The sequence below is a fragment of the Castanea sativa genome, chromosome 1, assembly GCF_040712315.1.
Source record: "Castanea sativa cultivar Marrone di Chiusa Pesio chromosome 1, ASM4071231v1".
In the NCBI taxonomy this organism is placed as follows: domain Eukaryota; kingdom Viridiplantae; phylum Streptophyta; class Magnoliopsida; order Fagales; family Fagaceae; genus Castanea; species Castanea sativa.
Window position 1 is genome coordinate 48,569,663 of NC_134013.1, and position 72,089 is coordinate 48,641,751.

The 72,089-nt window shown below is 34.5% G+C and overlaps 1 protein-coding gene across 1 annotated transcript; it reads left to right on the top strand.

The window, feature by feature from the left end:
* Window positions 1-34,939: 34,939 nt before the first annotated feature.
* Window positions 34,940-38,880, top strand: LOC142622499 (cytokinin hydroxylase-like). The gene is made up of 5 exons (XM_075795978.1): window positions 34,940-35,339; window positions 35,673-35,899; window positions 36,059-36,300; window positions 36,706-37,084; window positions 38,266-38,880. Exons 1-5 carry the CDS (start codon window positions 35,060-35,062, stop codon window positions 38,683-38,685), a joined length of 1,548 nt encoding a protein of 515 aa, XP_075652093.1. The 5' UTR covers window positions 34,940-35,059; the 3' UTR covers window positions 38,686-38,880.
* Window positions 38,881-72,089: the final 33,209 nt, after the last annotated feature.

Genomic DNA, 72,089 nt, shown 5'->3' on the forward strand with positions numbered 1-72,089 from the left:
AAATAGCAAGAACAAATAAAGCGTGCACATATCTGAAAATGTTTCAACAAATATTTCAGAATATCTGGTGGTACCCAGTGGTTTTTGGTAGCAGATCAATGTTGCTTGATGTTTTGTTGATCAAAAACTCTACCTTCAAAATGTTCTTCTCAGATCAGATATATAAGACATAAATAAATTTTTTTTAAAAATATATAGAGAGGAGAAGAAGAAGAAGAAGAAGAGGAAGAAGACTTTTACCCATAGCAGCATGGAGAGGATAGCTGTTCTGTAGCAGAGCAGAGAGATGAGATTTCTAACGTGAGCTACAGAGATGGTGTTATCCTTTTATTTATCAAAGGGTAAAATTGGGTTTTCAATAAAATATGTGGGCAATTTGGTAATTGAACTTCAGATCCAATGGTAATATTTATTAAAAGCGCTTTGGCTTTTGCAAAAGCAGCAGAGAGTTGTTCACACATAAAGTGTTCATCCTTCACATTTCAATACGCAACTTTTTGGAGAAAGCAACTTTTAAAACCATGGTTTTGAAACCCAGACCGGACTGTACGATCCGACCGGGTTAACCAGAAACCTCTCCATAAAACGGTTCTTTAAACACAAAAAACCAGAAATTATATTTTTACTGTGAACCTCTCGAACCGCGGTCAAACCGCATAATTTTTTGAACCAGACACGGGTTTTTCGGTTTCTTCCTCAGAAAATTTCTTCGTGAAGGGCATAAAATTTCTTCTTGAAAAGCAGTTTCAAGTTGGCCGGATATGTTCTTTAGGAAGAATGAGTGAGACAGGGATAGAAAGAGGGAAAGTAAGTAAAGGATGAAGCTGTGAAAGAGAGACTTACCTTCAGATCTTTTATAATTTGCTTGAGAACTAAGGAAGACCAAAGATGAGAGACTGAGAAGTAAAGGAGAGAAAGACACAAAATTTCAAATATGAGAAGAAGGTGCTGGAAAGAAAAGGAAAAGTGTAGAAGAAGTTATTAGAATGCTTTGGAAATGTGACTGTGGGAATGAGTTGTCCTTTTATTATTATTTAAAATTATTTTTAAACTTAAAAGTTAAAATGGCAAGCCCAGACTTGGCTGGGACCACTGGGTGACGTGCCCAGTGAGATAAATCTCATGAGTTGGCAATTTTAAAAAAAAATCAAAATAGACATTTTTTTATATAATATTAATATCTTATTTAGTTCAAACTATTATATATATAATATAAAAAGTAAATAAGACATGCCTATCAAGTATTTTAATACTATTTTGTATTTTTCATTATAACTTATACTTGAATTGTTAATTATAATTGTAATGCATTGTTTTATGCTTTATCATTTATTATTTTTTCTTATTTAAAAGTTGTGATAATGTATTTGAAAATTATTTAATTTTCAAGTTTTTTAAATTAATATTGCTCATTTTTTTTTTAAAAATTTATCTATTATTTGTATTTTATATAATTATTAAATTATTTATGACGTCATCACGGTTCGACCTCGATCTGACCTTAATGCATCATCAGTTTGGCTTGTCAAAGGGTCAAACGGTCTGGATTTCAAAACCATGTTTATACCATTACCTAATACACATAAAAAAAATTTGGTCTAAAAAAGCGCATTTCAACTTCTAAAATCTTAAACAAACGCACACTTAGTCTCCATCGATAACATAAAAAGCACCCATCACAAAAACCTTCAAAATATACAAAAATAAACACATATTGCTTTTGAGATGCTTTTTACCCTCCTTCTCTTTGATTGATTACTAACTTAATTATCAACGGCTCCCCTTCCAACACTCCGACAAATAAGGAATTCATTAGCCTAGACAACCCTTTGACCAAATGCATCATCAGTTTGGCTTGTCTATGGGAAATGATTTTTCAACATTTTCTCTCAGATAAAGAAGATAAGATGCTTACAACTAGGAACAAAACTTCCAATAAGAGAAATAAAGACCATGAAGCAAGAACTCGTGATAACCATGTCACCATCTTGGAATGACAAGTCCAAGAACCCACTTAGGGAATGCAAAAGGTGTTCTAACAAAACTTGAAATTAATGCAACATAGAATCCTGAACAAGACCAATAGCCTCCCTTCATCATTTCAACCAACTAGGGCTAAGAATGAAGCCCAAAACCTGCTAAAAAAACATAAGCAGGTGTTGAGGGGAAAATTTTGATGTTCCTAAATAGAATATAGGGTAGCCAAGCCGAAACTCGACGATGGGCCCTTGAAATAGAGCCCAAAGGCTTTCGGTGTTGTGGAAGTCCGTCCAACAAGAGATAGAGGCTGCACCCTAACAAGAAGACAACAATAAAGCCCAATAAACATGTTACTATTGTTAGTTTGTTATATTATTAGTCCTTTTTATAGCGTCATAGTTCAAATCAGTCCTCCAGCGGTAAAGGTGAAATTACACTTAAAAGTCCAGAAGTTAATGATTAAATAAATTTATGAAGATATTCAGTTCTGGGGGTCCTTGTGTGTTTCGACTAGGGGAATTTATAGTACTTTTAGCATCATTACATCAATGTTAGGGAAAAATTCAGTTGTTACAAATACATTATATCCTTCATCATAATAATAATAAACAATGATTAAAGGCTCCATGGTTACAAATAAAAGAGGAAAAATAGGATGGAATGAAGGGAAAGAAAGATCCCCAGCTTAGTGCAGCAAGTATTAAACTAAGATTTTGGTGAGTGTATAATTATAAGGCATGAATGAGGTGAATGTGGGCTATTTTGAGTGAGTGAGATGGGATTAACACCAAGATCAAGGCTTTTTGTGAGTGGTCTCTTTATGACTAGTTGAGAGACATTTATGGGCTGTGTTTGTGTGAAAAAGGGAAGAGAACGTCTGAGATTAGATGAGTGTGGGCTAAGGATGATGAGTGGTAAGCTTGAGGGAGGCTAAACCATGAGCAAGATAGCAAACAAACCCAGAATTTCATAAAGGGTAGCTGTCCTCTGGTCAGTTATGGGACGTTTATGGAGTAGGAAGCTGTAAGCAAGGTGGTGAATGTTGGTGTTATGGTGACTATAGGCTGAGAAAGGTTGTGAGTGAGCTCTAGAGAGCTTGGGGAAGCTTAAAGGAAGCTTAATAAGGACTAAACTTCCGCAGAATGTAGTTAATGAAAGAAATCTTTAGAAAGGCCTCTCCTCCCCCTTGTGGGCTGAGGTGTGTATGTTTTTATAATAAAACTTTAGGGAAGCATTAATTAACAAGAGTCCAAAAAAACGTAGGGTTAATCAAAGGTGGGAAACCAAGGTTAATCTTCCTGTGATTTTTGGTCAGAAGTAGATGGTTTACTTTAGGGGCTGCCTTGCTTCTTTGGGTAATGATGGGATTTTAGAGTGCTTTGCATTTAATGCCATGATTTCTAGGGTTGAACTGAATCAATATGATTATGGCGTGTATCAAAAACGAATCCTAATGCTACAACAAAGATTTGGTCCCCAAGAAGTAAGATTCAACACCCCAAGTTAGGTGTCAAATTCTTAGTTCACTTCAGGGGGTTCCGCTGGAGATCCCTTTATGCCCTCCAAACTACATGTTCCCAATTTTTCCCCTTTAGGATTCATGGGCTTGGTACATGAATCATGTCTTGAACGTTTTTGACATTTATAGTATCAATTTGTTGAAGTTTAGATAACTTGGCTTCAGCTGCCCTTTCGCTGGAGGTACAACTTTAAGGAAGTTGATGGAGTTTGATCACCCTTTAGACTTCAGCTGATATGATAGCTCTCTGACATTGTTCACGTCAGGTAGAGGGTGGCAGAAAACTGATGGGACAGCCCATAGTTCATCCTCAAAGGTTTGGTTCTCTTGTTGGGGTCTCTAGTTGTTTATGGTTAGGGATGAACAAGGGTTGGTTGTCCTCTCTCAAGCCTCTTGATGGGAACTTTTTTAGGCTGGAACTTTGCTCCATTTCAACACTTTTACCTGGCCCTTTCTTTGCTTGGGCTTGTTCCCTACTCCATGAGATTCTTATTCCTACAAAGTGAGCATTAAAGACATGCTTTGCCATGAGTTTTTTACTCCTCATGGGTTTTAGTTGTTAGTAGAAATAAAATGAATCCATGAGCTTTAGTAAATATTTATGATAGATTTTGGGTATTAATTTCCATGGGCTTTAAATAACTTGTATAATTTCTCATAATTTTTGCTATGGATTACTTTGTAAATGATATTTTTTTTTGGGCTTTTTAAATAATGACCTCCAATATTTTTTCTTGAGAATAATATTTACCATGAGTTTTAAATAAGAATGGTAACAACCATTATAATGAAATAATGTGATGTTCTTATGAGTTTCTTTATAGATAATCATAATGGACATGTAGGATGAATAATTATCATGAATTTTGGTAATAAATATTATGAATGTTGTGATGTAAGATAGATGGTGAACATGAGTTTATAACATGAAATAAATAAATGTCATGGTTCTAATAATAACTTTCCATGGGCTTTTATAAGATGATTGCCATGAGTTTTGAGAATAGATACTTCATAAATTCCATGAGCTTGTAATATTATAGTGATAGGTTTAAGAATCTAAAGTGTTGTTCGTTATTGGACTTTTAAGTGGAATAATTATGATATAGTATTTTGCCAAGTATTAATAACTTTGGACTTTTGATAGAATAGTGCCAAGTAGTTAGCTTGGGCATTTAATAGTGCCAATGAGAATTGGGCTTTGATGTTGCCAATGAGAATTGAGCTTTGATATTGCCATGAGTTTAAATCATGAGCTTTGATCAGGGATTTGAATTCCATTGATAAAATTGTTTTGACATGGACTTGAATCATGGTTTTTTCGAATATTGTCAAGCATAAGTATTCTTGGGCTTTAAATAGAATATGGTGTGTGTATTGGGTTCATAGGGCCGGTTTTGGGCTTAGCTAAATAATGATAATAAAAGTGGATAAAATATGATTTTTTGGGCTTTTTGTGATAGTTCATATCATAACCCAATTTAGATAATGACATATGAAATATTTGTGATTAATGGAATAATAGAGCAAAAATATTTGGAAAAACCCAATAACTTGTTAGTGGTATAAATAGGTGGTACTCAAATAGAATTAGGTGTAAAAAAAAAGTACCCTAACAGCAGGGAGATTGCCAAGATATTGGCAAGTCAAAATCGACCACTAAGGTAGATGAAAGGTTGTGAGAGATGCAACAATAGTTAGACCATTTGATGAATGCTTCGAAGGACAAGATAGCTAAATGAAATACCTTTCGTGTCCAAAATCATAGACTGACTTTTCCCACCCAAGTTCAAGATGCCATAGTTGGATATTTTTTATGGTATAAAGGATCCCTTAAACCACTCGGATGCTAATAAGGCCTTAATGCACCTATTGATACTGTATTTTTTTCGCTTTGTTTTGCATGCCAAATATTGTTTTAGTAAATTTCATCATTTTGTGTTAAAATTAATATTTTTATCTGTGGTTAATCCAAGTTTGAACTTGATTTGACCAAAATTCAAACCATTCAATTAAATGAATTTTAGCCCATATTGTGAAAATTTGACTTCCCTTTAAAATGACAACTCATGGGCCCAAATTAGATTTAAGACGAGCAAGATAATGCAAAAATCAATGAAAAAGTATCCAACAATTAGTCTTTTTTAGATTAAATTGTAATAAAGCTTGATTATAATTTAATTTCAATTGAATTATAAATCAAATAACCTTGGTTTGGCTCAAATGAGGAGTTGTTGGAAAGATCTCATTTCCAATTTCAATTTGGTATGCTTGTTATCCAAAAATTCATTTAAAGCTAGCACCCTTCCCCTATGTGAAAAAAGGTTCCATTAGTTGTAAATTGTCCAGGAACATCCCAGAATAGTTCAAAGACTCATTCCCCTTAATTTTCTTCATTTAATTCAAGCATCAAATGGTATAATTCCACTAAATTATTTGATTTTCTCCAATCACATGCTTTGATTGATTGAATAATGGGTGTTAGCATGTTGAATAACACGTTTTACATGCTTTGATTGCTTTGAATTCCAATTGCCACAATTGTTTTTTAGAAGTCCAATTGCCACACTTGTTTGGGTTTCCACTTTAAATATAGCATGTTAATTTCTTTGTTTAAGTTCATGTAATCAAAATAAGCATGTTTCAACTCTAAATCTCTATGTTGCTTGCTCAATATTGTTAATGTAAAGGTAATGGGTGATCACACCATAATATGATGCACCCTCACTCATAAAATAACCCCTACTTGTTAGACGGTGTTGCGTCGGTATCCGCAATAAGGAATTGATTAAACTTTAAAGTTAGCTATTTAGTAAACAATTATGTTTTTTAGATAAGACACATCTTTTAGAGAAAAAATACATCTCTTCCCAAGATACATGAAAGAGTCTACACATCTTTTAAATCAATGTTTTACCATGTAATTTTCATTTTGGTAGAATGTAATTAAGACCAAAGCCTTGTAATTTTCTATCAATTGTAAAAGTTACTTTCAATGCAATACAGAAGTTATTTATTTGTAATTTTTTTTGTATAAATAAAAATAAGTGGCAACTTTACACAATTTTCAAAGGTTCCACGCATCTTTTTGGAGATGATAGTCTCTCTCTCACATGTAAGTATTTGTTTGAATCAATGCATTTGGTGGAATTAGCATATAGAGATTGAGAGAAGTTTGGTTGCAATCATGTAATTGATTTTTAAAAAAAATCTGTATAGAAACAAAACTTTGTTGGGAAGTATGTATACAAATTTTTGTTGGATTTATGTATTTTTTTGTTTAGTAAATGTTCTTTGCTTCTTCTCAATTTGGGAAAAATAATCATAGATTTGGGTGTTCACAGATTTGTGTCTAATTTTTTCTTTAAAATGGTTTTATTTTAATTCAATTTTTTTACTTCTTTAAAATTGATAAATTATTTTTTTATTTTATTTTGATGTGGCCATTTTTGTCAAATTTTTTTATTATTATTTTAATGACGCATTAGCGTCTAATGTGACACATGTGTACTCCGTGTACCACATATGCACTTTTCGTTAATGAGATGACAATAGGGGCTATATTGATAACAATTTGAAAATTGTTGGGATCAAAATAGAAGTTCCAAAAAAGTAGGGACTAAAATGGTATCTCGCCCAAAATGTAGGGATAAAAAATGAATTTTTGACTATATACTATTAAAATTAGATTCTTATTTCCATGACATGAGAATGAAAAATGAACGACAAATGAAACTTTCATAACTAGTATTAAAGATTCCAACATTCCACATGCGCGAAATGATATAGAACACTTTACCAAACATATGTAACTAAAAAATAAAAATTGTCATTAGTCTTAATTCACAAGAGCACAACTTTTTTGTAATGATATTTTTTTTTTCATTGAGCAGCAGCCCCTTCAATGTCTTGAAACTTTACCTTCATTGTCAAAAATCAATACAAACATAATTTGCCTCTTACCAAGGGTTTAGTCTCAAACCCTAACCAAAGCTTTGTTGTAACTGAAATAAAATGACCAAGCTCTTCTTACAACCTCAATCTGCTACCTACTCAATCTCCACTTTGAGAGTTCTTGCTTGCCAATGTGCATAAGCAACAAGAATTGGTCTCCTACAAATCTCCACATGACAAGACCCGAGGTTCTTAATGATGGAACCCAAGGTAAGGAGACTTTGAGAAAATGTGTATTTTTTTTTTCTTTTTAAATAACATTTATTTTTTGTGTTGTGTCTACTGTACCTCCAAGAAACTATACTTATATAGTGCACACCATAAAAAAATACTAGGCTTAGGTTTTCCTAATGAGCTATCCACATGGGTACATATTTAGGCTTTTCTATATGCCCAAATGCCAACATCCTCTCTCTTGCCATAGTAGATAGTCCACACATAACTAGAAGATATCTTTCATTTGCTTCCGTCCAATTGTCCTACACGTACCAGGGAAATGCCGCATGTGACTGGCAGGCCTAACATATGAGGCAGGGACACTATAGCTAAGTTCCATCAAAATTGAGATAGTGTGATCCCTAAGAAACTAGGAAAAAAAAAAAAGAACGACTTGCCTTTGCCCAGACCTATATGACTACATTAGATTAAGTTTCCTCTAATCCCTCTTAAGCCACAACCAACATAGTGTTACAGTCAACCCATCTTCGAGAAAACCACTTTGTCATGTACTCACATTCATGTCTTAGACTCCCTAAGTCAACATGAATTCTAGAGGCAAGCATGTAACTAAGATGTGTTATCAGATTGTTTTACCTTTACTCTAATGTCACCCAAATTTGGTGTGAGATTCTTCTTAGTCATGCCCTAGTTAAGTCGAATCATGCATGACTCTCTGGGTAACACACCAAAGAGATAGCAATCAAGCCTCTATCTTGTGAAATAATCAAAGATCACATAAGGTATAACATGTAAGATTGGACTCACATGGTGAGAAACCAATGATAAATGCACTCACCTTCCTATTTGGTGGTCATTACTAGCACATTTGGTATGGACGCATGCTGCAGTGGGTCTCTCCTTTATCTCTAGGAGGAATGTATGTCTTAGAGTGCATTGTTTATATTTCTACCTCACAGATCTTAGTCTAGTCGCTCCTAGCCCATGACATGTGTTCTCTTCCAACCCGTTGTCCCAAGCGTCAAAGAGATCTCACATCTGGAAATTATTGTTCTAAGGCTTATGGAATGTAATATCAATGCATATTAAAATTTTGGTCAAAGACAAGTTTTAGTGAGTCAAAATTGGATTGAAATTTTTGGGTTTTCATAAACCTTTTAAACTAGGGGGTTTTAGTTGCTCTCTGTACATGCCATAAATTTATATCATATTTTAAGAGCAAGCTAATAACATTATTAGAAACATATTTCTATAATTAACTTATTCAATTTCATGTCATAACATGCCTTTAAAAAATACAAATTCGAAAATTAACCCAAAATTTTAATTTTGTCATGTATATAAGAACTTTTCAAAGCAATAGAGATCATGAATGTAGAATATTATTATATGTGCCATATATTCGAATACCTCGCAAAATCCAATTACCCATTTCTTAAATCTTTCTTGCTTTCTTTACAACTCTTCCACAAGACCTCTACTATTCTTGAAGCATCTTCTTTGTCACTAGAGAAGCTATCAAAGTCTTTTCTAGGATATCCACGCTCCAAATTCTTGGGTGCTCTTGATGGTGTCTCTAAAAAGGTGGGTTGCTAGAAAGGTGCTTTAAGAAATTGTATGTGCATTTTATGTCTCACAATTTGTCTTAGTAGTTTTTTATTTTGTTGTTGTTGTTGTTGTTGTTTTTTGTTTTTGTTTATATAATGTTGTAGATGTATTTTAATACAGATGAGTGGTCTAACAGTTAGTCAACAACTCATCTTAAATCATTCTACCCCTTATCTTGACAACACTATCTATATCAGTTTAAGTTTGAACTCAAATTTAAATCCACTTATCAGATAACCCTGATCTATGGATCATGTGTTATAGGTTGGGTCAAATATACCTAATTACTAACATTTTAGTTTGAACTCTAACTCAAAATTGTGCCCTCTAGATGTCTCTTTATGGGTTTTTGGCACAAACTGTGGTCGTATTTGTTACACTTAAATATGTTTAGCTAAATAACAAATTGTGCACTGTTGCACTCTAACTTCACCTAAAATTCATTTCAATTTGTAACTTCATTTTTGTTCAATTCAGTCCTCTAACTTTTAACTTTATTTAGTTTAGTCTTCCTATTAGTCTCATCAAAATCGCGTCGTAAAACAATGTAGTTTTGATTTGTTAAAGTTTTTAAATAAAAAAATGAAAAATCAATACTAGTTTTTTTCTTAAAAAAAAAAAAGAACTAATTTTATTTTCAAATATTTAAAGAAAAAATATTGGGAAAATTTAACATGGGAACATATTTTTATTAGTCTTTTAAGAATAGGATAGCAAAAAAAAAAAAAAAAAAAAAAAAAAAGGTATCTGATCCAAAAAACTAATAACTAAAATTCATCAAAGCAACAAAAATTCAAGAAACTCATTCACATTTTGTTTCAATCACTACAAAACACGCGGGTCTATAGCCATATGTATATATATATATTAAAGAAGGACCTATAGACACGTTTTAAAAAACGTGGCTATAGGTCCAGCCATATATATATTTAAAGGAGGACTTATAGCCACGTTTTAAAAAATGTGGCTATAGGGTAAGTCTATAACCACGTTCATAAACGTCGCTATAGGTCTAGCCAAATATATATATATATATATATAGCCACATTTTAAAAAACGTGGCTATAGGTTAAGTCTATAGCCACGGTCATAAACATGGCTATAGGTCCAGTCAAATATATATATATTTTAAAGGAGGACATATAGCCGTGTTTTTAAATGCGGCTATAGGTTAGGTCTATAGCCACGTTTTTAAAAATGTGGCTATAGGAAAAAAGGCCCAAATGGGTTGACTTCAGCGTAAACAAAAATGGAATATGCCATAGAATATTCCTTGAATATTCTATGGCATATTCCAAAAAAAAAAATCTGAAGATTTCAAAATATGAAATCTCAGACTCTCCCTCTCATCAAAAGAAAAAATAAAAGTTGTCTCAGTCTCTTTCTCATATAAATCTTAAAACTCTCTCAATCTCTCTCTCATGCTGTCACCAATCTATGTCGCTGGAGATCCAAGAAGTGCTGACCCACGCTGTTAATCCCTCTTTCCCACTGATACTGTATGAATGGGTTTGTGAAAATATGGGGTTTTGTTCATTTTTCTTTTAGTTTTGTTCATTTTTGTTCCCTTTAACTTTGTCTGTCTTTGCAGTAGATCTGAAGGTTGAGTCTCTCTTTGCTTTAGATTTGAAGATGTTGAATCAATGAAGCTAGAGTGCCTCAAAAAATTATCTCTCTTTGCTTTATTTTTCTCTGACCCATGGCCAAAAATTATTTTCTTTTGTTTGATTGTGTTTTGATGAATTTTGGGTTTGAGCATATGGACTCTTTTTGGTTGTGTTTTTGTTATTGGGATTTTTGTATTTTTGAGCTTGTACTTTTGTTTTCCCTGAATAGATTGTATCAATTTGGGTTGATTTTGTTGAAGGAGATGTTATGTTTGTGTTCTTGTACTGTTTTCTTGTATTTTAGAGCATGTTGTGTTTGTATTGTGGGCATGTTGTGTTTGTATTGTGGGCATGTTGTATTTGATTAATTTTGAATTTTTTTTTTCTGAATTTGAATTTGCTGGGTTTGCATTATTGTTTTGAATTTCTTAATTTAATTAAAATTTAATTTTTAAAATTTGAAAGCATTAATTTTTAAAAATTAAAAAAAAAAACTTTTGATTACCGAAAATTAAGTTTTGGTAATTAAATGTTTTGTTTAAAAAAAATATAAGGGTCTATAGCCACGTTTTTTAAATGCGGCTGTAGGTTAAGGATCTATAGCCGCGTTTCAAAAATGCAGCTAGAGTATGTCCTATAGCCATGCTTATAAAAACCCGGCCAATGGTTCGGTCCTATAGCCGCATTTAAAAAAAATGTGGCCATAGACCCCTCAGGCCTATAGTTACGGATTTTAGGCCATGGTTAAAAACGCGGCTATAGGCCAAATCGGGCTATAGCCACTTTTTTTGAGCTATAGCCGCGTTTTTAAAACGCGGCTATAAAACCTTTTTTTTGTAGTGAATTTCTCTACTCTTTTTTAGTTATCAAAGCAGATAACATAGGTCTGGTTTTTCTTCTCTTTGATTTCAATCAATTAGCATTGGTGGTAGCTTTTGAAGCTACCCCTCTCTTCCTACTATCTTCGATCAGCCTAGTTCTCTCTTGATCTGACCAAAACATATAAATTAGCAAAATTCACCCCAAAATCAAATCACATTGATATCCACACAGAATTAGTGGGATATTCGGGAGTGACCAAGCAAAGCAAGATTTGTGCTTCACCTCTTTCACTCACCACAAATCAAATCTCATATTTTTAATTAAGCCCTAGGTTTTTTGGTTCAGAAGGAATTCATTTTTAGGGGTGAGATTCCTAATCTGGGGTAGCTCTAAAATAGATATTATTTCTTATTCAATGTTGCATTGAAATACAAAACTGATTTGATTCATTTAATCACTCCATTTTGCCAATTCCTAAACCAATACACTTTGTTTTGATTTGTTTGTGATAGTGATTTCAAATTTACTATTTGGTATTTAATTAAACAAAAAAAAAAAAATGTGGTGCCAAAGTTGTGTTAGGGAATGATAGTGAGAGATTTGTTTACAATTGATAGTGAAGGATGTGGGGCTAGATTTATTTATTTATCATTCTATTTCATATTAGATTTTTTGGGATTTGCTTTTGCAATTTGGGCATTTGCTCAAAGCTTCTGTACATGATTGTTGCTATTTAGATCAAGAAAAGGATTTGTCTGCATTCAATTGAGCTACTTGTATTCTACCCAAATCTTTTTTTTTCTTGATCTGTGTGTTCTTTCTTTAGTAAAAGAAAACAACGAAGTTTTTAAATTTTTTTCCAAATATGGACCTATTACTCACAATCGGCCACATCAAGGTTGTGGCAAATATTATTTTATTAAAAATTCATATTTTTTAATTAGAAAAGATAAATTGTTTTGTGGATCACTAATGGAACATTGTTAAGAGTAGGGGTATTCACCAAACAATCGCATAAACCGCACAAACTGCAAAAACCGCACCAAAACCGCCCGCAAAATGGCATAACCGCACCGCACCGCAAGTAATAGTGCACTGCACCGCACCACACGACATAGTGCAGTGCGGTTTGCGGTTTTACAATAAGAAAACCGCACAAACCGCACTGCACCGCACCATATCTATATATTAATATTTTTAATGATTTTTAATATTAAATATATTATTAATAGTTTAATAACCCTAGTTTTCAAAAAAAAAAAAAAGTTTGATAACCCTAGCAAGTGTTGATTAGGAAAGCTAGCCTAAAATAAAGAAAAACTAGCTCAATAGTTTAAAACTTGGATCAAAACAAAGGGAAAAATTAGTTTTGGGCTGGGTAAAAAAAGCCCAAAATTTGAAAAATATATCAACTTCAAATCATTCAAACCGCATCTTATACACCGCATCGTATATGTGACCGCAAAAATGAGGTGGGGTGCGGTTATGGTTTTGGTTAAACTTTAAACCGCATCGCACCGCACCGCACATGTGACCGCAAAAATAAGGTGCTGTGCAGTTATGGTTTTAGCTAAACCAAAAATCAACCTAGATAAACTACAAATCTGGTCTAAGAGATTAGCCACAAAACAATCACAAATCAAAACAAATAAAATAACTCAAACCCTAAAAATTTTACCTTTCTCTCTGCTCTTCGCCTCTCTCTGTCTCTCATTCTCTCTTATTCTCTCCACTCCACTGTTCTCATCTGCTCAACACTCAACAACTCAAGCAAGGCAGTAGCCAGTAAGCTTCCTTCGCGGCTCCGCCTGGCTTGGACCACCTCGGAATTTGATTCTTTGCTGCTCACTGCTCTTCGCCTCCCTCAAGTCCTCAACTGCTCACTAAAAATCGATATTAGCTATTCACTTCAATCTTCAGGTGTAAATATTTAGGGTTTGGGCACTTTGACTTGTTTATCAATTTTGGGCCCTGGTTTTGTTTATTAGTTTTGGGGCTTCAAGGTTTTTTTTTAAATTTTTTTTAAGCCTGGTTTTGTAATAAGATTCATTTAGCCGTTTTTGACTTTTTGTAACAAGATTCAGCCGTGGTAATAAGATAAAGCCTGGTTTTTTTTTTTTTTTGGTTATAGATAGGATTTGTTTTGTGTTTTTTTTTTGGGTGGGTCTTATTAATAAGCCTTGTGTTATAGTTATGCTTAAATTTTGTTATGCTTGTGCTTAATTTAAAAAAAAAAAATTTAATCTTGTGTTTATATATATATATATATATTTTAGTTAGTAATAATATATTAAATAAGTCTTTATTTATGCAGGTTGAGATTGCTAAAAACTTGTTATTGTTCGGTGAAATTACAATAACACTTTTTATATAAATCAGGTTCTATTTCTCATTTGCTCTACACTTGAAAGTTTTTTTTTATTTTTTTATTTTAGTCTTTATAAATATATTGTTTGATTAGAAATATATACTAGAAAATATGCATCTAGATATGAAAAACTTAAAAAAAAAAAGAAGAAAAATTAATTGAGTCTCAAAAAGGATCAATGGATAAATTTGTTATTAGTAATAAACAAAATATAACACAAAATTTAGATGAAAATATCACAAAATTTATTATTATAATATAAAAATATTAAATAAACATTAATTTAATTAATATATAGGTATAAAAAATGTCTCATTTTTAGTTCTCGCCTTATGCTCCAAAATGTCTAGGGCCGGCCTTGGGGGTGGAGGCTACTACGGTTGAGTTTTTTTTTTTTTTTTTTTTTTTGGGGTATGGGGTTTGATTTTGGGATGAGTTTTGATTGGAGCAATGGTACTGGTTAGTTTTGATTGTGGGTGGAGAGAGAGAGAGAGAGAGAGAGAGAGAGAGAGAGAGAGAGAGAGAGAGAGAGAGAGAGAGAGAGAGAGAGAGAGAGAGAGAGAGATGGTGTGGAAGACATAGAAAGAGTGAAATGAATAAAAAATTGAATAGTATTGGGTGTGATGTGAAGAATAATGAATTTATGTTAGGTAAGTTGTAAAATGGTGTTTTAAAGTGAATAAAGTAACACTTTAACAAAGACTAACGAAAGGTTTGAATTGAATAATGTTGAAATTTAGAGGACTTAATTAATTGAACAAAAATGAAGCTGTAAAATTGAAATGAACTTTAATTTAATTATTTTTTTTAAGGGAATTTTTCTAATGTAATTAATACTTTCAGCTTGAGACCCAAAGATTTTAATTGGATGATTCAAAAACTAAGAACACATTTGGTACATTGTAATGGTGATTATATAGGAATACGAATACATGTATAACAAGAAATAAAAGATGTTGTAATGGAATATAAGAAAGTAATAACCTATATTTCATAATGTCTTTAGTATAATGAGTATGTAAAAAAATTTACATTTTTTAAAAAGGCAAACTATTTCTCTTACCATTTAGAACTCTCAATCCATTCCTCCTAGTTATTGCATCTTGAGACACTCTGCCATCAAAACCAGAACCTTCCCAGCCAAGAAAAACATAAACAATTTGCATGTTTTGTGAGAAAACTCTTAGTATATTTGTGGCAATCTCCCCCTTACGAATTCGATGCCTAGGTTTGTCTTCTGGAGGCACTCTCACCCTAATCAATGTTTCATCTAATGCACCTAAACAGTTATGCAGTTATAAAAAACGCAATAAGCAAATAATTCTATATATCTACTTCATAAATTAAAAAGAAAAATCACATTGCTAGATGCCTTCAACCATTTACGTTCCTCGTAGAAAGAGTTTTCTGGAACCAACATTAGTTTCTTAAGTAGCTCTCCTTGTAATCGTATGACAACGTGTAATACTTCATCGAAATGTCTAATAATCGTCTCTCCTAAGTGCCTAAATTGGAGTTTTATAATTTGATATTTTACATGATGATGAGCTAGTATATTTAGGAACATGGCAACTTGTGCATCTACTAACATGTTCTTTATATATTTTATGTTTTCTATTGTTGCAAGCATATTACACAACTTGGTGAACGGATTTCTATTGATCCTAAGTTGGTTAACGCAAGTTATATCACTCTAAATTGATTAAACGGTGAAGTTCTTCTCTCTTTAATGAAAATCATGACCGTATATTGCTTTCAATGATCTTTATCGAACACCTATCTCTACAATAAAGTATAATGATTGGCAAAACATACTAGCAATGTGCAACATATCCAACCAAAATCAACTTCCTCCTAATTATCATGTTCCTTGTGGCCAAACTCAAACGGGTCATAACTGCAAACAATAGCATTCAATAATTTCACAAAACCATTTACAAAATTTGTACACAATGTTAATAATTGACTATAATTGAGATAATTTATTTTCACTGAAGCAAAAGTATATGCATATGTGAAATATTTAAAGGTATTTTGTTGTGTTAAAGAAAAGATACCACTTGAAGTTTACAAAGGTAATTTTCATAGAGCTTCCTTTATCAAAACTGGTAGATGTCCCGCGCAATGTGCTTATTCATTATTAGATATTTTATAATACTCATCTTTGTTATAATGTTTGGAAAATTAATTTATTAAGTATTATGTCACTCAAATAATGAAGAAAAAAATTGTAATACAATGTATCCATAAGTATCCATAATTAATTAGACCCTAAAAATGCCATTACATGCCTTTATATATATATATATTTGGTTCGTAATTCTTATATTTGACGTTTTCAATAAAAAAATTCTTATTATTTCTTTTTCCTTTTTTTGGGAGTATTTTTTTTTATAAAAAAAAAAAGAGAACTTTTAAAGGCTAAACATTTAAGATTTTTACTTTTTAATTTGCAAAACTAAATATACATATTAAGAGATTAAAAATGTAACAACAATTGAACAAAGAAATATAAAATTATACTATTTAATATCTTAAATTTAATTTTACATACATCTAAGTATCCCAATAATCACTTATATCCCAATAATCACTTATAAAGATTAAACACTTCCCAAATATATAAATAAAAACAAATAACACATATAAAAACTCTGTCTTCCTAAACATACCTTTTACTTTTAGAAACCCCAAATCTCGTTGATGCACTGTGTTAAGCTTTGATAGTGTTGTTGAGAGGTTTAAATCATATGCACTTGAAACCAAAGCCAATTTCATACTCTTCTTAACACTAATTTTCTCACTCTTCGTCTCTCTCTCTCTTGGCCCTTCAATATTTTGTGAAATTGAAATCTATAAAATAACAGGTATTATAACATGAAAAAACTAACATTGCTTGGAAAAAACCTTTTATTTTTGAGATTAATGAAATTAAAAGTGGAAGAGTTCAAGAAGTTGGAAAAATGGTGGAACGAAATCTCTTAATATTCTGTATTTATGGCTTAAATTGGTAATTGATAAGAAGATGGAGTGAGATGAAAGACTAAATGAAATACTACTCATGCAGAGGGCCACATGGCAGAACCTCATGCTCTCCTGATATATATATATATATATATATATATATATATATAGAGAGAGAGAGAGAGAGAGAGAGAGAGAGAGAGAGAGAGAGAGGTTTACACCTCATAGCATAAAGCAACAAACAAATTTATAAAACTCGATATTATAATACCAATATTAGTATAACTCCTCATTGATTCATAAGGTGTGATTCTTTACCATATGTAATGCAGCACATAAAGCAACAGACTATAGAAATCACAAATATGGCAAATCTGAAACCCTTATTTCGTGGGTAGCAGAAAGTATAATGTTAGGAAGATAATATATTGGGAAGTCTCAAATTGTGTAGTTAATATAACATATAAGGATACCATTTGACCCAAAAGGTTTCAAACTATAAGTTTAAGTCCAACTATGTTATATTAACAAATAACAAAACATTATTATCATTATTATTCAATGTAAGACTTTACTCACACGTGTATACCCAACAATCTCTCATTCATGTGTGAATATTTACCTTTTTGTGGGCCACGAACAAGTCCAACTAACTCCCTATTGCCTATAGGCTTTTTCCATCACCAACATGTCATTCATGAGGATTTCGTAGGCCATTCAAGAAAACCATGTGTGAACCCAGCACACTCATCCGTGGGAATTAGCCCGCATATCCATGTCCATGGGAACCTCACGCTACATTGTGAACTAGCACTATTAGCAACCATCCTTTGTTGGGTCTTTTTCCAAGATTGCTTGTACTGGCCTTTAGGCTTGATCTGTCCCCACTCTAACTATGAAAGGGACTCTGAACACCTCACCACCTCATCACACACCACCATAGACTTTAATACCACTTGTTGGGGGAGATAAAACCTTGGGAAGCCTCTAATAGAGTAGTTAATATAATATATAGGGACACCACTTAACTCAAAAGTGAAGCGTCAGATTAAATAAAAATGACACAAAGAGAGTGGTTAATATAACGTAATTCGGTTGAAACTCATAGGCTTAAACTTTTGGGTCAAGTTGTGTTTCTATATGTTATATTGACTACTCCATTGAAGCCTCCCCAAGGTTTTATCTCTCCAACAAGAGGTATCAAAACCCATAGTTGTGTGCAGCAAAGTTGGTGAGGAGTTTAGGGTTTCTTTCGCAATTGAAGTGGGGACACAACAAACTTAAGGAACCCACATAAAAGATCATGAAAAAAGCCTAATAAAGGCATATAGCCATTGGGTGTTAAATCACGATGTGGCATAAGGTTCCCATAGACATGGTAATGAAGGCTAGTTTCCCATGGATGATCATGTGGGATTGACATATAGTGCTTATGGATAACGTATGAGTGGACCAAGATGACATGTTGGCAATAGAAAAAGCTCATTGGCAAGGGGGGAGTGAGTAGGATTTGTTTGTGGCTCAAAAAGAAGTTCGTAAGCCACAAATAGGCAAAGACTCACATGTAATGGATATACACATTTGAGTGAAGTCCTACATTGAATAAGAATGACAAGAGGGAGTGGTTAATGTAACGTAGTTTGGCCTAAACTCATAATCTTAGGGTCCGTTTGGTTGGGAGGATGGAAAAGTGGGAGGATAGAAAATAGAGGGAGGATGGAAAAGTGGGAGGATAGAAAAGTTTTTAGTTTTCCTCAGTTGTGTTTGGTTGAGAGGGTAGAAAAGTAAAGGGATGGAAAATTTTTTAGTTTGATTGAAAATAAGATTTGTATAAATTTACCATCATGTCCCTCTTAAATAAAAGAGAAAGTAATACATTATACTTTTTAAAAAAAATTGTGCATAGATGAAAGTGGACATTTCAAAAAAATAGCATAAGAAATCATCCAAAAGTGTTTTCTTAAAAAATAATAAAAATAAAAATTAAAAGAAAAAAAAAAATAAAGAAAAGAAGAACCCACCACCTGACCAAACAAAAGAAAGAAAAAAAAAAGCAAAAAAAAAAAAAAAAACCAACGTTACGTGGAAATGTCAAAAGAGGAAAAAAAAAAAAAAAAAAAAACCCCAACACTACAGTGCAAAATTCAAAAGAAAAAAAAAGAAAAGGAGCCAGAAACGTTGACGTTTAAAAAAAAAAAAAACCAGAAAAGTGGGGCAGTTTTGTCAAAAAAATTTCTCACTTTTCACTCCAATTTTCTCTTCAATTTGGAGATATTGTATTTTAAAGGGGGAGGAAAGAAAACTTGTGGGCCCACCACTTTTCTCTCCCCCTCTGGCCTTCCCCCTCTCAACCAAATAGTGAAAAATGCCATTTTTTACCCTATTTTCCATCATCCATGTTTTCATCCCAACCAAACATACCCTTAAACTTTTGTATTAAGGGGTATCATTGTATGTTATATTAACTACTTTAATGAAGGCTCCCCAAGTTGCTATCTCCCTAACAAGTTGGGTATACAAGTGTGAGTGAAGTCTTATATTGAATAATAATGAGAAAAATGAGTGATTAATATAACATAGTTGAGCCCAAACTCAAAGGCTCAAGCCTTTTATGTCAAATGATGTCCCTATATATTATATTAACTATTCAATTAAAGGCTCCCTAATGTTTATCCCCCCAACAAATACAAACAATAACAATCTGCAGTGCATGAGAGAGAGAGAGAGAGAGAGAGAGAGGCAATACCTGTAGAAATATAGCAGTGGGAGGAGAAAATATTCGAGGAGCAGGAAATTTTTAAAAAAAATAGGGATTACAATGTTTTTTCATAAAGAATCTCTATTCCTCATTTTAAAGAAGGAAAAAGTTTGACTTCAAACTTGTTTGGAGCTATTTTGTTCCAAACCATGATGTATTTAAGAAGTGATCATTCATTTGTAATTTTAGTAATATGACATTTTTAATGAGTCACGTGACTTGTTTAAATAATACATATGAATTGTCTTATAAATTACCACGTAATGGGTTAAAAAAGATAACTATAAACAAGTTTGTAATCAAATTTTGTTTAAGAAGAGTAGTTATTCATGTGGGTTCCAGTTAGCTCAACTGGTAAAATCTCTGATGGTTGTATAAGAGATCTGGGGTTCAATTCCCGCCTACCCCAAAAACTAATTGGTGTCTTGGTCTAATGACAAAGAGCTATCATCAGGAGCGAACGCTATAGGTTGAAACTCTCTAAAAAAAAAGTAGTTATTCATGAGGAATAACTATTTCCTATAATAAAAATATAACTAAACAACAGAATAACTATATCATAGAAATATAGCTATTATATATTTACAATATAATGTCTTTTTTTTGGTATGGAAAAAAGAAGAAGCATAGGAGGGGAGGGTGGCAACCCCTTCGCACTAGGGAAATAAGGAGGAAGATGAATACCAATGCGCTCACTAGTATTAGAGGATTTAAACCCAAGACCAACGCCTAATTGACAGTGGACATTACCATCTACAAAACATGGCTTAATTTATAATGCCAAGCTCCGGTTTTTGTAAATCCCGTTGGGCTTTTGATTGTAATACTGATGGGCCAATAACCATGTTTACTATCCAACTTTATGGATGTGATGATCTTGGCCAACCAATATTTTGCATTCTTAAATTTTGTCCTCCTTTACTCATAAAATAAGAAAATTAAAAAGAAACAAAATTCAAATTTTTGTGTTACAAGATTTATTCACTATAGCAGGAAAACTTTAAATATGATAGTGTTAAATTATCGATTATCTTAAAAATATAAGCTATTAGAATATAATAAATTTAATCATTTAATCACATATACTTCTAATAGATAGATTTGTTTGTGAGAATGTATTAAACTGCTTAATTAGCTGCATTGGTTTATATAATCGAGTTAGGATCGGTAAATTTGTTCGTGCTTATAATCAACTAGCTAGCAATGAGTTATTTCATGGCATTTTGGTTTTAGTTATAAGGAATTCTTTCAAGATTTGAAGTATCCTTTTTTCCTGGCAGGATTGGTTTGGATCTGTCTTGTGTGAGTTTGTGGACTAATAAAAACTTATAAGGCCCCAATGCTCTAGCTGGGGAGCCCAACGCAATGTGATGGAGCGCCCAATGTCTTGTAGGCAGTCCACTTATCATATTGAGTTCAGATCTAGTCAGACAAAACACACAAACAATGCATTCCTGCGTTGAAGACTATTATAAGTTAACTGATTGGAACATACTTGTGTTTTTTATAGAGACATTTAATATTCAAATCATCTCTTTCTCGCTATAATTATCAAATTATCAAAAAAGAAGTGCATCCCTACATGGAGTAATACAAAATTTATTAGAAATTATTATTAGGGTTTGGCTCAAAGCATGTCTACATTGTGTCTTGTCTAGTGCATTAGAATACTGAACGGAAGTTTTTCCTAATTATTAAATAGAAGACAAGAAAAAATTTCCCTGAGCAAAACTACTAGTGAAGGTTAGATTTGCGGGCCTTATCGTGGTCCTGCCGTCTCTTAAGCCTAGAGCTCAGCTTTGTAAAAGTTTGTTCATTTGCTTATAATTAACAAAGATCAATACCAACAAATAATGCAGCAGAAGAAATTCGATATAAATAGATATGAAATATTTACCTTAGAAAAAAAAAAGATATGAAATGTTTGCTTAATCAGTTGTCTGTTTTGTTTTTGTTTTTGTTTTTTTAATTTATAATTATAGTCATTATTAATATTATTATTATTTAGAAGAAAAAGATTTGCTTTCTATATTAAGATTCCCCATATAGTGAGTTAAGCAAAGCCGGAAAGGTGCTTGGAGTGCTAATACTTAACACTTTTTTTTTTTTTTTTGAGATGAATACTTAACACTTCATGGTAATTGGTAACATTGGTTTGTAAAACATAAAAACAAAAGGATATTTTTTAGGCGAAACTACACTATTGGTCCTTGAAGTTTACCCTGTGTGCGCAATTGGTCCCTCAAATTTGAAGCGAGCACAATTAGTCCCTTAAATTTTAAAACTGAGTTGTATTGGTCCTTTAACTAACTGTTGTTAATGGTGTTACTTACCTGGCTAACAGAATAATGACTTGACATTTTTTTTAATGACGTGGCATGTTTTTAATTAAAAAATAAAAAAAATTAGTTTCCACGTGAGATGAAATTGAAAAATCATAATGAATTTTTTGGGGACCTTTGGATGCTTGATGACCTGGTTACACATCATCAACAACAACGTCAGCTTTTGTATTAGAATCTGTTCACTGATCTCCTTTGCTTTTGGCCTCACAGCCGCAACATCCAAACCCAGGGCTTTTATAGCATCAACCATTTCCAACTCTATCTCTTGCTTCCTCTGCACAATTTTCTCCTTCAGCTCAGGGTCCAAATCTTGACCGCAGTCACCCCAGAACTTTCAATTTCATCCTCCAGTGCCTTGTTTTTTTCTTTCATATAGGGCCGATTCATGATTTCGACAAACTTTTTATTGACTTGCTACTTTAATCTGGCATACTTTTTTTTATTTGCAGAATCAATCTTGATTTTTAATAATTCCATCAACATGTCGAGTCTAGACTTCAAGGTTTCATAATTAGGAGCTGCAGAGGCGCCCTGGGCAAACTCATCCTTAAGTTTTTTAATCTTGTCCTTTAGAGTTGGAGGCATGAGTTGTGCCAAATATTCAAATATGAATTTTCAATTTCATCTATCGTGCAAACTATTTTTTTGAATTTTTAATTAAAAACATGTCACATCATTAAAAAAATGTCAAGTCATTATTCCGTTAGCTACGTAAGTAACACCATTAACAACAGTTAGTAAAAGGACCAATACAACTCAGTTTTAAAACTTAAGGGACTAATTGTACTCGCTTCAAACTTAAGGGACCAATTGCACACACAAGGTAAACTTCAGGGACCGATAGTATAGTTTCGCCTATTTTTTACGTATATAATTGTGTATCAGACAGTTTTCCCATTAGACTGGTTTCAAAGCCCATGGACTGTTGGGCTTGAGCTGAAAATTAATGGATCTAAACTGAAAACATTATTTATATAGCAGTAAAAATAGTGGCAAATATGGAATTCTACTGCCTTCCACAAAACTTATTTCCAATTCCCTCTTCCAATGAATTATTTCAAAATTTATCTTCTCACTAATATATATATATATATATATATATATATATATATATATATATATATATATATATATTTTAAAAGCCCAAAAGAAGACCAATCAAGTGCAGGACTAGTTATTTTGGGTGGTGTAATGTAAGATAGGACATAATCAAACCAGCCCACAGTTTATTAACTTATATGTACAAATACAAGAAACACAACCAACATATGACTGAATGCCTAAATTCCAAAGTTAATATTACCATAAAAGAAAGAAAGTGCTAAAATTACTACAAGTTTTAGTATTTGTGATTAGTAGGCTTCAATCACCTCATAATTGAATGTTAGAATTATTTCTCTTTAATTGGTGAAACATCAATTTGTAAATTCGAAGTAGTAAACCTTTAGTAGTTATAACACTGCTCAAAAATCAGAATAGAAACATGTAGGCCATCCATCAAAATTTGTCCATGATTTTTGTGATTAATCCCATCTCAACCGTACAAGCATATATATTATACATCAACATGATACGAATAAACCTTTAGTCCTTGTTTTACATTTTATAAGCTTTGTGGTACACTGCGTCACTGCCCTCTTAAGGGCAGCCAATGAGCCAACCCCATAGGAATATGTTCCTTCTTTGTTTTCATTAAAGGTTTCATGCATGGACTAGTAAAATGTATATGTCCCATTCCTCTCCCAACCTTTTTGACTGATTCAGTCAACAAATCCATTCTTTTTCTCTCATAAATGTAAATGGAGAAGAAATGTGTACTTAATCATTAGCAGGTACCCTTTCCGCCAAAGATGACCAGTTTTTTAATATTTTTTTTTAACTGCATCTATATCTTGAATTCATATAACTTTTGCTTTTAAGAAAGTAACCTTTTGTCCAGTTTACTATAATTTTGGATAGTTTTTACGCACCGACTCACCAATAAACACTGTCCGATTAGCACAATAATATTACATAAAGATCGAACATATCCAAAGTCAATCAATACGTTTCAGATTCTTAACAAACTGATTCTAATTAACTACCCCCTTATCAGAATTAGCAAGTCTTGTTTTATTATATTAGAGCAAAGTCATCGTTTCTGGTTAATTCTTAATGCAAAGGTTTATGTTGTTTTAGCTTTCGGTTGGGTTCTTCGTATGATTCTTGATCCACTTGGGTGAATATAGAAGACTTAGGTGCATTGGACAGCATTGTCAAAGAAATTAAATGGACATCGATCTTCTAGTAGCTCCTAAATTGAGTCATTTATTCATATTATCATTGATATGCATGTACCATGTCTTAAGCAATGTTCTCACGTAAAAAATAAGGAGATGTTCAATGTTCAATTTTTATTCTGTTTGCAATAATTTTTCACTTTTCTAGCATTGTGTTGGTTCTATATGCTGTAATATACAATCTTATGTGTTAATTATAAATCAATATTCTTCATCTTTAACGTAATCTTATGTTTTGCTATCTCTAAATTACTGCGTGATACAGAAAATAGAATTTTAGAAAACTAGTATAATGTATTATTGTAAAATCAAGTGGAATATCACTAAAAACATTGATATAAAACAGAGAACACAAACTTTCCTTTAGCACAAAGACTATCATAAGTCAACAAGCAAAAAATTCAAGAAGTAGAAAAGTATTAGTAGAAATCATGAAAGCTAAGGACAGAATTTGGTGACTTGAAGGGAATTGCTGCAAGGATCAGAACTTGTTGCCTTTGGTCACAACTTACACCACTTTTCAAACAAATTCCTTTGTTTAGGCTCTTATAATCATTTTTGCTATTCATAGTAATTTTTCTTTTCATTATAACTTTTAAATTAAAAGTCAAAATAATATCCCGTCGGATTTAATTTTGCAATTTTACCAATTTTGAATTTTTTGGTAATTATTTATAATTTCTAGCCTAATTTTGTGTCTAACTCGAATTAGGGTTTTTAGGTGTTTCCTAGTCTCCTTAGAAATGCAATTGGTAGCCTTAGGGTTCTTTTATTTATTTAAGAGTATTGTAGCTTCCAAGACAATTCAATTTTCAGAACTATGGAGTTTTGTGTGTGTGGGGCCGGGGGGGGGGGGGGTGTAAATTCGAGGGTTATTGTCTTAAGGTAGACGTGGTCTATTTCTTGTGGCTTAAATTTTATATTTTTTTAGTTGTAGTGATTTGGTAGGTGTAGTTTGTTAATATACGTTCAAATCAATAAAACAAGTATTACTTTCTTTGTGTTCATTAAATTTTTAACAAATTTGACAAACTTTTATTTGCATCAACATATGCTTTTGCAGATGTATTTTACTACTCTAGCGTGTGTACGTTTAGATAAGTAATTGTGATCTAAGTCTATATAAGAGATCTCATAAGTCATAACCATTTTATTAAATATAAAAAAAAAAAAAAAAAAGAGGAAGCTTTATGAAACTTGCCATTTTCCTTGAGGTTACTTGCCATTTACCATGATTCTGTGAAGTGCATAATGTATTAATTTGTGGTTTAGACCAACATAAATACAAAGTTAGCTATATAGCCTATATCTTGCAATGGAATTCGTTAACTAATTTTGCAAGACTAAAATACACTTAGGCCTCCTTCAAAAATAAAATAAAATAGGCAATTCATGTTCATTCTTCTCTGTATTTGTTATTACACTTTTTACTATTGGCCTACGATTGTAGGGACAAGGGGTTCTGTTGGAGAAAAAATTTATCACACAATTTATCACAAAACCTTTTTTGTGGCATATCTGCAAAAACAGCCATGAAATTAAGAATTAGACAACATTAAATACTTCAACTAGAATCGTAGACGATCCTTGTTGTAAAACTAAAACATGCACTTCATATCCATGCACCATGAAAAGCTTATGTCGATACAAAAAAGTCAAAAGGCATCCCTTCCCTTTTGTTCTATTTGAATTTTGACCCCAGACCAAAAACCCTCACATGCTAGTGGCCTTTTGCGGAAACCAATAGCTAAAGTGACAATGATCTACCGTACGATTTGGGCCTTTCAATTTCAAATGCAAAATTGAAGGCCTAAATTTGGGTATAGTCTTCAATTTCATTCAACTTTTTGTTCATATTGATTATACATGGTTGAATTTAATTGTTTGTAGCGAAAATCTTTGCTACAATGAGCGCAATACAAACATATAATTGAATATAATTAAAAAAAATTAAAGTATAATATTTTAATATTTGTATTTAAGTTTTATCCAAATCAATAAGTGTGTGTTTCTGTTTGTGTTAGTTTTTTTTTTTTTTTTTGTCCTTCAAACGAGTCGATTTTCAGTCTAAGTACAATGATGGTAACTTATTACTAAGGGCTCCTTGTCAAAGTCTTTTCTATCATCTTATTTGGTTTATTTAGTTTATGAATGCATGTGTAAGTGGAAAGCGTAATTCTTTTATCAAAAAAAGTAAAGTGTAATTGGATTTCTATTTGCCTCAGGATGAATTCAACAAAAAAAAAGACATTTATGTGATTATTTCACGTTGTTTCAAGCTCTAAAGAAACGTCCATGACACACCTTTGTTTACATTATCACCAGCTCGATCAATCAATTACTAGATCAAGAAGCAAAATCACGAAGGCCAAAACACCCTTCTAAGAGAGAGCAGCAACCAAGTGAAGGGAGAGAACGAGAATTTTCTATTATCAACTATGAAAAAAATGTGTTTTAGACCCTAGCACAGTTTACCACTGATTTTGACCAATTCAAAGTTTCAAACTTAACCCAATAGTTCATTAGTCCTTTCTCAGAAAAAGAAAAGAAGAAAAGGAATAGTTCATTAGTCATGATTTAGTACGGTAAACATCATTGGTAAACAATACAGCATATAAATCACCAACACATGCACATAGAGACCATCATATATTCCTGAAGTGAAAACCCAACATGGGAAAACTCTGAGTTCACACCAAGTAAACTGATTCCAAATTTCCAATATGAAAATAGTTGCGATACATAACAAGTTACAAAACCACCAGCATAAGTAATTGTTCGTATATTCGAGTTCCCAGCTCTTACTAGCAACATGTTGCACCAAATACTTCTCTTCAATAACTTCTCGGCATGCAAATTGATTGTTGACAACAAATTTGATCTCTTGGAAACTTCAAGATCACTTGAAGATTTGATTATGGTCCTTGTAGTTTCTAGCAATCCAAAGTGGTTAATCACTAAATTATATAAATTGTGTCTCCATCGAATTTTTTTGTCCACATTTTAATGAAGATCAAAATAAATATAGGTTGAGTCATTTGATTGATATAATAATTTCAAGGAAATCATTTCATTTTTAAAAGGCCAGTGAGGGTAACGGTGACATTGAGTTATTCTCGAAAGTCTATGAACTAAATTTGACCGTCAATTTGTGGACAAAATCAAACTCTAAAACATAGCTCATAAAGCAAACTTATAATTTATCTAACTTTAGAAAATGTGCTGCACTTTCTACTCTTTTATCCGCCTAAAAAAAGGTGGCTCTAACGATAAAAGGCATGATTGGTTAGCATTGACAGTTCAAAAAAGAAATCCGATCCGACAGAGGTTAGTGAATGTGGGACTGTACACATCTTCAACCGTCGAGGTTTAAAGAGAACAGGCTGGGAGCAATACTTAGCTAAAACAAATATTTATTGCACTCTTTTAATTAATTATAAATATTACGAAAAATATTTATAAGTAAGAAACTGTCCTCTTTTTTTTTTTTTAGAAATACACAAACAAAAATGAGAAAGAATGAAGTTATATAACAAAAACAAAGCACAAAATCTACTTGAAAGTCTTAAGAGGATTTTTACAAAGAAGAAGTAGTGACCTTTTGGTAGGGATTTGGGATGGTGAATTTGACTACACCAAGTCGGGGTGGAATTAGAAATTTTAACTTGGGGGGCCAATTAATAATAATAATAATAATAATAATAATTTAAAATACATACACACATAGAGAACTTATTATCTTTATAAAATTTTTGAGTATTCAAAGTCTGCCTAGTTTGCCATAAACATGTACCCAAAAAAAATCACCAATATTTTATTGTGTTTTTCAAAATTTTGTCTTATTCTTTTTAGTATTATCACTCCAAACATTGAATCACTCCAAACTTAGTCCCCATTTTTTTTTAAAAGATCTCCAACATAAAATTATTTTGAATAAAAATCCACTACTTGAACTCAATGACCAAAATTAATCAAATTAGAGAGGGAAAAAGTGAAAAACTAAAAAGGAGATACATTATTCTATCAATACTTTGTTTTAGTTTAAAAAGTAGACAAATTGTTTTTAATAAAAACTCTTTCCTTCTTTTTTAAGGGATCATTTGGACAACTATTTTTTTGGAGGCCAGTGGGTTAGCTTATCATTTTTTTTGGGGGGGGGGGGGGGGGGGGGGGGGGGGGGGGAGCTCTTATTTTTTGGGAGATCAGCCATTCAAATTTAGTGTCTAATATTAACAAAATTTTAATACTATGTATATTAGGGAAATTTTTCAAAAATTTAGGGTGGGAGAGGGGGGAAGCTAAAGGGAGGTTCAGCGCCCTTACACCAAGAAAAATAAATAATATATAAACTTTGAAGAGTTTCATTAGATAGAGAATTTCATTTGGTGATGAAGATAGATTTCTGATTAACGGAGGAATTAGAATTATAAATAGTGGTTCAGAGAAAATTTTGATAGGAAAAAGAAATAAACTAAAACAAATTATGACACTTAACGTAAAGTTAAAAAAAAAAAAAAAGAAGATAAAACCCTTTATTAGGTGAATGAAGAAAAAAAAAGCTGATAGGCTTTATTATCTATCCAAAAAATTGGTAAAGTAGTAGATGAAAAATATTGTCTCTATCTAAAAAATTGATAAAGTAATTGAGAAAAAGTTGATAAAAAATTAAAATGAAGGTGATATTTCTATATATAAAAAGAAGAAAAAAAAACTAAAAATTTATTGTGACACTTCAACTTAAATTAAATAAATAAATTAATTAAAAAGGCAGAAGTAGAAATATTGTGAGATGAATTTTAGGATAGAAAAAAGAAAAAGAAAAATTGATGACAACAATTAGGTTTTCATATTTATTCAAAAAATTGATAAAGAGGTAAGAACAATTAAGTTGTTGTTTGATCCAAAAAATTCCTGCTATTTGGTGCAATCATGTGGCAATTATAGTTTATCCACTTTGCGCAACAACTGTTTCTAAACCAAAATTTTATTATATAGTATAGCATATGATATAATCTTTAATTGAATTTAAATTTTACTCTAAATTTATACATTCTGTTAAAATATTGGCACATAATGTTTTCCTTAAATAGTAGAATCTATAGTTCCATATATAAACAAAATCATAATAAATCTTCATTAACGATTATCAAATTTCATATTTTGATAAAAAAAAATTAAAGACAAAATCATATTATATAAAACACTCTCATGAGTTATACGGATTATTGATTACATAATTATTAAATCTAAACAGTACATTAATCCAGTCTAGGAGTCAAGTCACAGGTTCAAACAATAAGTCATTAGTCAAATTGTAGAGTTAAATTAAAAAAAAATATATAAAAATAAGTTAAAATAAATATGTAAATTGAAAAAGGCATGTCTAAATTACAAACTAAAATCATTTCACAAGTAGCACTAGAAAACATAAAATAAAATAATGCCATAAAATTGTAACCATGTTTTTATTAAATAAAATCCTATCACATTACTTAAAATTATTTTAACAAAAGCATATCTCATACTCCAAAATCACATTTTATGCATATTGCATATCTCACTATATTTCTACCATTAATTACGAGAGATAAAACTTAAACCTCTATCTTCATTGAAATTCCCAACATCAACTTCACTATAAAATCCTTAGTTCTCATTACACTCCTCATTCAAATAATGGTACTGCAATGGACCTATAGTGGATTTTACGAGATTTTAGTGATTCATAGTCTAACTAAACAATCGAACCAACTTAATGTTAGGGGGATAAATACCTTGAGGAACTTCCTTAAATAATTAATATAACATATGGAGACACATTTGAACCCAAAAGGCCTAAGGCCAATGGGTATGTACTCAATAAAGTTATATTAACTACTCATTTTTTTCATCATTATTTAATGTAGGACTTCACTCACACATTTAACCCAACAGTCTCCCCCTCACGTGTGAGTTTCTACCTTTCTATGGGTTTCGAGACCTTTTTGTGAACCATGAACAAGTTCTACTTGCTCTCCCTTGCCTAATGGGCCTTTTCCTTTCACTTAGTGCATCATCCATGGACTTCCACGTGTCAACTTTGCATGCTTTTTTATTCTCAATAGGAACCACACACTTCATAGTTGGCTAGCACCATTGGCTATAATACTCTTTTGTTGGGCCTTTTCCAAGATCTTTTTGTGGGCTTTATGGGCACACTTGGTTCAATATACCGTCCTCGCTCCAATTGCAAAAGGGACCTGCACTGCCCTATTTGCGAAAGGGTTTTAAGTACACACACCATGTTCCCGATCCAACTAAGAAAGGAACCTCAATAACCTTGCCACATTTGCCCCGCACCACCATGGACTCTAATACCACTTGAATAATTAATATAACATGACACATTTGAACCCAAAAATGCCTAAGCTTAATGGGTATGTGCTTAATTATTTTTTATTAACTACTCATTCTTATTATTATTATTATTCAATGTGTGACTTCATTCACATGTGTAACCTAACTCTTATGTATCGGTTTACCAAGTTAATGGCCTACCTTAAGAAATTTGTCCTTTTTTAATAACTATGATTGACACATTAAAAATATATATATATATATATATATTGTTAAAAATCTTATAATATACATAGGGCATGTTCGGTATATTGAATAGAGATTACATTAAAATTGGTAAACTTTATTACTAGGAATAGAAAATATTGTAATGGAGTAACTAGTACTATTCATAAATTTGATTATTACATATGGAAAACTTCTAAAAGATGAGGTATAAGGAAAATTTATATTTTTGAAAATATATTAATTTTAAAACCTATTACATGCACTAAGGAATAGTTATTACAACTATTTTAAGGAGGAATAACTATTCGAATTTAGATCTTCTAGAGTTTCTAAGGTAATCTAGAGTTCCTAAGGTAATCTACTAGTTTCTCAAAAAAAAAAAAAAGGTAATCTATCATATAGAGTTCTCTTAATCTCAACCATTCATTTTAAAATAAATGGTTTAGATTATAACATGTCATTAAGAATCTTAAAATATATGTCATTTCAACTACAAAAATGGACACCTCAGATTTTTTAATTTTCAAAATTAAACAACTTAGATCTGAACCCCAATCACCATCATGGACAACTTAGATTTTTTTGTCTTCGGCGAAATTTTGCTGCCAAAACTACAGAACATTTGGCGGCACTTCTATTGAGGAGGCCTTTCTTTGAAGTGGGCCGAGCGGTCGTCGGGAGCTCGTGCTATGGTGAAGGATCTAGAAAATTTTGTTGCCTTCCCATAGCTGAAAGTAATATTTTTGTTTTAAAAATATAGGGGGTGTTTGGTAAGACATTTCAAACAACAGTTTTTAGTGTTTAAACAACACTACACGTATTTTCACATACTTTTTCACCTACATGTATTTCTAAAAAATACAAACAATGTTACTAGAACAGCATTACCAAACACCCCCATAGAATCCTTTTTTGTATGACCAGTAAAATCAAAGGGTCAAAGAGGGAAAATTATATTTCAAGAATTACTAGGGAAGATTGTCAAAAGGTACGTTGGAGAAAATGGATTTGATTGTCACTACTATAGAGAGTCTTTGACACCTATGCTTTTAACTTCTCTCCATATGTATTCTGAGGAAGATGTTGACATTGGTGAAATTAAGGTGTCGGCACATAAACGAAATTAGGGTTTAGATCTGAGTTCTTTAATTTTTTAAAAACTAAAATATACTCAAAATCTAAAGTGTCTATTTTAATAACTGAAGTGCCATTTATTTTAAGGTTTTTGTTAATGGATTAATAACATGGAATAATGTGAACCATTTATTTTGAAATAAAACGTTGAGATTAAGAGAACTCTGTATGCCCCTCAAAAAAAGAAAAAGAAAAAGAAGAAGAACTCAATGTGATAAAGTAACCTAAGAACTCTAGAAGATTTGAATTTTTTTTTTTTGTTGAGAAAATAGAAGATTTGAATCTTAATTATTACATATGAATTGTTTTTTAAGAAATAAAAATAAAAACTATTCAATTAAATGAGTTATTATAGCCTACCAAACAAACTTAGGGTGTGTTCGTTTGTGATGAAAATAGGGAGGATGAAAAATAGAGAGAGGAAAATAGGGTGGAAAATGCTGTTTTTCACTGTTTGGTTGGGAAGGAAAATATAAAAGAGAGAAAACTTGGGGGGAATTTTTCTCTCCCGTGCCCACATTTTTTTTCCTCCCAAATCGGGAGGAAAATCTGGGGAGAAAAGTGCTATAGTAGCACTTTTACAAAAATGCCTTCTTCTCACCTATCCCACTTGATGACTTTTGCCCACAACATCCTTATCACTTTACTCTTCTCATCTCCTTCACCAACGGGTCCAGGTTCTCTTCTCTCTCTCTTTTTTTTTTTTTCAACGTGACCTGATCTTTTTTTTTTTTTTTTTTTTCAATGTGACCTGATTTTGTAACCAGCAGATTTTGTAACCACCTTTTTACTGGTTACAAAATCTTTTGCCCAATTAAATTTATATGTACACTATTATAATTTTTTACATTATAACAATAAAAATAAAAATATAAATTTATATATATGATGTGGTAAATTTTATATTATTCAATGAGTACAAATAAATCTATTTCTTACGTATTATGTAACAAGGGTATTGTAAGTGCACAATTGTACCCGAACCCAAAAACGAATGTTGGGCTCAAGCCCAATGAGCCTTATACAATAAAATTTGTAGAGTATGAGTTTGAAATCTAGGTTCGGGATGTTGGAAGTTCGACTAACAGGTTGGAATGTTACAATTCGTACAAATGATGAATGAATATAACAAATAGATCTCCTCGGACGTAAGCCGATGATGGTTTGTATAAATATTCTCTTTCTAGGTTAAACTTTACAATCCTTAGTTCCTATTTTTGTTTAGCAGAAGAAAAATGCCCATCCCTTTCTCTCTCTCTCTCTTGCCTCCTTATATGCTTCTCCTACACTGGCTCCTCCACGTGTCATACAAATCTTTCCCTTAGATACTTGTCCCATCCGCCACCTTTTTAAAGTCTTCGAACCATAGCCAGAGAGCTGAATTCTACTGTTCAGGGGCCATTTTCCCATTAATGCGGCTAGTTGGTAGATGCAGGATCTTTAATGTGGAGGTCCCAGCCTTTTCCTTAGATATTTATCTTATATCCTCGCATCTTAGAGGGTGCTTGGATCACCCTCTTACCCATCAGTTTTTCCAAGATTCTGTCTATAACCTTCTTGGCAAATCCTAGGGTCTTTGGCGGACCTGTCTGAGGAGGCCTTCATCCTCGGACAACTCCTCGGACCCCTGCAGTATAGGCTGACTCGTGGGCTTAGGGGCCCAATGACAAAAACAAACTTGTACCAATTGATCAAGCCTAAAGCCCATTTGTTTATTTAAAAACTCTTACCCCCCACAGGTATACTAGTCAATTTATATAAATTATATTTTCCATCATTCCCTTTTTCTCTCTAACCAAACAAAAGAGTTTTCCACCCTCCTACTTTTCCACCCCTCTAACCAAACACACAAGAGAGAAAACTAAATATTTTCTATTCTCCCACAATTTTCCATCCTCCCACTTTTCCACTCCTCTAACCGAACGGACTCTTATGTAACGTTGCCAAATGGCATAACAATTTATGATGGGAATCCTTATTTAGTTACCTGCCAAAACAAGGTGGATTTTACTTTCCAAAGCAAAATAAATAGGCAACCTACCAAGATCTGTATTAATCCAGCCCCTTAATTGACACTTCACACGATTTTTCATCCTCCCACTTTTCTACTCTTCTAACTGCACGGACCCTTACAGTAACGTTGCCAAATGACATAACAATTTATGATGGGAATCCTTATTTAGTTACTTGCCAAAACAAGGTGGATTTTACTTTCCAAAACAAAATAAATAAGCAACCTACCAAGATCTGCATTAATCCAGCCCCTTAATTAAGAAAATTATTAGGTACTTCTAAAGTACCGTAAATGCGCACTCTCCCTCTCACATGAATAGTGAGTCCCACCATGAATTTAATTAATGAGACCCACCATTCATATGAGAAAGAGAAGTACGCATTTATGATATTTTGAAAGTACACAATAATTTCTCCCTTAATTGACACTCCACGCATTGTGTACTCTTAAAGGGTAAAATTTTGAGAACCAATTCTGGATGTCAGATCATTCTAAAAAGAAAAGTCTGGATGTCAGATTAATTTAAAAGAATATAATTTTTATTATTATTTATAACTCAAATGGTTGAATAATATTATCTTTTATGATGCTCTGCTCTATAGTATGTATTTTGTTTTTTGATTGATGCTCTATAGTATGTATTAATTAGTCTTCTACCGATTTTGGGAAGATAAGTATTATGAAATTTAAAATTTTGTTTCTTCCAACATAATTTAATAGGACCATAAAACTTAGAAAATTCCGTACTATAATAAATAAAATAAAAATAAATTAATGCTGGTTCTGTCTATTAGCTTTATAAATTAGCCTTCTAGTTCTCGGTTCACTAACCCAAACAACCCCCGGTTTTGCTCTCTAGCTCTCTCTCTCTCTCTCTCTCTCTGCAGCAGGACTCTGTGAGATACTATTACTATCTAATTAGGTAGACTGATTTGATACTGCAAGCTTTTGTCTTTGATTACCACCATGGCCATGGTGCTGCTCACAACTCTCTTGGCCATATTCCTATCGTTGTTCATTAAAATTGCGTATGACACTCTCTCATGCTACTTTCTAAACCCAAGACGCATCAAAAAAATCATGGAGAAGCAAGGAGTGCGTGGCCCCAAACGTCGGCCTCTCATAGGCAACGTCTTGGACATGGCCTCCTTTGTAGCCAAAACTACCTCCCATGACATGAACTCCATCAACCATGACATCGTGGGTCGCCTTTTACCACATTACGTCGCGTGGTCCAAACAATATGGTATTGCTAGCTAGCTACTTTCATTTTCCCCTCATAAAACTTTGCATATATATATATATATATATTTATAGTTTGTACTTAACCATCTGAGCTCTAATCGCGATGGTACTTTGGGGTTCACATCCTCTATGGAAGAGGAAAGGAAAGTACTCTTTCTGTAAGAGTCAATAATTTTTTCTCTCTCCACGTGGGTATGTTTGGCTTCAACATCCTATGAACACTAGTCCCGATGTATATATATATATATATGTATGTGTGTATCTTCTTTTTATTGTTATTTTTTAATGAAAACTTGTTCATCTTTTCCTCATACTAGCTTGTTTGCAATATTAGGAAAGAGATTTATATTTTGGAATGGGGTGGAGCCAAGGATGTGCCTGACAGAGACTGAGTTAATAAAAGAGTTATTGTCCAAGTACAGCACCATGTCCGGTAGGTCATGGCAGCAACAACAAGGATCCAAACATTTCATTGGGAGAGGTGTATTAATGGCTAACGGCAAAGATTGGTATCATCAGCGTCACATCGTTGCTCCGGCCTTCATGGGAGACAGGCTCAAGGTATAATAATATATGATAAGATTGAAAATTGTTCTCAATGATATTGCAATATTGCCACAACCCCACTTTTCACTTCAAAAATCAAATCATTTTATTTTATTTTTAAATGTTCGAATAAAGAATGTGACAAATTGATGGTTGGTTTTCATTTTTCTGAAGAGTTATGCGGGGTACATGGTGAAATGCACTGAGGAATTAGTCCAATCACTACAAAATGCTGTAGAATCAAGCCAAACAGAGGTGGAAATTGGTGAATACATGACTAGACTCACTGCAGATATAATATCTAGAACTGAGTTTGATACTAGCTATGAGAAAGGAAAACAAATATTCCACCTTTTGACAGATTTGCAACGGCGTTGTGCCCAAGCAACTCGCAACTTATACCTTCCCGGAAGTAGGTAAGTTACATATATAGATATATAGTCATGCGCACATGTCTTTGATATCAATTCCATGTTTTTTTTTTTTTAAAATTTTTTTTTTTACCTTAGACGATTCTACCTTTGATAGATAGGGGATATGTCTTTCACGTGATCTGATTTTCTTGTTTCTACTTTTGTAGATTCCATCTTTTTACTTTAAGCTTATGTAGTTTTTATTTTCTGTCTATTTCTTTTAAAAGAGTTATAATATCTGAGATATTTTTAAGGATTTTTCCATTAAACTGAACATCATCTATCACGTAATCATTATAAATGCGTCAGCAAAACCAACCCCTTAAAGAAAAAAAAAAAACAAAAAGTCATCTAGCATAGCATACAAAAATTCAAACTCCTTAATTTATTTATTATGATTTTTTTCAGGTATTTTCCTAGTAAATATAATAGAGAAATAAAATTATTGAAGATGGAGGTGGAGAGGTTATTGATGGAAATAATTCAAAGCCGAAAAGACTGTGTAGAGATTGGTCGGAGCAACTCATATGGGAATGATTTGCTGGGTATGCTCCTTAATGAGATGCAAAAAAATAAAGACAGTGGATTCAGCTTAAATTTACAGCTGATCATGGATGAATGCAAAACATTCTTCTTTGCTGGACATGAAACTACTGCCCTCTTACTCACATGGGCCATCATGTTACTAGCCAGCAACAATTCTTGGCAGGAAAAAGTTCGAGCTGAGGTGAAGGAGGTTTGCAATGGTGAAACTCCCTCTGTTGATCATCTTTCCAAGCTCACCTTGGTAAGCAAGAAATGATTTTTATTATTATGATAATGGGTGGAGTTCCAAGAAATTGAATTATGCTAGGATTACAATTATTTTTATATGTGAAGTGATAAATTTTGATTATAATAACATTACTTTCCCATAGTATCATCATTAATACTACTTTTATTATGTATTAATCAAAATAAAATATACATGAGATTGAGACAAAACATGTAAAATATACTCTTAAAAACATAAGGAAGTAGCGACAATTGGCAATTTGCCATTGCCCCTAAGGCCCTAATAAACAGTGCTTCCTATACATTAACCAAAAATAGCTATTTCACAAAAACAAATAGTACCTAACAGATCCTACTTCTAGCACTATTGCACTAGTAGCAAATAGCAATTAGCCAATTACTATTTTTTTTTAGTCATAAACTCGGGGATATTCACTTTTGATTTGTATGTAATGTCAACCATGGGTTTAACTTCTTAAAATAATCAAAATGGTATTGAAGAAGTCCAGAACCCTCCTTATGTGCCATCAGTTGGTAGCTATGTTTTTATAGTTGATTGTGAAAATGATGGTTTTTATTTTATTTTATTTTCTAATTTTTATCACACAGGTCCAGGTTTATGTAACTTTCTCTACCTTTTGGCTAACATCAAATTCAAGTCTTAGGTCTTCAATAGTAGTAAAAAATAAAAAATAAAAATGTGCGATGGACATAGCGCCGCTTTCCTTCCCCTAGTAAACTAAATCCAAAAAGGAAAACTGAGGACATTAGCTAGTGCACTCCATTACTTACTCCCCAGTCCCCACTTCAGAGTCTGAGTGGACAAACCTAATATAAAATTTTGAGAGTCAGAAATGATTCTTTTAGTGGCTTAGTTGGTATTGAAAGGAGACCAAAATAGGTCAAAGGATCTGGCATTGCCTTTGTAGGCAGAGTTTTAAAAGTTGTATTAGTGACATAACGTCATAAAATGTCTAATTTAATTTAATTTATTTAAAATTGTTACAAGTCAGAAGGAAGGATTTTCATTCCTAATTCTTCTCATAAAATAGATCCATCAATGCCATTGAACTAAATCCTATCTTTGAATCTATTTCTCAATTCTCATATTATCTGATTAGAAATATTCTTGCTTTCATTAAATGGTTTTTTTTTTTATAATCTTTACACAATTTTTAAAACTTGTCTTTGCAGTTGAATATGGTAATAAATGAAACTCTTAGACTCTATCCACCAGCTACAGTTCTACCTCGAATGGCATTAGAAGATCTGAAGCTAGGTGACCTGCATATCCCAAAGGGTCTATCAATATGGATTCCAGTGCTTGCAATTCATCATAACAAAGAATTATGGGGTGAAGATGCAAATGAGTTCAACCCAGAAAGGTTTGCTTCCAAGTCATTCACACCTGGCCGGTTCATTCCTTTTGCCTCAGGCCCCAGAAATTGTGTTGGCCAAGCTTTTGCCATGATGGAAGCTAAGATCATATTAGCCATGTTGATCTCGCGGTTTAGCTTCACTATTTCAGAGAATTATCGTCATGCTCCTATTACTGTTCTCACAATAAAGCCCAAGTATGGAGTTCAAGTATGTTTGAAGCCCATAAGCACTTGAAACATACTGATTTTGAAGTCATATAGAGAGCTTGTGTTTTGATGAGGGAGTTTGGAATGAGTGTTTTGATATAGATTTTAAATGTTGGAAGTCTTTTTCAATTTAACCACAGTTAGAGTTAATAGATTCAGTGAAGAAATATGCTATTGTAAGAATTACAAATGAAATGAAAGAACCATTATGATTTTGTTTTTAGTCATCTGGTGTTATATAATCCGAGGGCCATAAAGTTATTTAGGGGTCAAAACAAGCACTTAATTAAAGTTAGGGGCAGTTTAGACGTGCCTAAAGTCCCATTAAATAAATAAATAAATCAAAGAAGCCAAAACATAAGGTGATGGGTTAAAAGTGTTTCTTCTTTAGCTTGGATGCTCCCCAGACACTTATAATGGTAATGTGATTTTCTATCTTTTTCTTCAAATCAACTGATTTAACAAATGCTCAGCTTTTAACACTTAATAATAGAGAAAGGTAGGGCCAGTTTTTTTTTTTTTGAAACGGGTAAGGTGAAGTTGTTTTGTCCTAGGTCTGAACGTGCCAAATTGTGAGTAGTAATGCGTTACTTTCATATAAATTAACTATTTTTTTTTTCCATCACTCATAATTTACTATCTTAAAATTGTGCCAAAAAAACAAATTGTATTCTTACATTTTCTTTATATATTTTAGGTTCAAGTCTCACAGGGTGCTAACTCAGCCAGCCTATCAAACGCTAACAGCAATCTGGGATTCCGCTCCTCCCACTACTAATTTCTCTAATTTCTTTTTTGCTTCAACTTCCATGTTATTTATTTCTCCTCTCTGTCCCCGCCTAATATGCTTCCTACGAGATATTCCTACCTCACGCTCCTCAATTGGGTGTGTCATTAGCCACAACCCCCCACCCTCCCGCCGAAGACATTATAAGATCCTTATGGTAGATAAGTGACGTGGTCTACCATTCTACTAAAAAACTCCCACTTGTTTAAATTACCGAGTTAGAAAATTTTTTTAAACAGAAACTGATTACTGACTCAACAATTTTAAACAAATGAGAGTTTTTTAGTGGATATGGTGGACAAATGACGTGGTCCACCAGCGGACTGTATAATTTCTCCTCCCGCTGGCTTCCCCTTCAATTTTTTAAATTATTTTTAATAAGTACTTTGTACACTCATGACAAGATTTGATCATATGACATTTGTTTTATAATAATTACTCTTTACAAATAAACTAAAATACTAATTTGTTTTAGTGTAAGCAGGATTTGAGGTCATATCTTTTATTTTTTTAGTAAGAAATTTCATCAAGGTTTTTTTTAAAAAAAAAAATTCACCAATTGAGATAACTAGGACCTACTTTTAATTAAGAGTTATGTTAGGCAACTCCTAAATAATATTTATATGGAGTAGGTCTAAACTGTTGTCTTATTTTGTGGCCTAAAGATAATGTATTATTCTAATCTAGGCTCATTGAATTATCCTAGAAACTATATTTCTACTACCACTCTCTCTCTCTCTCTCTCTCTCTCTCTCTCTCTCTCTCTCTCTCTCTCTCTCTCTCTCTCTCTCTCTCTCTCTCTATATATATATATATATATATATCTGTGTGTGTGCACGCGCGCATATGCATATGGCAAAAATATAGTTTTGATCATTATATTTTGGAGTCACAGTTAATTTGGTTTTCAACTTGCACAATCAATTTTTGTTAATGAGTTGACAATAGAAACCAATTGATTGTACCAAAATTTAAGATTCAAATTAACAGTAATCCCAAATTGTAGGGATCAAAATGGTATTTTTACCTATATTTTTAAAATGTTTATTGTAACACAAAAATGCTAATATAACAGCCTTTATTATTATTTTTTAGAGTTTTTTATAAAACACCCTATTGAGTATGCCTAAAATTTTATTTAATTTTGTAGCTTAGTGATATCACAATCTAAAGCCTTTGTATTATTCTAATCAAGGTTTATTGTATTATCTATGAAATCATAATTCTACCTATGGACGTTACTTACTTCTAAGGTTAGCTCATGATTATATATATATATATATATGCATGTGTATGTGTGTGCATGCACACACTCATGAGAGAGAACGTACCCCCGGGCCCTGGCTCACCAATTTTCTAATTTGGCCAAAATTGTGTGAACAAAAATGGACATTCTACTATAAATATATATATTTTTCCCTAAATTGAGAGTTTACAATAGAGACATCACTTAGTTTAATTAAAGAAAAAATTAAAAAAAAAAACCCAAAATATATAAAATATTTATTGATATATTTGAATGTACATCATTTGAAAAATATATAGAATATTATATGGCTTTGATCTTAGATACAATCTAAGAAGAAGTACATTGCTTGGATTCTAGTTATAATCTAGAAATTGGAAGGTAAATGGAGAATCTTCAATCTACAAACCATTAATCCAAGTTCGGAGGTTATGGTACAAGATAAGAATGTGTTAGGCACCCACTTTACTCAGTGAAATTGGTCTTTTAGATTATAGTGGCCAATAGTTATATTTTATCGTCCAAATAACATATCATAACATTCTAGAGAATATCATCCAGAATTTAAATAAGCATTCATATGAGCATGGTGAAAAACCTTAATTAAAACGTACAATCACATTTGAACAAATTGGAAATTGAATCATGGTGATTATGTGTGTGTGAGGTCAAAATCCTAATTTAAACATGTGATTTCACTATTATAAATCAAAGGCATGGCAACATGTTTACTATTAGATGAAACCCCTAATTCTAAACATATGACCACATTATTTGAATTAAAAGCATGGAAACATGTTTATTACCAAAATAAATAACATCCTAGTTAGGATTAGCATGCTAGCATAAAAGAACATGGGAAGAATATTCAAGAAATTAAAGCATAGATATTCAACAATATTTAATATAAAATCATACTTGAATCTAAATTGCTAGGATTTAATTAAAAGAGAGGTTTGAGAGACTATACTACTTGCATGCATTAGTACCCCAAAAGAGGAGGAGACTCCTCTTAGAGGTTGTTAAGGAATGAGACAACAATGTGAAGGTTTGTAAACTCAATAACAATAGGATTTGATGTTTATCCCAAGAGGGTACCTTACTTTGTTTCTTCCTCTAAAATCCTAAAAATAACGGAGGTACTCCAGGAGAATTTTTAGAGGAGTGGGGCAACAAGTTGAAGTTGTAAACTCAAGACAAAAGGACTAATGCCTACCCTTTAATTGATTTGACGACAAGAGGACCAAAACACCAAAGGCACCTTTCTTATTACGTCCTCTAGATCTCTAGGGGATTTGAAATGGTGTTGGAGGAGTCCATTTATATTGAATGTTAGAGGATTTTAGAATAAGATTCTATCGATGTGGGACTTGAAATTTTTTGAATTTGGACTAAATTTCGAAGTTATGAAGGTTTGACTTGAGAGAAGCAAGCGAAAGACAGAAAAGTAACAAACTTTTTCTTTTTTTTAAATAGTTTTAACCTATGGCATCCACCCCTGATAATAGCTCTTATTATCAGACCTAGACACTAATCGGTTTATGGTGTAGGCAGAGATTGAACTCCAAATCTCTTATTCCACCATTAGAGACTTTACCAGTTGAGTTAATTGAAACCCATAGAAAAAAAAAAGTAACAAAATTGAGTGATAGTTGGACCATCTGTCGATTGACAAATGGGCCCAGTGACAACTTAACTACTTGCTTTTTAACACGAATTTTTCATTAAATGCATTTGTTCCGCCAAATCTCAACCATATCAGCCCCTCCTTGGACCTTAAGTTTAGCCAATTAACTCCTAACTTCCTTAATTCAATCCATTAATAATTAAACTAGTGTATAACCCGTACATATGCATAAGTATATTTAAAAATAATCACAATTATACATATATATAAGTTCAAATTATTCTCGGTGTATGAGTTGCAACTTACAACTTTTCTAAGCCATGAATTTCTAAAATATGTAATGATTTCTCATTATATATATATATATGATCTAGAATTTAATTAGATTTGAATTCATTGGTTTTTGCACCTAATAATTCACTTGTCAAATTTTTTTATATAAAATCTAGATACACGTGGCATGAAATTGAATAGCAATTGCAATTTAATTTAGAATATAATTAAATTTAGACTCTTCGATTTTTGCACATAGTAATTCACTTGACAAAAAAAATTTAAAAATTAGATGGGTCACTTGGCGCCAAACTGGATTTCAATTTAGAATTTAATTGGATTTTCTCTTAGTTTTGGCTTTAAATAAATAAATAAATATATATATTAATCCATAATTTAGGAATTAATTAATGCTTTATTCCCTAGATTGAATTTGACTCATGTAACTCCACAATAAATCATATCCTCAATCAATAGTGTTACGACAAGCCACTGAATTTAAATTGGACCAATTAAAAGCAAGTGTTTGTAATCATGTGTGACTGAGACTCAATTCATGATATCTTTCAATCTAGTGGTTCAATTGAGGCCCATGACTTGTTATTTTGATTGTTTTGACTTCAAGTTTTATTTAATGGAATACATTTGGAAATCAAACAGTCAAAATTACAATCTTACCTTTAGGACGTGAAATGACTATTATGTCCTTAGATGAGGTTAAATGTAAGTTTCAAAATGAGGTGTCTATAATGCGGGTAAAGATCAAGTTACACTTGGTGTAAGCCATATTATACCACTTGGTAAAACCAAGCCACATTAATTCATTACATTCTCTCTTAAAATTTTTTTTTTTCAAATTTTAATATAGAATTCCGTATTTTTTTAACCTTTTAAAATTACATAAAAAATTAGGGAAACAAGAATATTATAGCATAGTAAAAATAATTTTAATTTTTTTTTAAAAAAATTATAACGATTTTTTCTCATGGTTGATCTAATCGAATTAATAGGTGACAAGGCAACAAAATCATTAACTAGTCAAAGAAAGCCAAGTACTTATCATTTTGCCTCATGACAAATATTATATGTGAATGGCATTGGGATAGTGCAGTCTAGTTAGAGCATTCACAATAGTGAATGTTATCCTATTCTATTTTACCATCTTAAAAAGCTATTTTATCAATTATACCATACCATTTTACAATACTCTCAACATCTCAATTTTTATTTTACAATATAATACATTAAAATAATATATCTACACAATAAAATAATATATTTCAAAACATAAATAAAAGCCAGAAATGAGGCACGGAGAGAGAGACAGAGATTGAGATGTGAGATAGAGAGTGGGAGGAGAGAGGATTGAATAAAAAAATATTATTTCCTCTTACAATTGTGCTACAATACTATCACAAATTTGTGATGGTACTGTAGCACAATTCTAAATTTTTTTAGGATACAAGATAGGTACAAGACTTGATGTTGGCTGTTTTCTTTTTGCTTTGAATTGTAAATTCCTCAACATATACCATTTACCTTGTCCACTGTGAATGCCCTTAGGAACCGCAAAACCAATCAAGCACGGGTCGCCTGGTGGAGCATTTTGAGTAAATTGGGACAGGACAGAAGCAATAAAGAATAGTGTTCTATCACAAAGCAATTAACTTGCATATTTTTGTGGAACATTATGGACAGTGGTTTTAATCGTACCAACTGAGTTGCACTCAGTTGCATTGTTCAATGACTACAGATTAAAAAACAAAAATTAAAAAAACTAAATTAAAAAAACTAAATAAACTGCAGTCCAAGACGAGTATTTTGAAGAGTAATTAATTTGGCTAGCATTCTATCTAATTCATATTTATAAGTTAATTCTTTTCTCTTTAACTGAAGTTTTTTTCTTTTTCAAAACGAGCCAATCAATTTTACTAATTCTAAATCTAGAACAAAATTTTAGCAAAGACCCTTTAAAACTATGATAGTTTGGATAATATCTCTCCATGCACTAAGTGCATGACAGTATGGGGGGATCAGTTTAGGTCCCAATGAGTTGAGGAGGAGTATACTTAGTAACTATATATTTATAAACCAGTTCCAAACTATGATCGAGAAACTCTCGTTCATATAGTTTAAAGTTAAAAGATCTCAATATCATTATTAGTGTCAAACCTATATGATCTATACCAAATGAGATTTTATGAGTTTGATATTTTTTTTTTAGAGAATTTTAACCTATGGCATCCGCTTCTGATGAGCCATCTTTATCATCAAATCAAGACATCAATCAGTTTTTAGTGTAGGCGGGGATTGAATCTCAGATCTCTTATTCAACCATTAGAGACTTTACTAGTTGAGCTAACTGGAAGTCTGGAACCCACTATGAGTTTGATACTTCAATTAGAAAACTTCTTGATAAAAAATATTGACAAAAGAGATGAATGTTCCTCACTTTTGTCCCACTTTTTTATGGTAAGAAAGCATAGGGAATCAAAAGAGGAAAAGTGCATATATATATATATATATATATATATATATATATATATATATATATATATCAACTGTAAGGTTCTTAATAAACAATCAGATGGTTCGATTTGAGAATCAGGCATACCATCGCGACCATTAGAATCTCAAGATCATTTTATGATATGAAATGAATGATTTAATGCGTGTAATGCAACAATAATATTTGGGTATTTGAAATGGTCATTTTAGTCATCTTTCAAAACTAAATTATTGGTGCAAAATCGAGTGTCTACAACAAAGATATACATGAACAGTCCCAAAACTACAAATTTTTTTTTTTAACATTAAAATTTAATCTTTAGGCATAGAATAGCATAACAATTTTGTTTTTTTAATTTAGGATTGATAGTAGCATAACAGCTAAGAACAAGCAATAACATGTAATTTTGTGATAGTCTATATCTTTTATGAGGATTATCAAGGTTCAAATGTCCCTTCCCTTATTTGTTGTAACCATCTCATCATCAAATAGCAACAACGCGTTAAGAAGGGAAAAGTTACCGATATTACTCTCCTTCTTTCCGTTTTAAGTCACTATCACTTGATTCAAAAAGGAAAAGAAAAGCACTTCTATATCTGCACCCATGAGCCGTGAAGTAAAAAGCCAATTAAGCAAAAGTCCTCCAAAGCCAAAAGCTAAATGTGCTACACATGATAATAATTTAGGTATGAAAAAAAGATATCTACAATTTCCATTGAATGTAGAAAAAGAAAAAGGTGAAAATCATATTGGACATTGCTTTCACAAATGTGAACATACGTTCCAGCAGGGTGAGAATACTTGGTTACAATCTTCTTGATGGAGACCCTTTTCCTACCATGCCACTCACAAGGATTTTAACTTACACACATTAGCAAACGATCTAAAGTCAACGGGGTAGAAAGCCAAATCCAAATCGAACCCAAAGTGCCAATTGTGGAATTTTTTAGACTGATTTGGGAAAGTTGAGGCAGAGTTGACTTGGCAGAAATATATCATCTCTGATGTGTTTTTAATTGCGCCATATGCATCTATACTTGTCTACCACGACTTGCATGCATATCATGGACAAGCATCTAAGTTACTTCTTAACCAACCATGTAACTATATATACATAATCATGGTGGGATGGCCCTTTAAAGACAAAATGGAAGTCATATCAAAATATATGCCCCCATAAAATAAAACAAATCAATCATTAGAATATAAATAGGTCAAATGTGTCAAACATTAACAATTTATTTATAGCTTTTGTCATGTCAAACCAATTTGTATTGGCAAAAGGGAAACTTAAAAATTATAAAAATAAATAAAACAAATCCATGTTTCTTAATTTGGGGATGATATCTTGATTTATTTTTTAAGAACGGGGTGATATATAGATTTGAAGTATTTTTTCTTCTATGATAGATTTTAAGTATCTGTTTACGCACAAAAATGAATAAAAATGAAAATGGACAAAATTTAGATACAGTATCTTAGGTGTTGTTATTTCGGTCTCATTTTAAGATTCAGCTATGTGGCTACATAACTAATGATAGGCCAAGAATGTATTGACCCATTTGGTAATATTAATCAATTAATTAGCCAAGTTAATTAATTAGATTCAATTACATGCAATAAGCGTGGTAGCACAAACAAATCACCAACTAAAGTAAATGCAGCGGAAAAATAAGTTTGACACAAGTGATTTGTTTACGAATAGGAAAAATCACTGAGGCAAAACCCCACCGAGTGAATGTAAGGTCACCACTCCCGAGAATTCACTATTATCAAAACAAGCGGTTACAAGTAAAAGAATCCAAGTACCTTATACCAACCTACAGTTGAACCCTTACCCCAATACACAATTGGACTTGTAATGTAGTGACAATCTCTCCTTTCAATGCACGGCTCCAAGTACGTGACTAACCAATTTGATGCACGGATCCCAGTATGCAACTTACTCCTTTACACAAATCCAAGTACGTGACTAACACACCAACTTGAGAAAGATGTTGGCTGCAAAGTTCTTCAATTCATCCAAACGATGAAGATCAACAAGCTCCTTAGTTACAAAACCTTTAGAGCAAAGAAGCAGTAACTTCTTCAATTAAAAGATGAACTAGGTCAACTTTTGTCTCTATTCACTCAATGCTCTGATTCCTTATGCAACTGCTTCGTGACGGTCTTTAAAATAATCCTTATATATGTCTAGGATTGTGAGGAAAGAAATCCTACACAAATTCACTTGGACATGCGCGAAAACAGATCTGAAAATTTGAGTTTCGTAATTCTCGATAAATACTGTTTCTGTCTAGCTGCTGTCAAGCATACACATTAAACCTCGATAGATATTATCTGTTGAGATATCTGTCGAGTTTTAATGAACAACAATTTCTTCACTTGTTTCTTGGACAGTTTTGCATGGCTTCAATATTAGACTTGAATTCTTATTCGTTGAAGTATTAAACTCATCTTAGATCTACCCAAATACACTTTCATCCTATAAGAAAAAATCCACAAAGAAAAATTTTAAGAGGAGAAATTTAAGGAACAACATTTAAATATTGTACCTAAATCTTGTCCCATGAAAATTTGCCAAGTCGCAAGGGAACAAATTTTATGCGTTGGTATCTGTAAACCATATTGAAATAGGTTGCCGAATTCCACACGTGCAACAAATATTTTGTATTAGTAGCACACAATTCAATAAACTACTATGTTTTTTATTAAATGGAACAAGCATATGGGGAGTTTTAGTATATAACACCAACTCGTTGTTTTTTCTTTTTTGGATGAGTGATTCGAGTCTTTCATTTCATTTTTCTTTTATTTGCGTTAAAGGTTTACTTTTACAAATTAGATCAGACATAAAATCAAAGAAGAGAGTCATTCTTCGTTTATTTGTTTGATTAGTGGTCAAATCAATGACATTATAAATAAATTAATTAATAATACAAAAAACATAATAATTTTTTTATCTCTAATAATAATAATTTTTTTTAAATATCCACACATATTTCTACTCTTTAGTATTTTATTTTACTCTTTTAACTATAATACCAATTACATGATGAAAATTAGAAAATATTTTAGCGAGAAATACATTAAAAGCAATTAGAAAAGAATACACTATTAAAACTAGAAATACAAAAACTTCAGACTTAGTGCATAAAAGCCCTAGCATGACACAAGTGTCACCCTCGACATTATTCATGAACTCATTGTGCATGAGGTAGAAATATTTTAGTGACTCAACAATCACCACAACGTTACATTAACAACTGATGTAGAACAGATAGCTCATGCTTTAATGGATTAGAGAGTGTCAGAAGTCAACTCGCAAGAAATTTAGGAAGTAAGGATCATCAGCGTAACAACAATGGAATTGCACGAAATTTGGTAATATGAAGGAAAACAACACTAGGAACAAAATTCATAATCGTATTGACAATGGCAATGCCACTTTTTAGATAAATTCCTTCATTTAGGTATCAAAATCCTCATTTTTGCCATTTTTAGTAATTTTCATTTCCATTATAACTTTTAAATTAAAAGTCCAAATAAGGTCTCGGTTATTTTGAGACATCTCCCGGAGACAATAGGATTTGGTTTTGTAGTTATCCCAATTTTGCAATTCTTAGTAATTTTTCCTATCTTGCCACCTAATTACGTGATTAGTGAGAATTATGAAATTTATGGCATTTTTCTAGCTGCCCTAGGGAAATTCAATTTTCAGATTTGAAAAAATACAGAATTTTGTCTCTCGTTTCTAGTAGATTCCAAACCCTATCACCTTATGAATTGAAGGAACCCTTGTGGATTCGAGATTATTTTCTTGAAGTAGACATGTTTAGCTTCTTGTGGTTTCCGGCCGCTCGAATTTGTATTAGAACCTTAACCTTATCCAGGCTTAATAGCAAACGAACTTGACTAACCATTCCAATGATGACGAAGTTAAAAACTCAATCCTCACGGCTAAGTTCCACCATTTCTATGAGGGGAACCAGCAAGTATTGTGCAATCTACAGCAAGTAATCGTTGTCCTACTTGCAAGGAACCCTAACCATGATGGCAATGGTCAATGCAATAACACTGTGACCCCCCCACTCGTGGCTCTAACCATCGGAATTGGCCCTCCAATCTATGATGAAGACAATAGAGAAGAAGATGACTATGCCGAAGATGTTCTTGGAAGACGTCGTGGTCTTATTAGGGATTGTGCTCTTGATAATCTAGAGTAGAGATATTATTGTATGAAGATGGAGCTACCATCTTTCAATGGTGATATTTCAATAGAAGATTTTTTGGATTAGGTAACCTAAATAGAGTGATTCTTCACATACATGGAGATTCCAAAAACATAAGTAGGTGAAACTACTAGCTTAAAAGCTGAAGAGAGCAGCATCAGCCTAGTGGGATCACTTGCAACTAAGTCGCACCCATCAAGGCTCCAATACATTTGTGGTGGTGAATAAGGATACTGATGGAAGAGCAATTGTTACAACTGAATTCTTAACAGGCTCTATTTAAACAGTACTAAGAATGCAAGCAAGGTTCCTACAACATTAATACCTATATGGAGGAAGTCAAGGCTATCCAATCGCAATGATCTAGAGGAGACAGAGGACTAACAAATTGCCAAATTTGTGAATGGTGGGTTGCGTGTTTGCAATTTGAGATCTGGTTTCCTTACAAACCCTATGCACACTAAATACGGTTGTAACCCTAACTAAGAAGATGGAGTTCCAATGTCCTAGTATTCTAATCAAAATCATTTAGATTCATCATGGTTTAAAGCAAATAAAGGGAAGTAGTCAATGTTCTCATCATAACCATAACCTCTGAACATCATGGAGTCTGTAATGGTAGTAGTAGCAGTTAATGCTTATGCCTAAGAGCGAATGGGACAACCAATGACACAAGATCTTCCAAGCATGTTATCGACGCCCGGCCTCGAGCGGCTAGAAAAAACCGCCGTCGGGCCTTCGTCTGACCACTCGCCGTGGCGATGCTTCCACGTGCGCGGGGCCTGTCAAAGGCCCCTCTCGAAATGATTGGGGTGCAGTTTCGCATGGGGCTTCGGGTGCTTTCTCTCTCTTGGTGGAGGAAAGGTAGTTGGCTACCTTTGGAGGTGTGGCAGGAATCTTGGCCAAATTTTAGGTGATTACCAAAGGTAAGTGAAGTTGCCACCAATCATTGGGTTTTTCTAAGGTGTGATTGGTTACCTGTTTCTAGTTGATTTTATTACCGATTCTAGGCTAAGAAAAAGGTCATTTTTCCTAATCAAATATGGATGGCAAAAAATCTTGATTCTTGGGGTCAGAAGTTTGGTTACGTGTGGGGAAGGTGTTAGGCACCCTACAACGGCTGTCTAAGGATAGTCCTTTGTTTTGATAAGACCTTAATTTTTGGAAATTGGCAGTAAAAGCTTGATTTCGGCATTGGCTTTCGGGGCTTTGCATGCATAGGGGGTTTTGAGGTTTGGCTTTTGAATGGGTGTGGTCCCAATCTATGCTTTCCTAAGGCATTCAAGCAAAGTACCAGATTTTCATAGAGAAAATCTAGCGACGTGTGACCTTACTTTCATGGTGGAAATTAGGAATTGCTTGCCTTAGGTGACATGGACTGTGACAATCACACCAAAAGAGGCAGAGTAAGTATATATATACATACATCATGCACAATGCAAGCACACAGAGCAGGAAAGTAAATGCCTACATCCTTAAAGCATGATCCAAAATATAGGTGCAGGAAAGTAAACAGGGGTCGCCATACTCTAGAGATGAGGACGAATGGTACACGGCATGATATTCCTAATACAACCCATCTAAGAGAGCAAGGAGAGAGGAAGGAAGGGGGTTTAAAAGAGTACATAACCAAATGGGAGAGGCTAGATCCCTAAACCTACTAAACATAGCCGCTTGGCTCATCTCTACATGCTTGCATCCGCACCCTTTTCACTTGCGCATGGGAGACCATGCCCTAACTTCATGTATCTTCGCTCCATGTGTGTACATGCAAAGACAAAGACAAGAAACCAGCAGATAAGCAATGGAAAGAAAAGATGCAAAGAGAATGTGAAAGAGGCATAAAGCAGATAAGCATGATAGACATGGAAAACAAAGAAACAAGAAAGCAAGCAAACAAGCAAACAAGCAAGAAAGCAAACAAAAGGTGGTGTCCGCAATGGAGAAATGTAGGTTTGGATCGAATGTCTATAACTTCATTGTGTTGAAGTATGGATGGCACACTAGCAAGCAAGACTCATGCATGGACATGTAAGCAAGAGTGTAAAAATGCATAGAAAGCCAATGGGTGACATAAATAAGCATGGTAAGCATAGCATCGCGCGGAGTGGAAAAGAGAAGGGTACGGAGAGAGCAAACCGGCATCCAGAGATGCCTCCCAAATGATTACATCCAAACAAGGCCGCATGGGCGTTGGATGTAACCAAACAAGATCAAGCCCATGGAGGGCGCCAAACATGGCAAAGCCCAGAACAAGAGAGGCTAGCACAAGCTTAAAGCATAGAAGCAAGCAAGCATAGACATGCAAATAGGATGATCCAAACCCTTTGATGTAGGCCTTGGTGCATGGACGATGACAAAGACCATAGGGTCTAGATCGGGTCTAAACCAATAGGCCTACACACAAGAAAATGCGATAAAAGGAACAAAAGGGCTACAATAGCACATGGCATGACAAACAAGGTCTAGGCCTAAGCACATAAACATGGCGTGAAGCACGCAAGCACATAGATGATGGCATAAAGCATGTAGAGAACCTCGATCTAAGCATGTAAACACACCGATCTACACATATAAGCATGGAAACATCCATGTGAGCATATGAATATACATCTAAGCATGTGGATGTAAGCATAAAAGCATGGAAGAACACAAATCCAAGCATACAAGCATGTGAAAACATGGATCTAGACATATAGGGCATAGAAACATGCATGTAAACATGTAGATCTAAGCAAGGCATAGCCAAAGACATGATATCAAGCATGTGAGCATTTAGATCTGAACAACAAAACAAGAAAAAGATGGATCTAAGCATCTAAAGCATGGTATAAAGCATAAAGCATGTAGGAATGATGAATAACATATAAACAAGCATGGAAGAACATGGATCTAAACTAAGAACATTCTAGGAGCAAGATAAAGCAAGGAACAAGTTAAGGAAAGCAATAAATCATGTTATTAAGGCAAAAAGAGCAAGATGATGCTAGAAAAAGATTTAGAGGTTTAGGGGTGTGGATGTAGCTAAAAAGCTACATCCACACCCCTAAACCCCAAATCCAAAGTGTAGAACCAAGGAGAAGAAGATTGGGTATAATTACAATATCTTGTGTTTTTGGTGATGAAGGAAAAATCAAGAGGCTTTGTTGTGTCTTTTGTGTTTGGAAGGGAGGAAAAATGTGTAGAAAGCATCCAGGCAGAGAGCAAAACTCAGAAAATCTCTTCTTTCTTGGTTTGGGGGGTGCCTCGTGCCTTTTATAGCCCTGACATGCTTTTCGAGGCGGTGGCCCTTCTAGGGCCGCCACCTTGAAATGGTCTCTAATCGGGTTGATCTTGACACCATAGGAAAGATCTTGACTTCCTATTTCTAAAAAGGTATGGAACTCGAAAATCCAACAGTTGGATCAAAAGTTATGGCTCTGGGAAGTTAGTGGTGCATCGATGGTGCATTAACATGGTTTTCATGATATCTCGGCCGTTCTAACTTTGATTTCAACCCATGAATAGTCGTTGGACTGAGAATTTAATAATCTTCGCAATGGCATTGGTTTCAATCCGTTCTAATGCCCGGATCAAAATTAGGGTTTTTTGGGCCTGCTAGGGGTCAACTCTGAGTCAAACTTGGTCAAAGTTGCCAAAAGTCTCCAAGAAGCTTGGGTTTGAAGTAAAACTATGAAAAAAAAAAAAAACAGTTGTTTTATAAGGATTTTGACATTGTTTAACTTTCGGTCAACCTAGGGTTGACTAGGGGCATTTTGGTCGAAAAATGCACTCTGGGTGCTTCGGTGTCCGAACGGGCTGTGTCACGTCATTCGGGATGTTCTCAAGGCCCTGTGGAGAGAAAATAATATTTTTGAGTTTTTCAAGGTCTGGCATGCAAATCGAGGGAGGACAAAATACGGTATCAACAGCTACCACTTCTTTATTTGTCATCTCATGTGCAATGAGAGATGTCAGATAAAGAACATGTTTGTCGCCCCCAAATTGCGTGTGGAGACTACTCATAGGTTGAGACCGGATTTTACTTGACTGGACTGATCTGCTGCAGCTGCTTTTGAAACATCTTCTGGACTTGTCTCTGAGCTCTAGAAGAGAAAAAGGCTCCTTTTTTTATGGTTTGACTAGGTCAACATTGACTTGGTCAACGCGGCCCAACGGTCCTTCAGGATGTGTTGGGCTTACCCGGCGGCCCCAGAAGGTGTGCTGGGCAAACCCAGTCACCCAATGCACTATATAAACCTCCTTTTAGCTCATTTCACTCTTTTCTCGACTTCTCACTTCTAAAGAAGTTCTCTGGAGCAACTTGTGAACTTAGCAGGTCTAGCTTTTCAACTTCAGTCTATTGCTTCAGTCTTTTTTGCACTTGAGGTCAGTGTCTATTTTTCTTCTTCTCTTCTTTTTTCCTGATAGTCAAGAATAGTGAAATGGTGAGCTTACGGCGCAGCCACGATAACCTATTGTAGATCAAGAACTCATAACTTCTTTAGGAACTTGATAACTGTGATGGCGAGGCCCACAACATTGTCGCGATAACCTCTTGTAAGATGCGAGCTTACGGCCATTCTAATGGTCAGATCAAAAGTTATGGCTCTAGGTTATTAGCGGTGCATTGATCGGTGTGTTAACCCAATTTTCATGATATCTCGACCGTTCTAACTTTGATTTTGACCCATGAATAGTTGTTGGATTGAGAATTTGATAATCTTCGCAATAACGTTGTCTCAATCCGTTCTGACAGTCGGATCAAAATTTGGTTTTCTAAGCTCGCTATGGATCAACACTAGGTCAAACTTGATCAAACTTGCCAAAAGTCTCCGAGAAGCTTGGGTTTGATGTAAAACTATGAAAATTGTTGTTTAGTAAAGATTTTGACCTTGTTTGACTTTCAGCTAGGGGCATTTTGACTAGGGGCATTTTGGCCGAAAAAGGCACTTTGGGTGCTCTAGTGTCTGAATGGGTTGCGTCACGTCATTTTGGATGTTCTCGTGGCCCCATGGAAAGAAAATAATATTTTTGGGTTTTTTAGGGTCTGACACGCAAATCGAGTGCGGACAAAGTACAGTATCAACAGCTGTCCCTTCTTTATATGACATCTCGTGTGCAATAAGAGGTGTCGAATAAAGAACGTGATTTCGAATTTTGTCGCCCCCAAATTTCATGTGAAGACTAATCACGGGTCGAGACCAGATTTTACCTGACTGGACCAATTTGCTGCAGTTGCTTCTAAAACATTTTCTAGAATTGTCTCTGAGCTCTAGGAGAGAAAAAGGCTCCTTTTTTTTTCTTTTCTTTTTTTTTGAGGTTTGACCAGGTCAACATTGACTTGGTCAACACTGCCCGGCGGTCCTTCAAGGTGTGCCGGGTTGACCCAGGTCGCCTAAAGCACTATATAAACCTCCTTTCAACTCATTTTTAGCTCATTTCACTCTTTTCTCGACTTCTCACTTCTAAAAAAGTTCTTTAGAGCAACTTGCGAACTTAACGGGTCCAGCTTTTCAGCTTCAGTTTGCTGCTTAAGTCTTTTTTGCACTTGAAGTCAGTGTCTATTTTTCTTCTTCTCTTCTTTTTTCCTGGTAGTCGGGAAAGGTGGAAATGGGAGCATACGGCGCGGTCGCGATAACCCACTATAGATCAGGAACTCAGAACTTCTTTAGGAACTTGATAACTATGATGGCGAGGTGCACGACACTGTTACGATAACCTCCTATAAGATGCGACCTTACAGTGCGGCTGCGATAACCTACTGTAGATCAGGAACTCGAAAATTCTTTAGGAACTTGATAACTATGATGGCGAGCCGCACGACATTGTCGCGATAACCTCCAACTAAGATGCGTACTTACGGCGCGGCCACAATAACCCACTGTAGATCATGAACTTGGAACTTCTTTAGGAATTTGATAACTGTGATGGCGAGGTGTATGACATGGTCGTGATAACCTCCAAATAAGATGCGAGCTCGCAACGCGGCCGCGATAACCCACTGTAGATCAAGAACTCGGAACTTTTTTAGGAACTTGATAATTGTGACGGCGAGGTGCATGACATGGTTGTGATAACCTCCAAATAAGATGTGAGCTTACAGCATAGCCGCGATAACCCACTATAGATCAGGAACTCGGAACTTCTTTAGGAATTTGATAACTGTGATGGCGAGGAGTACGACATTGCTGTGATAACCTCCAAATAAGATGCGAACTTACGAGGCGGCTGCAATAACCCACTATAGAGATGTACGGCGTGGCCATGATAATCTCCAAATAAGATGCGAGCTTACGGCGTAGCCGCGATAACCCACTGTAGAGACATAAGGCGCGGCCATGATAATCTCCACATAAGATGTGAGTTTACGACGCGGCCGCAATAACCCACTATAAATTAGGAACTCGGAACTTCTTTAGGAACTTGATAACTGTGATGGTGAGGTGTACGACACTGTTGCGATAACCTCCAAATAAGATGATAACCCACTGTAGATCAGGAACTTGGAACTTCTTTAAGAACATGATAACTGTGATGGCAAGGCGTACGACACTGTCGCTATAACCGCCAAATAAGATGTGAGCTTACGGGGCGGCCGCAATAACCCACTATAGGACCCTTGTGAGAGTCTGTTTTTGTGTGAGAACATATGTTTGTCGTGAACCTGCACAGCATGTTTAGGAACAATGTTAGTTCATCTGTATTTCCATTTGTTTCATGGGCTTACTACTTGTGTCTAGATTTCCTATTGTTTTATAGGTTATGTCATGGAGGATGGGTTCTAGAGGAGACCAGGGGAAGGCCCCATTCTTGATACGTCCCATGGGGACTCTTTTTTTGACGATGAGAGCGTTTTTGCGGGTGAGCAGTCGGCTCGAGTTTGCAGAGCTATTTTGACGGCGGGGGTGATTACATCAGGCCCATTGACGAGATCCCCAAAGAGACCCGGTCTAGAAGGACAGTGCTCGGTCGAGACATTTAGTGTCTCCTCTGAGTCCCACCCTATTTCCCGTAGGGCTTCCTCACGGCACACGCTGGCTACAGGGAGGAGGACATCTGGAGGAGAAACGCCAGTAACAGATCTCTTTTTTGATGTAGATGCCGATTTTTTTGGGGAGGAGATTTATTTGGGCGCTTAGAGGTGCGGCTTGAAGCCTAGATTTCTGCCATGTCAAGCAGGTGTCGATGATTATACTGGAGCAGCGGACGACAGTATCAGGAATACTCACTTTCAATAGGGGCTGAAGGGGCATCCTTTCGCTTAGCCGCGGAAGGGACAGGTGTGTTGTCTTCATTCTTTTGTTATATGCATGTGCTAATGGATAACTTCTGATTCTGAATGCAAGGCCCCCGACAAGATCCATGGTCGGGGTGTCTGGTCCATTTTCCTTCGGCTGCTGTTTGATCCTAAGACCCACCGATGCTATGCGGATTTATTGGCAGAGCAGGGGTTCAAGGACTTTTTGAGGATCCCTCCGTACACCATGAGGCATGGGATTGGAGAGGCTTTGGTGCGGCGGTTTCATGCCGAGACAGACACTTTTCATCTAAGTTGCGAGGAGTATGCTATTCTTCCTCTTGACTGGACGACCATCCTGGGTATTAGATTCGATGGGTACCTGATCCTGACTGATGACATGAGCTTTGAGATAGCCTATGAGCTCTTGGGCATTCCTCTCCCACTGACTAAGGACACGAGAACATACTTTGGGCCCACCACAGATCCACACCGACTAGCTGTAGGGAAGCGTCCCCAGGGACGTAGTGCCGACTGACATTCATCTTCGGTGGTTCTTTGGCAACAACCGATTAGTGCTATCCTACCAGCGAGCAGTCTCTGATGTTAGGAGATATGACTGGGGGTTCGTCACTTACAGCTTTTTCATCGCTTTCTTGAGGCGAGCTTCCCAGCGAGACTTCAGGAGCCTGGAGGGGTGTTGGCAGATTTTGACATGGTGGGCATATGAGTATATCCCAGCTTTGCGAAGAGGCATGGTTTGTGCTCAAGTAGCCTCCGGGGCTGAGTGGAGATTACATGCAAAGGCTTTGCAGGCCAGGGTGACGGAGCTCGAGACTGCTGCTATCGCTAAGTAGGCGCACACACAGGAGGAGACTGCTTGGGCATTAGCTCGGTAAGGAGCTTTGGTAGAGGGATAGAGAGGCCCGTGCTACTGCCATAAAGATAAAGTGAAGCCAGCTTCATAGTGAGCTAGCCATGCTTCATGGTTATGCCGGGATGTTGATAGGGGAGCTACGGGCACTTTAGGCCTATATTCCACCTTCTCCTCACATGCCGGGCTAGGGGCCCATTATTCCACCAAGTGAGACAGGGTATATGCCAGCTCCACCAGGTCTGCCAAGCGGTTGGGGTTCTTTTACTCAGGCTTCATGGCATCCTCAGGCTCTAGGGTACACTCCAGGCACTTCAGGTAGAGCAGGTCCTTCCATCAATCCTCTTGCAGGCGATGGTGATGATGATGATGATGATGGCGATAAGTATCTTAGGGACGATGATTCCCAGTAGGGTTTGCCCTTTGTCGTAGCATGATGTAGCCCCAGCGTGGGCCTTTATGTGTAGACACTCGATTTTGCACCCATGATTTAATCAAGTAGAATGACTTGAATGACCATCCATGTACCTAAAAAAAATCATTATAATTACATCACATGCATTAATTTTTCTTTGCATTACATGCATCATGTCATTCATTACATATCATCATAACGATCTTGAGATTCTAACGGTTGCAACGGTGTTTCCGGTTTCTAAATCGAACCATCAGATCGAAAGATATTGCATGATCAAGTTCGCACGGTCCATACGCATTGTGTCTAGGAGGAATTGACCACACACAATTAATTTAAATTATTCCGATTGGTCAAACAATTAAAATTAATTAGATAATTTTGTGATTGGTTGATAATTAATGTTTAAGATAGAGATACATGCATAGGAATAAAAGGGATGGTTGCATAACAATAAAATTGTGGATAATCTGAACTTTATTAGGGTTTATTTTAAGGGATTTATTCACAAGATAATGGGTCAAAATAATTGTTCAAGATAATGGTTCTTGAAAAGCCTGAATTATCCAAAAAAGTGATAAAAAAATCATAAATGGAGGATGAAATGTGTCTAGATACAAGTACTGACCATAAAACCCTAAAAAGAGAGTCCAATTAGAACCCAAACATGAGGCGCATTCAGACTCCAATAGCCAATTCGACACTTTTGGAGTGTCAAACGGCACTTTGAAAGTGTCAAACGGCACTTTGAAAGTGCCAAATTTTCATGGGTTGGGTTTTTGCGTAACGGCCTTTGGGTAATGATAAAGCACACCCTTTTCGACCTTTTTGCAAAAGGATGCGTCCGAATTCAAACCTTAATCATCCATACCTATTTTTTAGGGATTTTTGACCTCTATAAATAGAGGTTGAACCTCATAAAACCACCTTTTTTTTATGCTCTGAGGGCATACGTTTTGAGACTAAAAGAGTGTTGATATTCTTTGATCATCTCTGAGAATTGCTACAAGAATTAGGGTTTTTAGTTTTCAAGGATAATTGAATAAGTTTCTTTGAACCCTGAAACATCCTCTTAAGAACAAAGAGTGCTCATGCAAGAGGTTGTTTCCTTTATCCTATCTTTTCCATGCTCCCTTTTATGTTGATGAATGTTTATTTCCATAACATGAATGATTCGTAATTGTTTTGTTTAAAGCATGATTGTTTTTTTCATATAATTGTTATAATCTTTTTCTTGAATGTTAATAATTTGCATGTGAACAATACTTTTTTCTTAAAAATAAAAGCAGATCTGCATCTTTATAAGATGTAGATTTGACTTTTTCTTAATAAAAAACAGATCTGCATCTTTCTAAGATGTAGATTTGAATTTTCCTCAATTAATTGAAAATTTTCAAAAAAAATCAAAGAATTCTTTAAGAAAAAAATGAGAGTGATTGATTTGACCACATGATAGGATGCTAAGAAGACCAAAAAGGAGTTGAAAAAATCAAGACCAAATGAAAGGAATCAATGAAGACCAATGAGAAGATGATGAACATGACAAGGATTTTAGCACAAGAGTCAATGATGGGAGTTGTGAAAAAATCTTCCAATGCGTAAATTTAAAGTATTGCATACTTAGGGAAACATCATGAGGGTTTTTAAGCCTTTTACATCCTTCCTTACAATAACATGAACCCGGCCTACATTACAACCTTTGAATAAAGCCCTCCTTGAAGTCTTGTTGATTGAAAGCACACATTTAGCTCTGATGATATTTTCTCTTGGATATTAAGAAGGAAAATTGCTCAAGATTATCAAGCCCCACTGGCAGATATCTTTAAAAGACCAAAATTTTTTTTCTAAGCCCTAAACAATCACTATGTTTGCTCCCAACAATAAATGACTCTCAAGAGAACAAATTTCCAAATTCTCAAAAATTTTCAAATCTTCAAACTTAGGATTTTTCCCTTTGTTGCTTGTTCCCAACATTTGTGATCCCCAAGCAATTTATTCCTTTGATTGTCTTTGAAGACTTTATCTAAAAAATTTTCAGAATGAAGAAGTAAATTTGATTACATGTTTTTAATGATTTCAAATCATTCCCAGCCAATGAGATCAAGTTAACAATTAAGCATTATGATTGGTCAAAGAGGTTGTTCAAAGGATCACCTTCTATTCGTTTGAAAAAGATAAAATTTCAAAAAAAAAATCTCATTCTAATTAAATTGCTTTCTTTTCAACAAAAAAAAAGAAAAGAAAGAAACTTATTTCAAAAAAGATTTTTCAAAACTTCATTTTTCAAAAAACAATTTTCTTCGAACTACGTCTGTACCTGATCCTCTATGAGAGAAGTACGTAGACAACCTTCCATAGGCCCGATCGCATTCACTCAAAAAACTTTCTTTTTTCAAAGACTCAAAATAAAAACTTTTTTTTTGTGTGTGTGTGAATTTGGGCTAGGAGCATTTGTTTTGTATTAAGCATATCACCCATTTTCTATGCAAGCATGTCTAAACTAGGGGCATTAGCCCAAAACATTTTTATAATAACGGAGTACTAACAAGTTCATGAGAAGAATCTTTTGCAGGGGCTGGACGTCGATTTTTAATCTACTTAACAATCACCATCAACCTTGAGTTTAGATGTGCCAATCGGCACTCTAACGGTGCCCATTAGCCCATCATCTCAGCAGTCCTTGTTTTGCCCAGTTTTGTGATTTTGATCTTGTTTTTTGGGTCGTTACACAATAAGATATTTCAAAATTCACATTGATTGTTGAACTAGGGGCATTCAGCCATGCCTTATCCATTTTGAAAAAAAAAGAAAGAAAAAGAAATCATCTTTTCCTCATATATCAAGGTTTTCAAAAAATCATGCATCAATCTGCAAACAAGGGGCATTCGGCCATGCCTCATTCATTTTCAAAAAAAGGGGACCACCATCATCATCTTTTAATGAAAAACCAAGATTTCAAGATTTCAAAAAAAAAAAAAAATCATGCATTCATTCCTAAACTAGGGGCATTCAGCTCTGCCTCATTCAAAAGGGTGCAAACTCCATCAGAGCCAATCAAGATAAGTTTAAATTGGTACTACAAAACCTCATCAGGTGAATTCTAAACTTATCTCATTTAAAGTTTCCACATGTCCAAAAATTCCCATGACCAAAATCACGTGTCCAAAATTTCAATGCCCAAAATCACATGTCCAAAAATTCTCATGACCAAAACCACATGTCCAAAATTCCCACGAACAAAATCACATGTCCAAAATTCCCATGACCCCCATGATCAAAATCACATGTCCGAAAAAAATTCCCATGACCAAAATCACATATCCAAAAATTCCCATCTCAACATCAAATTTTCAATTCCAAATTGTAAATTTTCAAAATCTCAAATTCTAAATTTCAAGTGTCAAAATTTCAAGTTGCACAAATTTCAAACCTCCAGTTTTCAAAACTTCAAGGAAAAGTTCAAACCCCAGGTTTCATGATTAAAATTTCAAGTCTTAATTTTCAAAATTCCAAATCTTAAAATTTCAGATTTCAATTTCCAAGTTTCAAATCAAAATCTCAAATTTTTAAATTTCAATTTCAAAACTTCCAAGCTTCCAGAAAATCAAATCTTTTTCAAAAATAAAATCTTTTTAAATCATAGCTTTTCTTGATAAAATTCAAAATCAAGAGTGAGCAAATGTGTTAGGTTCTAAGGATTTAGGATCTAAATGTATTAGAACTTCAATGTGTAATGTTGACAAACCATGATCAAAACTTAGAGTCTAGATTTAGGTTGCTCAAAGTATGTTTAATGTAAAGTTGGAATCGAGTAATTGCAGAAAATTATTGTTCACTTTCTTCTGCAAGGCTCGATCGATCAAAAATTAGACTCGATCAATCAAAGCTCATGCAAATTGTTTTTCTGCAAAATTTTCCAACTCAGCCTAAGCCCGTTTGACGTGTAGGGTTTTATGTTTTATGTTTCATATAAATAGGAAAACCCTAGCCACGTTTTAGGGTTGTTGTTTATGCTGTGTGTGTGAATTTCTAGTGAGATCTAGAGGTGTTTGCCTTCATACATGCTTAGGGTTATCAAGATCAAGATTGATGTCGAGAGCTTGGTGATCTTTTCAATTGCTGTATAAAGAGATTAAGGAAACACAAGTGGTGTACTTGTGGATGTTGTGGATCTGAGAAAGAAATAGTCTGTGGACTCGAAGCTGTCACGTCGTCGTGGTAGTAAGTTTTCTACTTGAGGTAGCAATAGGATGTTAGTGGTCTAAGTCGCTATTGTGTAAACTTCAATTCTTTCATAGTGGATCTTGTTTTACCTTGAAGATAGTTAGGTTAAATCCTCCCTAGGTTTTTTACTGGTTTGGTTTTCCTGGGTTATCAAATCATTGTGTTCTTTATTTTCCGCACTTGTTAATGATATGATTTGCTTGTGTTAACCTAGATCTGAATAATTTACCTAAGTTAATCACTTGGCTAAATAACTAGGTTAATCTGTTTGTGTTTAAGGGGTCTAAAAACTGTACAAGTGGTATCAGAGCAGCTTAACTCTAGTGTTTAGATCCTTTGATCTAAGAGTTGATCCTTGACCCATGTTGTCATGGAATACGGTCACTCTCTTGTGATCCCACCTCATTTTGATGGGAACAACTATGCTTACTGGAAAGTAAGGATGAAAGCATTCTTGAAATCTATTGATGAGAGAGTCTAGAATTCCATTGAGTACGGATGGGAGAAGCCCACTACTCCAATTAGTGAGTGGCAAACTTCTCAGAAAGAAGCAGCTGCTTTTAATAGCTAAGCCATAAATGCTATTTTTAATGTTGTTTCTATGGAGGAATTCAAGAGAATCTCAAATGTTGAGGTTGCTCATACTGTATGGAATATTCACCAAACTGTGCATGAAGGCATAAAGGTAGTTAAGATTAACAAATTATAGCAGTTAACATCTAGATTTGAAAGTATTAGAATGTCTGATGATGAATCTTTTGATGAATTCTATGCTAAACTGAATGATATTGTTAACTCTGCTTATAATTTGGGTGAAATCTATAATCAACCTAAGATTGTTAGGAAGATACTTAGATTTTTGACTGAGGACTTTAGACATAAAGTGACTGTCATTACTGAAGGCAAGGATATGGACTCCATCCCTGTTGATGAACTTGTAGGATCTCTCTAGTCCTATGAGTTAGACCTACCCAAGACAAACAAATCCAAATCAAAGGCTCTTAAGTCAGTTGATGATGTTGATGATAATAGATTTGATGATGAACTCTCTGCTACAGAGATTGCATATCTTGCCAAGAACTTTAGAAATTTTCTTCGGAACAATAACAAAAGGGCAAGAGGTAAAAACAATGCTGAACCTAGAAATTTTAGGAGGAATCATCATTCCAAAGCCAAATCGAGGTAGAAGAGATCCCCTTGATCATCAGATTATCAAAGTAGAGTAGATCCCTTTGATCATCATGCCAAAGCCAGATTGAGGTAGAGGAGATCCCCTTGATCATCAGATTATCAAAGTAGAGTAGATCCCTTTGGTCATCATTCCAAAGCCAGATCGAGGTAAAGGAGATCCCCTTAATCACCGGATTATTAAAGTAGAGGAGATCCCTTTGATCATCATTCCAAAGCCAGATCGAGGTAGAGGAGATCCCCTTGATCACCAGATTATCAAAGTAGAGTAAATTCCTTTGATCATTATTCCAAAGCCAGATTGAGGTAGAGGAGATCCTCTTGATCATCAGATGATCAAAGTAGAGCAGATCCTTTTGATCATTATTCCAAAGCCAGATCGAAGTAAAGGAGAACCCTTCGGTCATCATTTCAGTTCTAGATTATCAAAGTAGAGGAGATCCCTTTGATCATCATTCCAAAGCCAGATCTAAGTAGAGGAGATCCCTTTGGTCACCATTTCAGTTCCAGATTATCAAAGTAGAGTAGATCCCTTTGATTGTGATCCCAGCAACTCCAAATCGAAGTAGAGGAGATTCCTTTGATCATCATTCCAGAAACTTCAGATCAAAGTAAAAGAAGACCTTTAATTGGCATTTCAGACAACTCCATTTTTAAGATCAGGATAGAAAAGTCCTTTGGTCACCTTAATTGCCAAGAATCATGTCAACTACCAGCTGAGTTTGGTATTTTCATTCTTTTTGTCAAAAGATAAGGCTAGATCTATGTTCCAAAGTTTTAGATTCGAGGGCTAGGTAGTCTTTGAAAAATCAACCTCAATTAAATCATGGGCACTGAAATCAGTGTCTTTGTTTTACATTGACATTTACTTTTCAAGCTCTGTCAATGAGGGACATTCTGTAGACACTCGATTTTCCACCCATGATTTAATCAAGGAGAATGACTCGAATGACCATCCATGTACCCAAAAAAAAAAATCATTATAATTGTATCACATGCATCATTCTATTCTTCCATCACATGCACTAATTTGCCTTTGCATTACATGCATCATGTCATTCATTACATATCATCATAATGATCTTGAGATTCTAACGGTCTCAACGGTGTTTCCAGTTTCTAAATCGGACCATCGGATCAAAAGATATCGCATGATCAAGTTTGCACGGTCCATATGCATTGTGTCTAGGAGGAATCGACCACACGCGATTAATTTAAATTAATTCTGATTGGTCAAAAAATTAAAATTAATTAAATAATTTTGTGATTGGTTGATAATTAGTGTTTAAGATAGAGATGCATGCATAGGAATAAAAGGGATGGTTGGATGACAATAAAATTGTGGATAATTTGAACTTTATTATGATTTATTTTAAGGGATTTATCCACAAGATAATGGGTCAAGATAATTGTTCAAGATAATGGTTCTTAAAAAGCCTAAATTATCCAAAAAAGAGATAATAAAACAATCATAAACGGAGGATGAAAACGTGCCTAAATACAAGGACCGGCAAAAAAAAAACCCTAGAAAGAGAGTCCAATTGGCACCCGAACACGAAAGCGCCTTCGGACTCAAATAGCCAATTCGGCTCTTTTGGAGTGCCGAACGGCACTTTGAAAGTGCCAAATTTTCAAGGGTTGGGTTTTGGCCCAATGGCCTTCGGGTGACGATAAAACACAGCCTTTTCGACTTTTTCGCAAAAGGATGCGTCTGGATTCAAACCCTAATCGTCCATACCTATTTTTTAGGGATTTCTGACCTCTATAAATAGAGGCTGAACCTCATAAAACCACCTTTTTTATGCTCTGAGGGCATACGTTTTGAGAGTAAAAGAGTGTTGATATTCTTTGATCCTCTTTGAGAATTGCTACAAGAATTAGAGTTTTTAAGTTTCAAGGATAACTAAATAAGTTTATTTGAACCCTAAAACATCTTCTGAAGAACAAAGGTTGTTTCCTTTACCCTATCTTTTTTATGCTCCCTTTTATGTTAATGAATGTTTATTTCCATAACATGAATGATTCGTAATTGTTTTTTTTAAAGCATGATTGTTTTTTCCATATAATTGTTATAATCTTTTTCTTGAATGTCAATAATTTGCATGTGAACAATACTTTTTCTTAAAAATAAAAATAGATCTGCGTCTTTATAAGATGTAGATCTAACTTTTTCTTAATAAAAAACGGATTTGCATCTTTCTAAGATGTAAATCTAAATTTTCCTCAATTAAAAAACTGATTTGTATCTTTCTTAGATACCAATATGATTTTCTTTAACATATGCAGATTTTTTAAATAAATAAAAAGATTAGCCTGTTTGGTGAGCAAGTTTTAACACACAAACATACATTTTAAACAACTTTACACACATTTCAACACACTTTTTCACCCACACGTATATCAAAAACACTCAAACAGCATTACTTAAACTAAATTACCAAAGAACCCCTAAACATGTTTGTGCTTGTGTTTGTGTTTGTTTTAATTCATGATTGCATAAATTTAAATTATGAGTGAAACTCTCTTCTTAAAGAAAAATCCTTTTCATTTTTTTTTTAACATCTTAAAAAAGAAAATTTGATTTTTTTGTTATCAAAACCATTTTTTATTATTATTATCATAAAACAGATCTGATCTCTTACAAAACTCAAAACCATTTTTTTTTTATCTCTTAGAAACATATCTGAATTTTTTAACCAACCAAAAGACTTTTATTTTTATTGAATAAAAACATATCTAAATTTTTTCCTTCAAAACCCACTTTTTTCTATATACTACAAAACTGATCTGGTATTTTGACAAATTCAGTTTTTTACTAATTAAAACATATCTGATTCTTTTCAAAAGAAGAGATTTCATTCATAAAATAGACTTATGTAATTATGTTTTTCACATGTTCAACATATCATTCATGACATGCATTAATTGGTACATTGGTCACAAGAGTCTAGAAGACCAGACTCTGTCTGGGCTAAATGGGTGTCTAACACCTTCTCATTCCGTAACCTAGCCTCCGAATCTAGTTCTTTTGGCTAAGTAGATCTAGTCTTATCTTTATTTATTTTGGGTAGATTGTAACTAGGACCCAAAGCCATGTAAAATTCAAATTTACAAATTTGTATTTTTTATTCAATCAATGAAATGAAGCAATTCAGTCATGTATTGTATTTTTAATTAGTTTTTCTTATATTTTGTACATAAAAAATAAGTGGCGACTCCACACCACTTACCCAAAAAAGAGAGTTGCCCTAAAAAGCACACCAAAAAATCTCTCTTTTTTTGAGAGGCCAATTTTCCCGATCTCTCACAGTATGTATTCTTCATGTATCCTGTAGACATTGCCCCATGGTGGGCTAGTTGAGTATGTATATTCTGTATTGCCTCTTGACAAGCCTAGACATTTGTGTATTATATTGCCCCACAATGGGCCTTGATGTATGATATTATCTCTTTTCTTCATGATGTATGTATAAAACAATGCCTCTTGTTAGACTTACATGTATGATTCTAGAAACTACCTTTGAGAGGGTCGATGTTTGACTTTAGGAAAAGTGCCTTTGAGAGGGCTGCTGATATATGTGAACAACAATGCCTCTGATTAGGACTTACATGCAGAGTTTTAGGAAATTGCATTTGAGAAGGCTGATGTACAACTCTAGATGTTGCATTTGAGAAGGCTGATGTACAACTCTAGATGTCGCCTTTAAGAGGGCTACTGATGTATGCAAGAAACAATGCCTCTAGGTAGGACTTACATGCATAATTCTAGGAAATCGCCTTTGAGAGGGCTACCAATGTATGCAAGAAACAATGCCTCTAGGTAGGACTTACATGTACAACTCTAGATGTCGCCTTTAAAAGGGTTGCTAATGTATGAAAGAAACAATGCCTCTAGGTAGGACTTACATGTATGCACTTTCGCATTTTCATCATAGATGGTGGTTTTGAACCAGCTTGTGTCACACTCATTTGTATTGCACCGCAGTTTCACGAATTCATCAATGGATTTTGACAATGATCGTCCCGTTGGGGGGAGAGAATGGAGAGATTGCGTGAAATAAACTGCCCCAGTTTAGGGCTTCATGCGATTCTTGACAGGAGGGACACATCCTCAGCGGGACGAACCCATTCTTGTATATTGGACAAGGTGGAGGGAACCATGCAAAATAAACTGCCCCAGTTTAGGGTTTTTCGGGGTTCCAAGCCTATAGACTGACTGAAAATGGCCTTAACTTCATAGGCCATACCGAATGTTGGTAATGAATGTGGACATTCTGAACGAAATCTCCTTAGACACACCTTGAGGCGGTATGCACTGATCACTCCCATTAATGCCTAGGTGGGCTAATATTTCAAAGACGGGTTTCTTGGGGCAACATTATAAGAAATGACTCCCTCTATCCTCCAAATAAGCTAAAAAATGATGCTGGATGGCTAAGAATGGGTCCTAGCATCTCTCTATTGTAAGCTCTGATTACCGGGGTTGAATTGACCCCTGAACCAGGTGAACAGGGCTTAGACAAATGAGGTTTAAGATGTTTTGGAGTGCTGAATGAGACGCACAAAGATAAACTGCCCCAGTGCAGGATTTGTGCAGTCTCGGTTGCATGAGAGAGAATTTTTGACAATTCAGTTCGCTGCCAGGCCGACCACGCACTACAGCGAGTGCTAAAACAGAGGAATCTTTTCTCAAAGGTGGTCAAGATCCCAAACAAGGGGTAGTGGTCAAAATACATGGTTTGTGCCTGGGGGTTGAAAAACTCCAGCACATGTCCCGTGGGTCGGCGGCCCTACAATGTGCGCCACCTCAAGATTCGTGCATAAAAAGCTAGGTTCAGCCCAATTTCAGCTCATTCTGGTCTTTGATTTTCTGGGGTCTTCTTCTACCCTTTTCTTCACCCAAAATATGTAGAAAACACTATTTTTCATCATTTTTCGCATAGATTTGCATTAGATCATCAGATTTAGCAAGATCCGTTCATGGATGCACTTGGTGCTCACTCCTATGACACTTTGGTCAAGCTTGAGAGGGAGTCTTATTATGAGAAGAAGCTTAGGAGGTGGTTGAGCTCCTTTTCTTGCGGTGATCGGGCATTTATCCAACGACTTCTTGGAGATGCTACTGCTCTTCTCCACACCACACTAGATTGGCATTTGTTGGAGGTCATTACTGATGGATAAAATACATGTTTATATCGTATACAAAACTTACGCAGTGGAAAAATAATGGATCTACTTCATTCATAAAAGTTAACATGTACTATGTAAGTTTCAGAATTTGAGAAGAAGAGAATGTACCTTGGAGCGGTGAATTTCAAAACCAAAGATCAGAAGCACTTGGGAACACTTTTAATCTTCACTCCAATTCCACTAACACCCAAGATGTGTGGTCTCTCAATCAGTTTTCAAAGGGAGAATGTCAAAGTGTCTAACACTTCTTACACACCATTTCACAATAGTGTTCTATCTTTTTTCACACATAAAAAATCATGTATGTTTTTCTCTTTGTATCTAACTGATTATCCAATTAGGCTGGCCTTTTGAGCCTTTCGATTTAGGCTTAAGTGTATGGCTTGGAGTGGGACCAAAATGGACCAATAAGATACTAGCTCCAATGGGCCTTAGGCTTTTCTGTCAACTCTTGACAATTCCAAAGTTACCATTAATTATATTTAATACAACTATATAAATATAATTGCACTCTAGGTCTTATTTATAAATTATATCCCAAGACTTTATTGTACATGCAACCCCTTCATAAAATATTCGTAGTAATACAAAGTCATGAATAAAGACTGCCACTTTATAGATTACTACATCTTAATTCCTTGAATACCCGGCTTAATCCTTTAAGTTATTCATCATATATTTATAAAATCCAATTCTATAAATATATACTTTAGTAACTTCTTACCAAAGTAGTTAGGTCTAACTTTCTGAATAACCAAACCCATTAAACTTATCTCAAGGGAATATTTTGTATCTCTGTTAAGAGACTATGAATTCCATCTTGAGAATATATGTTTCATCAACACTAAATGTGATTGCCCAACACACTAAGGTTTTGACCGTAACTATAGATCTCACTCCTGATATATTAAAGCAACATACACTTCATGATCAGGTCCATTATCCTCTCAGGATTAAGAGTTTATGTAAATAGAAGTCGTGAATTTATTATTTATTTGACAGTCGTTAGGAGAATAATAAATCTCACAGCGGTCCAGTTCAATATGTTTTTACTCTTAAAACATATCAACATACCAACTAGAAATCTCTATTTCCATGATCAAGACAAATCATCTTAGTTGATATGTTATAGTCTTCACAGATGAAATGCCCAATTTTATTACTGATTGCGAACTTAAATTCTGTGTTTACAAAGAACTTGTGTTATATATATATATATATATATATATATATATATATATATATATATATATATATATATATATCTTCTGTGACTAAATCACATATTATGCATATCATAGACTATATGATAATGTCTCAATATTCATGTTACCATTATTTTTAGATAATCATAAAACAACTTTATTAAACATAATATTAAGTCATACATAATGTCATACATAATAACATACATAGCATCATACAATAGGATTTAAGAGCACGCATCCTAACAATTACTTTTTGTTGGGATTTTGTCTTGAGATGTGTCACCATTGGGGATGTTGATCTGGTGCCCACCTTGGAGGAGTATGATCATTTCCTTTCTCTTTCTATCCCTATGAGCACTATGTTTATTCGACCAGTGCAGCCACGCTACCGCAAGAGACTCACTAATTTGTTAGGTTTGAAGAGGCCTGTTGTGGAGGCTCTAACTTGGTATGGCAGCGGGATAGGAGGGAGCATTTTCTTTGATTTTTTGTATGATCGGTTCCACCCATTGGAGTGTCCAGTTGGCTACCAAGAGGACTTTGTGGACTTAGAGGAGCGGTGGACATCCTACTGGCGTCAGGCCTTCTTGGTGGCCTTTTTTGCCGTTCTCCCTCTAGTGAGTGCCCTACCTCATGGTACCTCTTTCATTCTTGCTCTACTTTCTAAGACCATTAGGTCCTTGTCTTTGTGTCAGGAGACCGGTAAGGGTAGGCTAGGTTGCTGCGTTCATCTGCTACAGTTGTGGTTTTGTAGCCACCTGAGTGTTATTGCTAGGGATCAACCTGAGGGCTTTGCCATTAGGAGTAGAGTTTGAGCTACTGTGGTTCTTGATCTTCCCTTTTTCTAGGGATATTAAGGGTTGGCTGAGATACTTGTGCAGCCTAAGTCCCACTTATTGGACTTGGAGGGTCAAGTGGGGTATCACTAGATGGCAGGGGCGGACCATTTGCGTTGGTTTACTTGGTATTCCCCTGGTGAGTATCTGGGGGTGCATGGGGTACTTTCTAGGCATGGCCATGCTGCAGTTTGGGGTATCCAACATATCCCTCGACTTAGTGATCTCTCAGTTGTCACTTGCGAGTACGAGCTTGTGGATATTGATATAGCAGTGATAGGGTGTGCCTCAGATTTCTGGGAGATGCGCAAGTAGAGTATCAACTTCCCTCTTTGCTCTATGGATGACCAAAAGTGGTTTCTTAGTTGAGTTTAAAGTGTGGCGAGATACCAGAGATCCCAGCTTTGTGTTTGAATTATCATCACCAGTCTCAGCCAAGTTGACACTTCCGACTGATGTTTTGAGAGACTATATTCTAGAGTTTGAGATCAGGGTTGAGAAGGCCCTTATGGATCTAAGGGAGTGCCTGAGGGAGGCCGTCAGGGATAGAGACTACTACAGGGAGCTGGCTGATACCCTTATGGAGGAAATTGAGGAGATGAGCAATGCGCATGAGAGTGAGCTCGCTACTTTTAGGGCAGAGCTTGATCAGAGAGGGCCGGCCCTTCCCGGTACAGAGGCAGAGTGTGTTCAGCTGAGATCCCAGGTTACGGGTTTGGAGGATGAGCTTGTAGATCTTACTCAGAGGTTTTCCGCTTTGGATCATACTTGGGTTGAGGAGAGGGCCGCATTAAAGGCTGGCAGGGCCGAGGCTAGTAGCGGGGCCGATGGCTTAGCATTGGAGCTAGTACAAGCGAAGGCCTATATTCATTCCACTTTGAGCATGGAGTATGGGCGAGAGGGCGTAGAGCCTAGTGAGCCACAGTTGGCCTTCTATTGCCTTCGGACTAAGCTAGCTGAGAGAGAGGAGGCTTTGAGAGTTGCTACTGCAAAGGTGGGCACCTTGCAGGCTTTGCTAGAGACTAAGAGACAGCGCTCTACTTCTGATTCCATGATAGAGAGGGAGCTGGTCCACCTTCGACATTCACATGACAGACTCAGAGGGGTTACCAGAGACCTGGGCTTTGATGTAGCCGGGCTGCTTCGCACTTATGCTCGTGATGACCCGATTCTCTGTACTAGTTTTAGGAGATTATGCCAGGCCATGTCTGATCGCTTGGGCCATGTTTGACTTGTTGGTGTTCTTTTCTGCTTATTTTGCTTCTACACAAGAGTTATGTAGTTAGTATCCCACCATGTATGGAAAGGTCCTTCATAAATTGCTAGGCAAGTGCGTATGACCTTCCTCTTTTTGTCTGAGTTCTTAGAGCATAGTCTAGTTTGTTAGGCATGCTTAGAAACTGAGAGATAGTGGAGAGATGTTTATGATGATATTCACGAGATATTTATGAGATGAGATTTCATGCTTTGATACTAGAATGTACACAAGAAACTGCATGGCATAATACAGGCATGTTAATGAATATGCAGGCAAATGCTTTGAAAATGCAAGATTATACAAATAAGTGATAAATGTAAAAATCACGCATATCAATATCTTAATT

What these genes read in the sequence shown, in the direction of transcription:
- LOC142622499 (XM_075795978.1), top strand. Translation starts at nt 35,060, where the DNA reads ATGGCCATGGTGCTGCTCACAACTCTCTTGGCCATATTCCTATCGTTG. An exon ending in CGCGTGGTCCAAACAATATG is followed by an intron (nt 35,340 to 35,672) that starts GTATTGCTAGCT and finishes TTGCAATATTAG; the next exon opens with GAAAGAGATTTATATTTTGG. An exon ending in ATCTTTCCAAGCTCACCTTG is followed by an intron (nt 37,085 to 38,265) that starts GTAAGCAAGAAA and finishes TTGTCTTTGCAG; the next exon opens with TTGAATATGGTAATAAATGA.